At 44.9% G+C, this 70245-nt stretch overlaps 4 protein-coding genes across 7 annotated transcripts; 2 read left to right on the plus strand and 2 right to left on the minus strand.

Moving 5' to 3' along the window:
- The first annotated feature begins 4396 nt into the window (after window positions 1–4396).
- On the plus strand, window positions 4397–7620 carry GIP (gastric inhibitory polypeptide). Its single transcript, XM_068977466.1, has 4 exons — window positions 4397–4488; window positions 5944–6090; window positions 6643–6732; window positions 7476–7620. The coding sequence occupies exons 1-4, from the start codon at window positions 4397–4399 to the stop codon at window positions 7618–7620; spliced, it is 474 nt and encodes a 157-aa protein (XP_068833567.1).
- Window positions 7621–23049: 15429 nt separating this feature from the next.
- Window positions 23050–30937, plus strand: SNF8 (SNF8 subunit of ESCRT-II). 3 transcript variants are annotated; one of them, XM_068976223.1, is made up of 8 exons: window positions 23050–23180; window positions 23533–23583; window positions 25542–25680; window positions 26483–26587; window positions 27191–27263; window positions 28203–28344; window positions 29260–29334; window positions 30356–30937. In XM_068976223.1, exons 1-8 carry the CDS (start codon window positions 23127–23129, stop codon window positions 30491–30493), a joined length of 777 nt encoding a protein of 258 aa, XP_068832324.1. In that variant the 5' UTR covers window positions 23050–23126; the 3' UTR covers window positions 30494–30937. The 3 variants fall into 3 exon arrangements, with proteins under 3 accessions (XP_068832324.1, XP_068832325.1, XP_068832326.1); XM_068976224.1 differs by lacking the exon at window positions 23533–23583; XM_068976225.1 differs by lacking the exons at window positions 23050–23180; window positions 23533–23583; window positions 25542–25680; window positions 26483–26587 and adding an exon at window positions 26741–26777.
- UBE2Z (ubiquitin conjugating enzyme E2 Z) lies at window positions 28539–46827 on the minus strand. Its single transcript, XM_068976222.1, has 7 exons — window positions 46505–46827; window positions 44317–44389; window positions 42253–42440; window positions 39823–39934; window positions 37377–37489; window positions 36539–36629; window positions 28539–34095 (listed from the first exon to the last, which is right to left on the minus strand). Exons 1-7 carry the CDS (start codon window positions 46825–46827, stop codon window positions 33925–33927), a joined length of 1071 nt encoding a protein of 356 aa, XP_068832323.1. The 3' UTR covers window positions 28539–33924.
- Window positions 46828–55168: 8341 nt separating this feature from the next.
- Window positions 55169–57869, minus strand: ATP5MC1 (ATP synthase membrane subunit c locus 1). Of its 2 annotated transcripts, none has more exons than XM_068977591.1 (5): window positions 57752–57869; window positions 57190–57239; window positions 56212–56289; window positions 55669–55847; window positions 55169–55372 (listed from the first exon to the last, which is right to left on the minus strand). In XM_068977591.1, the coding sequence occupies exons 2-5, from the start codon at window positions 57226–57228 to the stop codon at window positions 55258–55260; spliced, it is 411 nt and encodes a 136-aa protein (XP_068833692.1). In that variant the 5' UTR covers window positions 57229–57239; window positions 57752–57869; the 3' UTR covers window positions 55169–55257. The 2 variants fall into 2 exon arrangements, with proteins under 2 accessions (XP_068833692.1, XP_068833693.1); XM_068977592.1 differs by having other exon boundaries at window positions 57724–57822.
- Between the last annotated feature and the right edge of the window lie 12376 nt (window positions 57870–70245).

Consider the following 70245-nt stretch of genomic DNA (forward strand, 5'->3'; position numbering starts at 1 on the left):
GAGAGGCTCAGGAAGGCTGTTCTCTCTGGGAGGGCCAGCTCTTTGGCCTTTTATTACCTAAATCCCAATTCTTTCAGTCCCTGGAACTGAGAACCTGTGGCCACCCCCCTCCCAATTCTAATTCCTCACTGCTCTTCTCCTGTAACTACTAAGGACTGAGCCCTTTTCTCAACAAACCAAAGCAGACAAAAACAAAACAAGAACCCCCCCAAAAAACACACAAAAAATCCCAAACCTTTGAAAACAGCAAGAAGGACTGGAATTAGAGTGAAGAAAGTGAGAGTGTTAGTCACTCAGTCGTGTCTGACTCTTTGCAACCCCATGGACTATAGCTCACCACACTCCTCTGTCCATGGAATTCTCCAGGCAAGAATACTGGAGTGGGTTGCCATTCCCTTCTCCAGGGGATCTTCCCAGCCCAGGGATCAAACCTGAGCCTCCTGTATTGCAGACAGATTCTTTACTATCTGAGCCACCAGAAGGGACTTCCAAACCGATCCCCAAGAGCAGATGGTCAAGAGAGGCTATATAGGTAGTATATATTTTCTTTAAGATCTTTCTGAAAAGTATCTTGATCTGAATGGCAGTGGAGGCTAAGTGGGAAAAAATGTCTGGGACTACGCCTGTGTTTCTGATGTGACTCAAGGGGAAAGCTCTAGGTAATCCTTCCAGCAATCACGATAGACCAGATGACTCAGCAGAGTTTGTCAGGGTTCCCAGTCACCTCTTGTCTCCTCTTCAGGAGGAAAATAAAATCTGCCACCTGGTGTAAGGAAGCTCCAAGAGGGGTGGCTGCTTCCTGAGTCAGCCGGTAAGCTTAAAGACCTAGTGAATTGCTAGAACATAATCCACGGCAGGGAGGCTGCAGCCAGCCCTCTGAGTCACCTTGGCTTGGCTTCAGAGCCAGGCCTGGAACATCTGTGGTGTCCCTGGGGGCCTCACGGGGGGCAGGGCTGAGTCACCTCCATGAGCTGGAAGAGCCAGGAAGCCCCCAAAGCTTTTTTGCTGCTCCAGCCCCCAGCGCCTCAATCAAGATGCCAGGAGGATCGGGGAAGCAGGATGCTGGGTTCTCTTGCAACAGAACAGCCATCACCCTCCCCTCCCCACTCTGATTCCTTGACTCCCTGATTCCTCAGATACCCCCAGATCCACAGACCTTCTCCACCTGTCTGGGCCATCGTCCTTTGTGTCTGGGCTCCCCACCAGTGGGGCGTGTCTTCCTGCCTCTCCATTTCGTGTGTCCTCTCTGATCCCTCACATCCTAGAAATTCTCCACAGTAGAATTCTCCGCTCCCTCCTGAGCCTCTCCACCCCACCCCCACTCCTGTACTCCACTGCTCTGGATTCTGCACACCAGGGCATTGCCCATCATGGCATTGACAGGCTGAATGGGTTGCCAGTTGGGTTTACCAAACTGTTGTTTCAATGTTTGTTTTATTTATTTGACTGCACTGGATCTCTGTTTCAGCATGGGGGATCTATGCACACTCTTAGTTGTGGCATGTGGGATCCAGTTCCCCAACAGGGATTGAACTTGAGCCTCCTGCATTGGGAGTGTGGAGTCTTAGCCACTGGAGGGAAGTCCCTATTGAACTATTTCGATCAAGTGCAGCAGGCCCTTCTGATCCCCAGAAACTTCCCAAAGTCGTCTTTCCCATTCTCTGGGCTCCCAATATACCAGGCAGGGAGATGGGCCTGTGGGCTCCCCTTGGAGTCTGGCATCTTCTCTGATCTTCTTCCCCAGGACTCAGGCTACATTTCTCCCTAATCTGTCCACTACTGGTCATGAGAGCCCCAAATCAAAGGGGAAAAGGGAGGAGGGCTTCATAAAGGTCAATGCTAAGAGGGGGTAAGGTCGGAACCAAAAGCACAGCTGGTCTTCCAAGCAATCTTGCACCTCCACTTCAAACAAGTCCCCAGGGTACCCGGGAGGGGCTCAGGACTGCTGGGACCCATTCCAGAACCTTCCTTGACTTCAGTGGGGCATGAGACGTAAGGGTCCCAGGGAATCACGTCCACCCTTTTAGGATAAGCTGTGCCTCCAGCAGAGGCCCAGGTTTGGAGATCAACCCTTCTGAGCCTATTTACTGTGTTACTCACCAGGAAGCAGGATCACAAGCAGCCCCCACACCCTCTTTGGAGGCCAAATCTGAACTGATGTCTAATCTCTGCCCATTGATAGCTAGGAGATGGAATTTGCAGAGCTTGCCCAGAGAGAAGTTTTCTAAGATGGTAGAAAATGGGTAGTGGGTAGGCGAGGTTTCTAGGAAGCAGAGGTAAGTGGCTGTCCTAGTCAGTTACCTCTCATCCCACACAAGCACTTAATTTCATGCTGGACCTGTTCCCAGGCTGGGGAGTTGACCTGGAAAGGAAAGTGGCCTTTACTCGGCTCTGCAGCTAGCAGGGCTGTTTAGGGTTCAAAGTACCCACAGCGAGTGGAGAAGGGACAGCCTGGGCAGGAGGCCTTGGGGGTCGGCCAAACGTGCAGGCTGTGCCCTGTCCCTTCTGGACCAAGAGCCCACGTGGACAGAGCCATGCACTGTGCTTGCAGAGAGAAAAGGGTGCCTCTCAACAAGTCTCCAGTCCAAGGATCAGACACCACCCTGAACCTGAGGAAGCCTCCATGCGATGGGGCACACAGCCTGGCTCCCAGTGCTGAGCTTAGAGCCCAGGGTCTGATGGAGGAGAGCAGGGCCTCAGGGGCCCCACTCCCATAGCAAAGACAGGGGCATATACTTCTCTCTTACAGGAGAGCAGAGCGTTTGAGGAGAGACTTGGAGCTCATAAAACTCTCCAGTTAGAATTGAGTTGTAGCTGGCCTGCCTTGCTCTGCGTCCCCCTGGTGTCCATGATCCTCTTTTCCCAACTCTGCCTGCCCCTCAGCAGGAAGGTAGCTCGAGTGAAAGTTCTCAGTTCACAGCTCTCACCAGGAAACCCCCATCCTTCATGTTCCCTTAACCTTCTGCCCATCACTCTCTGCCCTTTCCCCAGCCAGCTGGACCCTCTCCTAGACATCTAGATGGAGACATTGCCACACTGACTAAGCCTTAGGCCACTGTGGCCCCACGCCCTCCAACCCAGGAGTAGCCTGTTACCGGTGGGAGTGACCCCACTCCAGTTAGTGCCACCCTACCTGCACCTGCCCTCACCAGGGGCATCCTTTCTAAGCGAGGGCACCTATAAAGGAAGAGGGCCCTTCTGGGGCCCAGAAGGGGAAAGGGAGAAGAAAAGGGGCACTTAAGTTACCCTGCCCACAGGTCAAGCCCAGACAACAGCTGGAGATCCCCAAATGTTAATCACCAATTAGCACAGTCCACGTGGAAAGGACAACTTTATTACATCTAAAATGGACTTAATGTGGCGGGTGCTGTGGGCTTAATTTCTTGAGATAAGATGCTTTTAGGCTAATCAGCAGATCAGTGATGTCTGGATATAAAGGAGCCAGGGCAAACTTTCCTGAGACAGGCTCTGAAGGGCCAGGAGGGAGGAAAAGACCCCTGCCCTGTCCTTCTGGGCAAGTTGGAAAGGAAGCCTGGTAAGAGAGCAGCTGGGAAGGGGTGGCCATGGACGAGATGCTGGAGGGGGGTGGGTCTCGGCACCCCTGAGGTGCTTGGCACCCTAGCACTTCTCTTCTATACAAGTAATAAGAAGGTGGCTCTAAGGGTTCCTTTAACACCCAGGTGACAAGGCAGGAAGGCAGGGTCTTGCAGCCTACACATCTCTAGAGCTAGCTTTGGTGCTCAGAGCTTGTTCTTGTTTGGTGTTCAAAGCACCAAAGCATCTAAGGAAAGTTCTGCTGAAGATGCCCTGCAGAAATGGGGCTCACCCTTACCAGAAGCATCAGACATCCCTGAGTAGGGACAGTGAAGTCTGAGAAGTGGAGGGGGCTTCTATTTGCAATTTTCACTTTGGACAAGAGGGCTGCAATGATTTAGGTGACAGCCAACTTGAGATCTGGAAGGCTGGCTGGAGACTCTGGAGGTGAGAATCTTGCCAGTTCACATGCCCATGATGTCTAGCCATGGGGGCCAGGAAGGGAGCCATCCAGACACACAAGCCTTCGCTGCTTTCTCCTGCCACGATTGCCCCCTGCTGCCCTCCTTCCTCCCTGCTTAGACTCCTCCTAAAACCCCCAAAACAGGTTCACTCTTGGCCAGGTTCCACGTGCCTTCCAATGTCCCTTCTAGCTCTAATGCCAGCACTCCTCACCATCCCCAAGGTGTTTCTCCAGCGTCTTAGAAAAGCTCTAACTCCCAAGGCCTGGCCCCCAGCTTCCAGATTCCCCACAGGCTCCAGGGCTCCGAAGTGCACCACCATACCTGCTGCCCCCTCAGCACAGGGCTTCCCTCTCACCCTTGTCCTTTTCTCTCTTATCTCAGGAAAGAACCCTTGGAAGATGTTGGCCATGAAGACCTTCTCCCTGCTGGTGGTGTCCCTGCTCCTGGCAGTGGTGCTGGGGAAGAAAGAAGAGGGTCACTCCAAGCTAGGGTGAGAAGGAGGGGTCAGGTGGCTGGGGAGATGATTGGGTTCTGATTTTCAAGAGACAAGTAAGAAAGGGAGGAATCCCAGGCCAAGAAGAAAGAACGAGGCTAGAACCAGGGAGTATTTTTTACCAGCTACTGTTGCAGCTGAAGAGATTGTAGTTAAATCTCTGGAAGGACTTCTCAGCAGTGAAGTGGCTGAAGTAGGTGATAGTATCTCCCTGATGAAAGCCTTAACTGCTCATTTATTTGTGCATTTGATCAGATTTTATAGGAAGCTTCCTGTGTGCTCGGCACAAGGGATACACATGAAGAGTGGCCCCCAAATGCCACCTGTCCTCATGGAGTGTATAGATCCACGGGGAAGACAAAGACCCATCTAAGCAAACTTCAAACTGTCATGAGTGCTATGAGGAGAGGCAGAGAATGTTATGAGTGAATATAATAGGGGGAAATATAGCGAAGGGCAGGGAAGCCTGGTGTGCTGCAGTTTGCGGTTGCAAACAGTCAGACACGACGTAGCCACTGAATGCACACACAGCCATAGAAGGGGAATCTGTTTGTGTGTTGGGGAGACCAAGAGAGACATGTCTGAGTAGAGTTAGGCCTTCTCAGATGCAAGGACAAACCGTATGGCCCTATCAACTTGGCCACGTAAGTTTGAGGCACAGACACGTACAAGGAGAGACAACATCGTGTAGAAGTTAAAGACCGTAGACCTGGACCCAGACTAGCTGAGGGTCAGCCCTGGTCATGCTTGCGCTGTGCGCTAAATTAATCTCTCTGCATCGTGGTTGCCTCACTCACCAAAGACATGTACCTCCTACACAATGAATTTATGTATTAAAGGACTTGTACAGGACCTGACTCATATTAAGTCCTGTTTTATAAGAGCTCACTCTTATTAGGAAAAGTGAAAGTGAAGTCACCCAGTCATGTCCGACTTTTTGTAACCCCATGGACTGTAGCCTACCAGGCTCCTCTGTCCATGGAATTCTCCAGGCAAGAGTACTGGAGTGGGTTGCCATTTCCTTCCCCAGGAAATCTTCCTGACCCAGGAATCAAACTCAGGTCTCCTGCATTGCAGGCAGACGCTTTACCATCTGAGCCACCAGGAAAACCCATTATTAGGAAACTGAGAACCAAATAACTGAATTGGGTGGCACCAGGACAAAAGGAGCGAAGGAGGGAACTGTGATTCAGTCCTTGGGGACAAGGGGAACCTCTGATCTTTGCCCAGAAGCCAGAGCCTCACGTATTGAGGATGTAGGAAGTGGGCTCTTGAGTTGAGGATAAAGTCCCAGGTGCGTGATGCATGGACAAAAGGGTGACTCCATAAAAACTGACTCCCAAGAAATGGGCTGCTTCCTTTTCAAATGGTGGTGAACATCATTTATCATTGCTCTCTCTGCTGCTTCTGTGGCACCTCGGTTTCCCTCTCTCTTTCCTCCCTGCTCCTCAGGTTCCACTCTAAGGCCAGTGGCTCCCAGCCTCGAGCAGCCAGGTATGCTGAGGGCACCTTCATCAGTGACTACAGTATCGCCATGGACAAGATCCGCCAACAAGACTTTGTGAACTGGCTACTGGCGCAGAAGGGGAAGAAGAGCGAGTGAGTCACGTGCACCCCCACCCCCTGCTCCCTGTGCCCCGTGTGATGCACAAGCCCACTGTAGCCTTCTCTTAGGTGCTGATCGGGAGCTGCATTGCATGGCAGTCCTGCCTGGGCTCCTGGCTCAGGCAGCAGTCCAGTCTGAGGGCAGGATGTGGGCAATTTTCCAATCCTTTGCTTCTAAGGGGAAGGGTCAGGGAAGGTGTATTGGGCTCAGAGAGGATCTCTAGGGGGCTGGGGATGAAGGCAGAGGAGCTGAACTGCTGCCAATGACTCTTCAGTGGTGGCAGCTTCAGACTTTGGAAATAAGACGAGTTGGTCTCGGGCTTCTCTTTGCAAAGTCTCTTTCCCTGACTTTGCTGTTTGACCTGCATGGTAGCTTTTGAAAAGCTTTTCACTGGGAGCTGAAGACAAGCAGTTGGGAGGTTGACTGAAGAAAGAGATACCCTCTGCTCCTTGGGCTGAGGTACCAAATGGTTGGAGCTTCTTTGGACTGGAGAATATCTGGAATCGCCCCTGGCCCCACCTATTCCCTAATCTTTATTTTACCAGCTGGATACACAACATCACCCAGAGGGAGGCTGGGGCCTTAGAGCTGGCCCATCAGTCGAACAGGAAGGAGGAGGCAAAGGAGGAGCAGGGGTGAGTCTGCCCGCAGGGGAAGGGGTGGGGGTGGGGCCTCCGACTCACTCCCCGCTCATTGTTCCCTTTCCCAGACTCCGGAGCAGGGCTAGACCCCAGACAAGCATCCTCTTCTACCCAGAATTCAAAGAGGGGTCTTCACAGAGCTCCTGGAGATCAGCCCAAGCCTAAGGGAATAGCCTAGGAGGAATGGGGGTGGAGGTCCTGGGAGGGAATTTGGGGTTAGAATTTCTAAGATTGATGACTTAATGTGCAGAGTCACCAAGTCCAGGAGAGGCTCCTGGAGGGACTTCAGAAACTGGCTTCTCCCCTTTTGTCTGCTAAACTTCAGGAAGGCTTTTATGGAACAAGGAACCTCCCAAGGCCAGTCCCCTGAAATCAGTTACCCTGTCTCTGTAGGAAGCTGAGGAATTGACACAGATCATTCTAAAGAGTGAACATTCCCAAAGTAATCTCTGAGGGGGTTGGAATACACTCTGGGAAACTTGTAGAGGTGGGTGGGAGGGATGTCTCCCACCAGAATTGTTGTCTTTGCCTGTATGGAAGAGCCTATATTCATTCCCTGGCGGACAGATCTGGGCGGAGCTTTGAAAGCTGAGACAACTGAGAGGCAGCTGTGTTGACTTGTACCCCTCACCCCCGCCCCACCTTGTCCCACCACGCCGGAGTCCCAGCCCCTGTGTTTACTCTCTCTGGGTGGGGCCCGGGCTTAAGGGGCCTGCCAGAGGCTTTCTCCTTTGTAGTTCCCTACCCAAGAACCCCAGTGATGAAGATTTGCTAAAGCGTTTACTGATTCGAGAGCTGCTGGCCTGGATGGTGGATCAGATGGAGCTCTGCAGGCTCAGGTGGGAGTCTGGCAGTTTTGGGCATCTTGCATATTGGTTGTGAGCTCTCACTCTGGAGTCAGACGTGGGTTCAGATCTTCACCCCAACACAGGCTGACAAATTACTTACACTCTCCGAAACTTGAGACTTCCCAGGTGGCTCAGATGGTAAAGTGTCTGCTTGCAATGCAGGAGACCCAGGTTTGATCCCTGGGTTGGGAAGATCCCCTGGAGAAGGAAATGGCAACCCACTCCAGTACTCTTGCCTGGAAAATCCCATGGACAGAGGAGCCTGGAAGCTACAGTCCATGGAGTCACAAAGAGGCATTTTTGTGAAAGTCAGGGTTATTTAAACCACTTCATAGGATTTGGTGGGGTTTGAATAAGATAATGCTAGGAAAAGGGTGACAAGAACATCTGCAGAGTGTTAAGAGTTTGGTAATGTTGACAGATCGTGGTACCACTTTCACTTCTTCTTCAGTTTCCTCCAGGTGAGATGCTGCTCTCACCTGCCCTACCCACCCAAGACCATAGCATCCTCAGCTTTCCCTCAGTACCCTTGTGCCACGGCAGCTTCTCAGTGGTGAAACCCCTAGAGTTGGAGGAATGTTGCCCTTCTCTGTAGCTCCAGCTGGTCTCAATAATCCTCGAATCCTCCTCCTCAGCTAGGAAGTCTTTCAGTTTATTAATATCATGTCTTAGAAGCAAGGGATGGCTCAAAACCATGGAGAGATCCAGTGAGACAGGACATTCATTTAAGATGCAGAGACCAAGATGCAGAAACCAAAACCAATTCAGACTTCGGTGATGGGAAGTTGAGGGATTGAGGGAACAAATCTGGAATGGCTTCCTGTAAGAGGGTTAGAAGGACCCTATGTGGCCAGAACAATGGAGAAAAGAGTATGAGAAAATCTCCTTGGCAAAGTGGGTAACAGTCTATGCATTTTTGGGAATAATTACCATTAGAAAGGTAATTTGGAGGTAGGAGGAGTTGAACTATGGCTGGGTGCCAGAATACACTTACTTTGCTGACTCTAAGCCGAGATATTCCCCTCCTCTCTCCACTCTGCACAGGTTTCAGTGACTCTGACCAAACCCAAGCTCAGAACTGGACTCTGCCCTTCATTTACTCAGCTCCTGCTTCAGCTCCACTCCAAGATACTCCAAAGGAACCAAACTAAATTTAAGCTGAAATAAATGTTTGTGCTCATTGTCAAAACTTACGTGTCTACTGATGACTATCTGGACGTTTGTCTGTGTGTGCACTACTCAGTGAAAAGGAGGTATGGCTCTTACCTATCTGTTAATTCATCGATTGTTTCATGAACACTTATTGGAAACCTAACACAGGCAGGGATTATGCTTAACACTGAGTATACAGCAGTGATGGAAACAGACACAATCATTGTCCCCAAGGGGTTTACAGTCTAGTGATGAAGACATACCTTAATCTTTATACAAACAGGGACTTCCCTGGTGGTCCAGTGGCTAAGACTCTGCACTCCCAAAGCAGGGGACCCAGGTTTGATCCCTAGTCAGGGAACTAGATTCCACAACTGAAGATTCTGCATGCAACAGAGAAGCCTCATAGACGGAATAGGCAATCAGGAGGGCCTCTCTGAGAAAATGATGCTTAAGCTGAATGAGATTTTTTAAACATTTCTTTCTTTTTGGCTGTGCTGGGTCTTCCTTGCTGTGTGGGCTTTCCTCTAGTTGCTGTGACGGGGGGCTACTCTGTGACTTACTGGCTTCTCACCGTGAGGACGTCTTTGGTTGCGGAGCACAGCCTCTAGGGTGCTCGGGCTTCAGTAGCTGTGCCACGTGGGCTCTAGAGCTCAGGCTCAACAGTTGTTGCACAAGTGCTCAGCTGCTTCGCAGCATGTGGGATCTTCCCAGACTAGGGATGGAACCCATGTTTCATGCATTGACAGGTGGATTCTTTACCACTGAACCACCAGGGAAACCCTAAGCTGAGTGAGATCTGAAGGATTAAATGGCCAAATGGTGAAGAGAGACAATAAATATTAGCCGGTAGTATTGTCCTGTGGCAAAATGGGCAATGGGGTGGAGAGAAGAGCACAAGTGGAGACTGGGAGGGTAGGCAGAAGCAGGGCCTCAAAGGCCACATTAAAGCTTCGGGATTTTATCCTTAGTGTAAGGGCAGGTCCTTGAAGGAGTTTGAGCAGAGGGAAGTCAGACAAGATCTATTTGCATCTCCAATCATACTGATGATGGTAAGAATTATATTGAGATGAAGAGGAATGAACAAGAAATCTCTCTTGCAGGATTCCAGATTTCACACTAGGGAGATGGCAGGGAAGGCGAAGTAAAGTGGGAGAACTCAGTTTGCCCAAAAGTCAATACCTCTTTCTTTCTGTGTTTCAAGACTTTTCCACCTTGGTGTGCTGCCTTCTCTCACTGCCCTGCATCCACAGAAGGCAAGGCTGTCTCTCCTTCCCACTTAGTTTAGGTTATCTTTACTAATGTCCCCCTATCCCCTTGATCTAGTCACGTCTTAGCAGACTAGAGTCAAACACACCTAGATTCAAATCACTCTAGGTCTGTGACTTGGCAAGTTAGTTCCTCCCTCTCTCTGATGCTCAGTTTCTTGTCTGTAAAAAGATTAAAAAGTACTCACTTCATAGAGTTGAAGAATTTTAAGATAATGCTTGGCACAAAGTAACTTTTGTTATTATTATTCACACATGAAGCATCAGTTTACAAACATGGGGGTATTAGGAGTTCTCTGGTGGTCCAGGGATTAAGACTGCGCTTCTGGCTCCTGGTTCAAGATAGTCGAGTAGAAGGACGCGCACTCATCCCTATCAAAAAAGCAACAAAATTGAAACTAGTTGTTGAACAACCATGGACAGGAGGACTCTGGACCCACCAAAAAAGATACCCCATGTCCAAAGACAAAGAAGAAGCCACAACGAGATGGTAGCAGGGTCACAATCACGATAAAATCAAATCCCATACACGCCAAGTGGGTGACCCACAAACTGGAGAACAATAATATCAGAGAAATTCTCCCACTGTTGTGCAGGTTCTGAGCCCCATGTAAGGCTTCTCAGCTTACGGATCCAGCAAAGAGACCAGGAATTCCCAGGGAATCTGACTTTGAAGGACAGCCACATTTGATTACAGGACTTCTACAGGACTAGGGGAAACAGAGAACCAACTCTTGGAGGGCACAAACAATATCTGTGTGCACCAAGACCCAAGGAAAAGGAACAGTGACCCCACAGGAGACTGAACCAGACCTATTTGCTAGTGTTGGAGGGCCTCCTGTGGAGGCATGGGTTGGCAGTGATTCACCACAGGGATCGGGCCCTGGCAGCAGCAGTCCTGAGGCCCATGGCTTAAGTCCTCTTGGAGTTCACCATTAACCCTGCCATAGAACCCAGAGACTCCAGGGCCGGGTGGCCTCAAGCCAAACAACTTACAGGGAGGGATCAACTTCACCCATCAAGAGATAATTGGATTAAAGCTTTACTGAGCAAGGCCCTACCCACCAGAACAAGACACAGTTTTCCCCACATAGTCTCTCTCATCAGGAAACTTACACAAGCCTCATTCACCAAAGGGCAGACAGAAGAAGTGAGAAGAACCACAATCTCACAGCAGTTAGAATGAAAGTCACACCACAGAAAGTTAATCAGGATGAAAAAGCAGAGTTATGTCCCAGATGAAGGGACAAGATAAGACCCCAGAAAAACAACTAAATAAGTGGAGACAGGCAACCTTCCGGAAAAAGAATTCAGAATGATAGTGAGGATGATCCAGGATCTTGGAAACAGAATGGAGAAGATACAAGAAATTTTTATCAAAGACCTAGAAGAACGGTTCCCTGGTGGTTCAGACAGTAAAGAATCTGCCTGCAATGCAAGAGACTCAAATGTAATCCGCTAGGTTGGGAAGATCCTCTGGAGAAGGGAATGGCTACCCACTCCAGTATTCTTGCCTGGAGAATTTCGCAGACAGAGGAGCCTGGTGGGCTACAGTGCATGGGGTCTCATGGACTGTAGTCCATGGGGTGGGGTCACAAAGGGTAGGACATGACTGAATGACTCACACTCAGAAGAACTAAAAAACAGAGATGAACGATATATTAGAAGGAATCAATAGCAGAATAAATGAAGCAGAAGAACAGTTAAGTGATCTGAAGAAAAGGATGGTGGGAATCATTACTGCAGAACAGAATATAGAAAAAAGAATGAAAAAAAAAAATGAAGACAGCCTAAGAGACCTCTGGGACAACATTAAAGGCACCGGCATTTGCATTATAATGCAAAGCCCTAGAGGGGTTCCAAAAGGAAAAGAGAGAGAGAAAGGACCTGAGAAAATATTTGAAGAGGTAATAGCTGAAAGCTTTCCTAACATGGGAAAGGAAATAGTCAACCAAGTCCAGGCAGCACAGAGTCCCAGGCAGGATAAACCCAAGCAGGAACACACTGAGATGCATAGTAATCAAACTGACAAAAATTAAAGACGAAGATAAAACACTAAAAGCAACAAGGGAAAAACAACAAATAAAAAGAAACTCCTGTAAGTTATCAGCTGATTTCTCAACAGAAACACTACAAGCCAGAGGGAATAGCAAGATCATTTAAAGTGTTGAAAGGGAAGAACCTACAACCAAGAATACTCGACTCAGCAAGGAAAACTTTCCAGACAAGCAAAAGTTAAGAGAATTCTGCATCACCAAACCAGCTTTACAACAAATGATAAAGGAACTTCTCAAGGCGGGAAACACAAGAGAAGGAAAAGACCAACCCCAAACAAACCCGAACAATTAACAAAACGATAATGTGCATGCTAAGTCACTTCAGCAACCCACCAGCCTCCTCTGTCCATGGGATTCTTCAAGCAAGAATACTGGAGTGGGTTGCCATGTCCTCCTCCAGGGGATCTTCCCGACCCAGGGATCAAACACACATCTCTTATATCTCCTGCGTTGGTAGGCGGGTTCTTTACCCCTAGAGCCACCCAGAGAACCATGTTGCTGCTGCTGCTAAGCCGCTTCCATTGTGTCTGACTCCGTGCGACTCCATAGATGGCAGTCCACCAGGCACCCCCATCCCTGGGATTCTCCAGGCAAGAATACTGGAGTAGGTTGCCATTTCCTTCTCCACCCAGAGTACCATCAGTTCAGTTCAGTCGCTCAGTTGTGTCCGACTCTTTGCGACCCCATGAATCGCAGGCTTCCCTGTCCATCACCAAATCCCAGAGTTCACTCAGACTCTCGTCCATCGAGTCAGTGATGCCATCCAGCCATCTCATCCTCTGTCGTCCTCTTCTCCTCCTGCCCTCAATCCCTCCCAGCATCAGTCTTTTCCAGTGAGTCAACTCTTTGCATGAGGTGGCCAAAGTATTGGAGTTTCAGCTTCAGCATCATTCCCTCCAAAGAAATCCCAGGGCTGATCTCCTTCAGAATGGACTGGTTGGATCTCCTTGCAGTCCAAGGGACTCTCAAGAGTCTTCTCCAACACCGCAGTTCAAAAGCATCAATTCTTCGGCGCTCAGCCTTCTTCTCAGTCCGACTCTCACATCCATACATGACCACTGGAAAAATCATAGCCTTGACTAGACGGACCTTAGTCGGCAAAGTAATGTCTCTGCTTTTGAATATACTATCTAGGTTGGTCATAACTTTTCTTCCAAGGAGTAAGCGTCTTTTAATTTCATGGCTGCAGTCACCATCTGCATACCTATGATTATCTTAAGTGTAAATGGATTAAATGTACCAGTAAAAAGACATAGACTGGCTGGGTGGATGAAAATATGTACACGTATGCACTTCCACTTACACCACCACTTTACTTAACCCCCCAAATTGTATCTAACTATTTTATATTGTTAGGTTAATCATGTTTCCATTATGACTTGCAACTGTAATTATCTTTTATTTTTTGCCTGACTATTGATTGTGAAAGTTGATAAGCTTCTTTTACTATTGTAATTATGTAACTATTATTCACTTAATAGCATTGTATCATGACTGGCCAACAGAAAATGGCAGAATTCTAAATCACTAAAACTACTATTTAATAGAAAAACCTGCAATCACTTTTTAAAATCCAGATGCATATCAGAATTAACTCAGAATTTTTTGACAAACACAAATGCCCAGGTATTGCTTTTTTTCCTCTGAAGATCCAGATGTGTTTCTAATGAGCAGCTATGTTTAAAAACAATTAGACTATATGAAGATTTTTACTTTACCTAGTTTGTTTCACTTTTTCTATTTCATCTTCAGTGTTCCCATTTAATTTAGCTTATGTTTTCCAATTTCTCCATCTTTTTTTAATGTTCTTTCCTAAGCCTTTATCAAGCATACTAGAAAAGTTTTTGTATTCATCAGTCAGTGAGTTCAATTCAGTCACTCAGTCGTGTCCTACTCTTTGCAACCCCAAGTACTCCAGGACACCAGGTTTTCCTGTCCAACACCAACTCCCAGAGTTTACTCAAACTCCTGTCTATCGCATCGGTGATGCCATCCAACCATCTCATCCTTGGTCGTCCCCGTCTCCTCCTGCCTTCAATCCCTCCCAGCATCAGAGCCTTTTCAAACAATGAGTCAACTCTTCGCATGAGGTGGCCAAAGTATTGGAATTTCAGCTTCAGCATCAGTCCTTCCAATGAACACCCAGGACTGATCTCCTTTAGGATGGACTGGTTGGGTCTCCTTGCAGTTCAAGGGACTCTCAAGAGTCTTCTCCAACACCACAGTTCAAAAGCATCAATTCTTCGGCGCTCAGCTTTCTTCACAGTCCAACTCTCACATCCATACATGACCACTGGAAAAACCATAGCCTTGACTAGACAGACCTTTGTTGGCAAAGTAATATCTCTGCTTTTGAATATGCTATCTAGGTTGGTCATAACTTTTCTTCCAAGGAGTAAGCGTCTTTTAATTTCGTGGCTGCAATCACCATCTGCAGTGATTTTGGAGCCCAAAAACACAAAGTCTGACGCTGTTTCCACTGTTTCCCCGTCTATTTGCCATGAAGTGATGGGACCAGATGCCATGATCTTAATTTGCTGAATGTTGAGTTTTAAGCCAACTTTTTCACTCCTCTTTCACTTTCATCAAGAGGCTTTTGAGTTCCTCTTCACTTTCTGCCATAAGGGTGGTGTCATCTGCATATCTGAGGTTATTGATATTTCTCCCGGCCATCTTGACTCCAGCTTGTGCTTCATCCAGCCCAGCGTGTCTCATGATGTACTCTGCATAGAAGTTAAATAAACAGGGTGACAATAGACAGCCTTGATGTACTGCTTTTCCTATTTGGAACCAGTCTGTTGTTCCATGTCACTTTCTGACCTGCATACAGGTTTCTCAAGAGGCAGGTTAGGTGGTCTGGTATTCCCATCTCTTTCAGAATTTTCCACAGTTGATGGTGATCGACACAGTCAAAGGCTTTGACATAGTCAATAAAGCAGAAATATATGTTTTTCTGGAACTCTCTTGCTTTTTCCATGATCCAGCAGATGTTGGCAATTTGATTTCTGGTTCCTCTGCCTTTTCTAAAACCAGCTTGAATATCTGGAAGTTCACAGTTCACGTATTGCTGAAGCCTGGCTTGGAGAATTTTAAGCATCACTTTACTAGCATGTGAGATGAGTGAGTGAGAAAGAAATAGCAACCCACTCCAGTGTTCTTGCCTGGAGAATCCCAGGGTCGGGGGAGCCTGGCGGGAGGCCGTCTATGGGGTCGCACAGAGTCAGACACGACTGAAGCGACTTAGCAGCAGAGATGAGTGCAATTGTGCGGTAGTTTGAGCATTCTTTGGCATTGCCTTTCTTTGGCATTGGAGTGAAAACTGACATTTTCCAGTCCTGTGGCCACTGCTGAGTCTTCCAAATTTGCTGGCATATTGAGTGCAGCACTTTCACAGCATCATCTTTCAAGATTTGAAATAGCTCAACTGGAATTCCATCACCTCCACTAGCTTTGTTCGTAGTTATGCTTTCTAAGGCTCACTTGACTTCACATTCCAGGATGTCTGGCTCTAGGTGAGTGATCACACCATCGTGATTATCTGGGTCGTGAAGCTCTTTTTCGTACAGTGCTTCTGTGTATTCTTGCCACCTCTTCTTAATATCTTCTGCTTCTGTTAGGTCCATACCATTTCTGTCCTTTATCGAGCCCATCTTTGCATGAAATGTTCCCTTGGTATCTCTAATTTTCTTGAAGAGATCTCTAGTCTTTCCCATTCTGTTGTTTTCCTGTATTTCTTTGCATTGATCGCTGAGGAAGGCTTTCTTATCTCTCCTTGCTATTCTTTGGAACTCTGCATTCAGATGCTTATATCTTTCCTTTTCTCCTTTGCTTTTCACTTCCCTTCTTTTCACAGCTATTTGTAGGCCTCCTCAGACAGCCATTTTGCTTTTTTGCATTTCTTTTCCATGGGGATGGTCTTGATCGCTGTCTCCTGTACAATGTCACGAACCTCCATCCATAGTTCATCAGGCACTCTGTCTATCAGATCTAGTCCCTTAAATCTATTTCTCACTTCCACTGTATAATCATAAGGGATTTGATTTAGGTCATACCTGAATGATCTAGTGGTTTTCCCCACTTTCTTCAATATAAGTCTGAATTTGGCAATAAGGAGTTCATGATCTGAGGCACAGTCAGCTCCCGGTCTTGTTTCTGCTGACTGTATAGAGCTTCTTCATCAGTCCAAGGGACTCTCAAAAGTCTTCTCCAATACCACAGTTCAAAAGCATAAATTCTTTGGTGCTCAGCTTTCTTTATAGTCCAACTTTCACATTCATACATGACTACTTGAAAAAGCATAGCTTTGACTAGGTGGATCTTTTTTGGTAAAGTAATGTCTCTGCTTTTTAATATGTTATGTTGGTTGGTCATAGCTTTTCTTCCAAGGAGCAAGTGTCTTTTAATTTCATGGCTGCAGTCACCATCTGTAGTGATTTTGGAGGCCCTCCTCCCGCCAAAAAAATGTCTGTCACTGTTTCTATTGTTTCCCCATCTATTTGCCATGAAGTGATGGGACCAGATGCCATGATCTTAGTTTTCTGAATGTTGAGTTTTAAGCCAACATTTTCACTCTCCTCTTTCTCTTTCATCAAGAGGCTTTTGAGTTCCTCTTCACTTTCTGCCATAAGGGTGGTGTCATCTGCATATCTGAGGTGACTGATATTTTTCCCAGCCATCTTGACTCCAGCTTGTGCTTCATCCAGCCCAGCGTTTCGCATGATGTATTCTGCATGTAAGTTAAATAAGCAGGGTGACAGTATACTACCTTGATGTACTCCTTTCCTGATTTTGAACCAGTCTGTTGTTTCATGTATAGTTCTAACTGTTGCTTCTTGACCTGCATATAGATTTCTCAGGAGGCAGGTCAGGTGGTCTGGTATTCCCATCTCTTGAAGAATTTTCCGCAGTTTGTTGTGATCCACACAGTCAAAGGCTTTGGTGTAGTTAATAAAACAGAAGTAGATATTTTTCTGGAATTCTCTTGCTTCTTTGATGATCCAGTGGATGTTGGCAATTTGATCTTTGGTTCCTCTGCCTTTTCTAAATCCAACTTGAACATCTGGAAGTTCAAGGTTCATGTACTGTTGAAGCCTGGCTCGGAGAATTTTGAGCATTACTTTGCTAGCATGTGAGATGTGTGCAATTGTGTGCTAGTTTGAACATTCTTTTGCATTCCCTTTCTTTGGGATTGAGATGAAAACTGACATTTTCCAGTCCTGTGGCCACCTCTGAGTTTTCCAGATTTGCTTGCATATTGAGTGCAACACTTTCATAGCATCATCTTTTAGGATTTGAAATAGCTCAACTGGAATTCCATCACCTCCACTAGCTTTGTTCTTAGTGATTCAAGTGGGCTTCCTAAGGCCCACTTGACTTCACATTCCAGAATGTCTGGCTCTAGGTGAGTGATCACACCATCATGGTTATCTGGGTCATCTTTTTTGTATTGTTCTTTGGCGTATTCATATGTACACATAAATAATATATAATATACATTTTGGAAAACATGCTGTTTGACTAGCTAAACAATTTATGACATTTTGATTCTACTTGTTGGACTTAATATGAATAGAATGCTAGATTTCTATTTTATATTCACTAGAAACTTTGATATAGTTTCATATATTTTGGTATCTAGTATTATTACTGATTAAAGTCTAGAAAGTTTATTATCTTACTGATTTAAAAAAAATTTTGAATGAGGCTTGAAACTTTGAATCCAATACTGAGAATATAAAGAAATACTATGTTGCAAAAAAAAAAAAAAAGAAAGAAAATAGGAATTTTGACCATCAAGTTTTTGCACTTGGTCTTATGTCCCTGGATATTTTCCAATGTTTCTTAGTTTATCGTCTATGGGAACTTGAATAGAATTTGTATCCTACTCTTGTGTGAAAACTGTATAAATCTTAATTATATTGAACTGGTTCATAATGCTTTTCAGGTCTACTATATCCTTCTACTTCTCTGTATATTCATTTTATTAATTCTTGACAGTTTGATATTAAAATGCCAACTAAAAATCTTAATTTATCTGCTTAAAAATTAAGTTCAATATGTAGTGGATCTATATGTAACCTTGTTCTGTATTTTCCAAGCCTCCTGTATGTGTTATCATATTTTCATAATTAAAAAAAACAGAACAAAAAGTACTGTGCTTCCACTGCAGAGGTAAATGGTTTTATCCCCACACAGCAAAGGTCTTCATGCTGCATGTAGGGGCAAAAAAAAAAAAAAAAAACCCAAAGTATTAGCTTAATTTCAGGGACTGCCAAACTGGATTGGCAGAATGGCTGGGTTGGTAAACCAAATAAGCTGAGTGAGGAGCATGTAAAGCAAGGGGAAAGATTGGGACTGTGAAAATGGGAAAGAAATGTGACCCTAAAGGCATTCTGATGACCAAATAAAACTCCTTGGAGAACTGAATTTGCCTGAGGCCTGCCAGTTTGCAATCTCTTTCAGTTGTAACATTTTGGGTTTCCTTTCCTTTAAACTCCTTGAGTTCTAAAAGTATGCATCACACAATTTAGAGCATGCCTTTACTCAGAGGATATATTTTAGTGATTCTCCATGATAGAGCCGACTGCATTGAGGAGGAGTTTGGATCTTTATTTCTGCAGTCTTGGGTGTCTCTGTGAGTCAATGAATCTGAAAGGGTTATTTTTAAAAGTTTTGTACAACTGTCTTACTATGGGCTAGGCATTTGTGCTCAGTGCTTTCTAAACATCATTTTTTTTCAACTTTTGGTGGGTTCTTTTTACTCTTGTTTTTGTTCATACTTGTAAATACCAGTTTTTAAAAATAATGGTAATCTCATTTAATTTAAAGCCTCATCACAATCCTTCAAGATAATGATAATGTAATAGCTGTTCACCACGCACTATACTGCCTCCATGAGGCGGAGAATTATAAGCCCATGCTCTAAGCCACTTTGCAGTAAGACCCATGACTCGCTAGTCACTTAAAGCAAGTGAGGGCATCTGGGTTGGTCAGCATTCAGTGGTGTACTGGACCAAAGTGCTTCTAAGAGCATTGTGAAATTGGCAGTAATTTTGTGAGCGGTTGCAAAAGCACTGATAACTTGAAACAATAGCAAAGGGCATACTCAGAGTATTTACACTATGGAAATTGGCAAATGCTATAAATCAGAGCACATCTCTTCCAACCTAGAGAGGTGATTTACCAGCACATTATCGGTCAACAAACTTTCTCTTATAGAGGAGAATAAATGTGTCTGAAGAAGGAAATAAGCATGTCTGTTCATGGGTGCCAATGAAGTTTATCAAGGGCCAATGTGTGTACTTCAAGATGTATGTGTGCATTTGAAGGTGCGGGCATGCTAAGTCTCTTCAGTTGTGTATGACTCTTTGTGACACTATGGACTGTAGCCCATTAGGCTCATCTGCTCATGGGGATTTTCCAGGCAAGAATACTGGAGTGCATTGCCATGCCCTCCTCAGGGTATCTTCCCAACCCAGGGTTCACTTCAGTTCAGTCACTCAGTCGTGTCCGACTCTCCGAAACCCCATGAACCGCAGCACGCCAGGCCTCCCTGTCTATCACCAACCCCCAGAGTTCACCCAAACCCATGTCCATTGAGTCAATGATGCCATCCAACCATCTCATCCTCTGTCGTCCCCTTCTCCTCCTGCCCTCAATCTTTCCCAGCATCAGAGTCTTTTCCAATGAGTCAGCTCTTCGCATCAGGTGGCCAAAGTATTGGAGTTTCAGCTTCAGCATCAGTCCTTCCAATGAACATTCAGGACTGATCTTTAGGATGGACTGGTTGGATCTCCTTGCAGTCCAAGGGACTCTCAAGAGTCTTCTCCAACACCACAGTTCTCTGAAGTAATGAGTATGAGTGAGGGGGTCAGTTTGTACACGTTAAGGAGTCACAGAGTGAAAATCAGGTCGGTGTGTCTAGATGGTGTCAGTGAGTATCTAAAGGACTGAATTTTTGTGTTAAGTAGTGGTATAGTAAGAATATGAAAATATGAGCTCAAAATCAATGGAGCTCAGCTCGTCTGTATGAGGTTAGTGTGTTTTTCATAGTCAGGGGTGGGTAGGTATAATGGAGGATTGAATGTATATGAAAGGGTGTCAAATATATGTGTTGGAGGGGACAAATCTGTGTTTGTGAAAGTAAGTTTGTGTTTTAGGGGGCTTATGTTATCTATGTTCAGTATCTGAGGGTATGCATCAGAATGAGCCTAAAGGTAGGACTATGATAACCAGAATAACTGTTCCAGCCTTAGTCCATGAATCTATAACATTACCTTCTGCTTCAAAAGAGAGTAAAACATGAAATAACAGTACTGAATATTTTTAGCAAGATAGAGCATTATTTCTCTACTTAGAGGCAGGTAGCCTAGAGCTGATGTGACAGCTTGTCCTATGAAATCCTCAGGGACCTAGGCTCTTTGGGCTCATGGCTCCACCCTCCCTCAAGGCCCCAAATGCCAACTAAATATCCTGCCACCTATCTCTGCTCCCATCCTCTTTTATTTGCTGAAGCTGTGCCATGTGGCATGCACAATCTTAGTTCCCCGATCTGTGCCCCCTGAATTGGGAGCACAGGGTCTTAACCACTGGACCTCCAGGGAAGTCCCCGCTCCCATCCTCTTTTTTTTTCGCTGCTCTGGGTCTTCACTGTGGCACCATGCGCTTCTTTTGTTGCAGTGCAGAGGCTTAGTGGCTCTGAGGCATCTAGGATCTTAGTTCCTGACCAGGGATGGACCTGCATCCTCCTCTTTGCAAGGTGGATTCCTAACCACTGGACCACCAAGGAAGTCCCTCACGTCTTCTTTTTATCCTTTTACTTGAAAACACTCTGGTAACATTAGTCACATTCATGGTTTTGCCTTGACCTGTAGCCCAGCCCATATCTTTCCGCAGAACTTCAAACCAGGACATCTGAAGGACAACTGGCCATCTCTCCTGTGATGTCACACAAACCTCAATTTCAGCATTTTCAAAACCACTCAGTTATTTCCTCAACTTCATCTTGTAGTCTGTTCTACCTCTCTGAATGGCACCACCCTGTTGCCTAAGCCAGGAAGTTGAACATCCTGCTAAGTTTTCCCACCCACTCTGCCCCCATCTCAGGCTTCCTTGGTAGCTCAGCTGGTAAAGAATTTGCCTGCAATGTGGGGGACCCCGGTTTGATTCCTGGGTTGTGAAGATCTGCTGGAGAAGGGATAGGCTATACACACTAGTATTCCTGGGCTTCCCTCGTGGCTCAGCTCGTAAAGAATCTGCCTGCAATGCAGGAGACCTGGATTCTATCCCTGGTTTGGGAAGATATCCTGGAGAAGGGAACAGCTAGCTACCCACTCCAGTATTCTGGCCTGGAGAATTCCACAGACTGTATAGTCTGTGGGGGTCACAAAGAATCAGACACGACTGAGCGACTTTCACTCACTGCCCCCGTCTCATCAGTTTTATCATCCCACCTTAATACGTCCTGAATTTGTCCCATTCTCTCTATCCTTACTGCCACCATCTTAATTGCCCCCTTACCATTTCTTCTTTGGACTGCTACAACTGACTCAAAAATTAAGTCTAGGTTGCCACTAGTTTTCCTGTAACAAAAATTTATTACTACTCTCTGACTGAAGAAACCTCCATTGGCTCCTCCAAACCTCTACTGGCTCCTCCTTTGGAAGACTCAATAATGTTATGGAAATCACCTACTTTAAAAAAGAAAAAAGGAAAAGTGAAAGTGTTAGTTGCTTAGTCCTGTCTCCCTCTGCAACCTCAAGAACTGTAGCCCACCAGGCTCTTCTGTCTGAGATTTTCCAGATTTTCCAGGCAAGCACACTGGAGTGGGTAGCAATTCCCTTCTCCAGAGGATCTTCCTGACCCAGGGATCAAACTCAGGTCTCTTGCACTGCAGACAGATTCTTTACCATCTGAGCCACAAGGAGAGCCCTTGGAAATCACATATGGAGCTTTCTAAACACACAGAAAACTGATTCTATCACAGACCTGATGAATAACAAACACAGCTGATATTCATGTGGCAGACATTGTACTGAATGCTTTGTTATATATTTTCTGGCTCATTTCTCATAACTTCATGAGTAGGTATTACTCTTTCACAACTGTGGATGGAACACAAGTGATTAAGGTATTTGCCTGAAGTTCCCTGGTGGCTCAGCGATAAAGAATCCGCCTGCCAATGCAAGAGACACGAGTTCCATCTCTGGGTGGGGAAGATTCTCCTGGAGAAGAAAATGGCAACTCACTCCAGGAAATCTCTTGGACAGAGGAGGCTGGCCGGCTATGGTCCATGGGGTCTTTTTTTTTTTTTTCCATGGGGGTCTTAAGAGTAGCACACGACTTGTGGCTCAGACGGTAAAGTGTCCGCCTGCGGTACGGGAGACCCGGGTTCAATCCCTGGGTTGGGAAGATTCCCTGGAGAAGGAAATGGCAACCCACTCCAGTATTCTTGCCTGGAAAATTCCATAGACTGAGGAGCCTGGTAGGCTACAGTCCGTGGGGTCGCAGAGTCGGACACGACTGAGCGACTTCACTTAAGAGACTAAACAACTGGATCATGTGTAGTGGAAGCTACGAGCTAGGTAAACTAATTTCAGAGTCCAAGTTCTTAACTATAAGGCCTTCCCCAGTCAGAAGCTCTGAGTGATCCCAAAAGGTAAACCCTATTAGCATAGAATGGATTGCTGTATGCCTAATACGGAATCCTTGGTGTCCAACTCAGCGTATGGCACTCGGCAGACAGCCAAGGAGCAGTGGCGGACCTCCACTTGGAAGCTGGGGTGGCAGCTGAGGACGGCCACAGGAAGTTAAGAGGATCCGAGAGTACACGTGGGTGGGAACACCCGGGCGCAGTTTTGCAGCTCCTTCTCCGCGCAAGAGGCGGGGCCGCTGGGCCCCTGGCGGTGGGCGATTCCAGCTCCGCAGCCGGAAGTCGGGACGTAACTTCCGTCGCGCGAAGATGACGTACGACACGCGCTTCCGCGTCGGGGGGCCGGTGGTGGATCCCGGGACGTGGAGACCCGGGGTCCCGGCAGCGGGGCGGCCCGCGGGCCACGGCGGGGATGCACCGTCGTGGGGTGGGAGCTGGCGCCATCGCCAAGAAGAAGCTTGCCGAGGTGAGGGGAAGAAGGCGGGCCCACAGCCACCCCTGACTCGCGAGAGACAATCTCTCCGAGCAGAGCTCTATACCCTCAAATAGCCTCCCGAAAGAATTTGACGCGGGCTTCTCGGATCCCGGGGAGCTGAGTTTCTCCAGCTTCCGGTGGATTGGAATGTCACCATCCCCTGACCCATCAGTCCTTTCCCCCACGCCCCTCAATTTGATTACAAGGGAGTCGTCTGTTCCCTCCTCTCCCTAAGAAAAACCATTTGCGAGACCTTCGTGTTTTCATACTTCTGAGGAGGCGATACAAGTGGGAGCCCCCAGCATCCATTGGCTCAACTCATCCTTGTCTCTTTGCCTGACAGGCCAAGTACAAGGAGCGAGGGACTGTCTTGGCTGAGGACCAGCTGGCCCAGGTGAGTAGGTTGGAGGGCTCCAGGTAGCAAAAGAGATCCCACGAGGCTGGGCAGGACCCCTCTGATATAAACCAAATTGTTAGGATCAACCAAAAATAGGGTATTTGGCAAATCCTGATTTCTGTGCTGCTCAGATCATTTAGGTGACTTGCTAATAACAACGATAGCTGACATCTTTGAATGATTACCTACTTTCAGCATCCCAGGCATATGTACATTTTCTTTAGGTACGCTGTCTTGTTCATTCCTCTTGACAGTTCTATCAAGAAAGAACTCTGTTCTTTGCAGTTTAGAATTGAGGGCGCTGAGGTGTTAAGTGCTTTATCCAAGGTGACATAGATAGTAAGTGGTAGAAAACTTAAGCCATGTCAGTGGTTGAAGATTTCCTACTGTGTGAATGCTTCAAATTTTATTATTAGGCTCGTGTTTGACTTGGGTCTTTTGAGTTTTTACTTCAAATGCCAAAGAATAACATGGAAATATTGCCTAACCTCTGGCACCCACCACCATCACATCTAGGTGCATACCAGAAGTGTGTGACAGTGATGAGGGTGTGATTCCTGAAGTTTCCTTCTCTAGTATTTCCTTTTCTGTACATACCCTCTAGTGTACTCATTTATTTTTCCTGGTGAAGAAAAGGAGGCAGTGAGGCAGGGAATTGGGGCCCTGGGACTGAGGAAAGAAGGTAGACACAGGCTGTGCTCTTCAAAAGGTCCCGGTCATAGAGGGAGATAACATGCAGGAATCAACTGGAAATGGTGACTATAATAACATACAAATTTTTAATAGGAGAAAATGAGGACATGCTGGGCAAGGAGTGGTTATTCTTGGCGGGTTGAAGATAGGCTTTGTTAATTAGGGAAAGAGAAGGAATAATGCAAATAGGAAATCAGGAGCCCCTGAAGCTAAGAAGAATGTAGGTTTCGAATGTAATGTGGTAGACTGTAGACTCAAAACCCTTCCTCAGAGATTCTTTATCCAGGGTTATCCTCAAGGAGGTCCTTGACCCAAAGATTCAACAACACACCTGACTCATGCCAGGCTTGCTTACTCTCCTATCTAGCTTTTCTGTCCGTTGCTGAAGATTTCCCACTGTGTGAATGCTGCAAAATTGATTATTAGGTGCATCTTCAATTAATTTCATTAGCTTTTTAAAAATAACTTTATTTTATATTGGCATATAGTTGATTTACAATGTTCTGTTAGTTTCAAATGTATAGCATGTTGAGTCAGTTACACAATATCTATTCTTTTTCAGATTCTTTTCCCATATAAGTCATTACAGAATATTGAGTGGAGTTCCTTATGCTATACAGTAGGTCCTTGTTTGTAGGTCCTTCAGTTTAATAACATTCCCCACCCCACCACCCCCAACCCTGGGAAAAAGAAAAGCACTTACAACATGTTATATAATGAGTTGTTAAGAGAGTAAATCCCAAGAGTTCTCATCACAAGGAAAAACATTTTTTTTTCTATTTCTTTAATTTTGTATGTGTATGAGATGATAGATGTTCACTAAACTTAACTGTGATCGTTTCATGATGTATGTGAGTCAGATAATTATGCCGTATAATGCTGTGTATACAGTGCTGTAAGTCAGTTTTATCTCAATAAATCTGGAAGAAAGTGAATGAATGAGTAAATATGAAGATTTTTAAACAAGAAAGAATGGGAAAGAAAGAATTGTTAGATGAATATTGACTTTAGAACAGAAACACGTAGGGGGAAATGTGTATGTTAGAACTGAAGCAACATTACAGCATCTTGTTTCTGTTATAGCAGAACTGTGAAGGAGAGGCAGGAAAGAAAAGGAAGGGAACAGTTAACAGTATTATGGTAGTCCTGAAGACAGTAGGGCATTTCAGCCTTTGCTGTGCCACTGGCCCAGGGACCTACTCTTGGCATTTAGTTATCACTTGGTTGGCTTGCCCCCAACTATCACTTTGTTCACTCTGCAGATGTCAAAGCAGTTGGACATGTTCAAGACCAACCTGGAAGAATTTGCCAGCAAACACAAGCAGGAGATCCGGAAGAATCCTGAGTTCCGGGTGCAGTTTCAAGACATGTGTGCCACTATTGGAGTGGATCCTCTGGCCTGTAAGGAATCCATAGGGGTACGGTGTTTGGTTGCTAAGGGACAGAGCTCACCTAGTTGTCATCACTATTGCTGGAACATCTGTAAAGGCTTACAGGGAGATCCAGAGGATGTTATCTGTAGGGAATGCCTAGCAGGATAACTGAATGTCCAGTTTGATGGGAACGATGGAGAGGTTGGAGTGCAGGCTGAGTGGACAGTGTGCATGATCTTCCTTGGAATGACGTGCTCTAAAATTTTTTATGACTGTTTTTTCCCTTTATTAAAAAAAATATTTAGTTTTGATAAAAGTGGTATGTGTTTCAGTCAACAAAGAAAAGAAAGTGAGAAAGTAGAAGTCTTTTGACCCTGCCCGTTATTGCAGAGATAAAGTATGGTTAAGGTATTTTTACTTTCTAGACATAGAAAGTGAATCATATTCACTTCATCATATTTATAAACTATTTTTTTAAGATATATGGGATTATGCTGTAATTACTGCTTTATAACCTGCATTTTCTCCAGTGGACTTTCGAATGCCAGGTCTGCTTATATTCTTAGCTTTGTCTAGACCATATGTCCCATTATATTTCACTCTGAGCCAGAGATAGCAGCCAAATAGCACTGCTTTTTCGATTGCCCACCTTTAAAACTTTCTGGACCTGTTGTTTAGTAGGAATAACCAAGAGTCAGATTGTGTTGAGCATCCTGAGGGGTTAACACTGGGCAGAGAAGACTGCCCATAGAGTAGATGTTTTAATCTAGCTTTGAAAGAAAAAGTTGTTAACTAATGAATAACCTAGCTTTTGTTTTTCTGTCTTTTAGCTGGAAAAGGATTTTGGTCTGAGATGCTAGGCGTGGGGGACTTCTATTACGAGCTGGGTGTCCAGATTATTGAAGTGTGCCTGGCCCTGAAGCACCGGAATGGAGGTGAGGGTGGCTGAATGGAGTCCTGTGGACTGGGCTTTGGGCTTCTCTGAGAAAGAAAAATAAGTCTTGAAAAATGATCTTTCCAGTCTGGCAGTCTGCAGGCCAATAAGGTCTTGAGAAGTTGTGTGGTCCTGAGAAGCACGTTAGTGCTTCATGCAGTTGAATTCATGGCTGGTCTCCATGGCCAGCGGTAAACATGAATGATTCTTTCTATTCGCCAAAGGCCTTTGGTCAGGAAAGCTTAGCTCCTAGTTGTTACAGAACATATAGGGAGGTAGAAAATAGGCCCTTTCCCCTGATAGATGATATGTTTGGGTTATGATTTTCTCATTAGTAATGGTAGGCCTGCTCTGCTTCTCCAAGGTGTGATGCCAACTGAGTCTGTGAGCTCCCCAAAATGTAACCTTCAAAATGGTCATCCAGTGGTGTCATCTTAATAAGCATATTGAATGGTCTTAAAGCTTAAAACCAGTTAGAAATCATAGGCTGTGTAGACACAGCCCTGGTGTCAAGAGAACATTTATAGTTTTTCAGATATGATGCTGACTTTTTTAAGTCATAAAGGTAATCCTTCAACTGCTTTCTGTTCCCCCTCTCCAATAGGTCTGATAACTTTGGAGGAACTGCATCAACAGGTGTTAAAAGGAAGGGGCAAATTCGCCCAGGATGTCAGCCAGTAGGTTTTGTCTTCCAACCTCTTGGAGTATAGAAAGGTCTTTAAAAATCAGGTGGAAATCTTTTCTCCTTACTGTTTGTAGATCTAGGCTAGTTTAGAAATCTTTTTTATTCCTCTTTATGATCAGAAGAAACATTTTCATTTTAGAAAACTGAAAAAAGATATAAAAAAACCCAAACCACCCATTGTTTCTCAGCTGAGAGATTATAACTATTAAACATTTGACAGATTTCCTTCTAAGCATGCATAAATATGTGAATGTGTGTGTATACACATACATGTTTAATATACTTGAGGCGTTGTATACTCTTGACGTTATTTGTGGTCAAGGAGATTAGAGCAGGCACTGAGAAAGGCTGGGGAAAAGAGTTGAGCTCAGAAGATGAGGTCTAAATGGTCCTGGTTCACTAGGCTTTATGCACGACTCCAATCTGAGAAACGGTGAAAAAAGCTAATCAGCATGTAGACTGCATATGTGGTCTGCGCATCTTCAGATGTGGGTTTTCTTCTCTAATTTCAGTCAATTGTCAACTAAGGAATCAGAAAATCTAACACTGCTGGGTCTGAATTTCCAAATGGCAGTAATGAGCTGGGTTGCCCCCTTTCAAATGGATAAGCATTCTGTATTTTGCTATGGTTCAGACTACTCCCTATTAAGTTCAGCTCGCTTATTCACATTTCCTGATGGGCTCCTGGAAGCATGTTTTTTATCTCTGGTGTTGGAACGGCTTGCTGAATGGAAAGCCTGACTCCTCTACCATCTCCCTTGAACGTCCGGGCACCACTTGGTGCACTTTAACCCTGCCTTTTTACCAGTGTAGTTAAATGTGCAGACTTGTGAGTCTTCCATCAGGGTATCCTGCCTAGGGCAGAGATGAAACTGCATTGTTGCTAGGTCTGGTCTGCCAGGGATCTTTATGCAGCTCTTCCTCACCTCAGAGACGACCTGATCAGGGCCATCAAGAAATTAAAGGCACTTGGCACTGGCTTCGGCATCATCCCTGTGGGTGGCACTTACCTCATCCAGTCTGTTCCTGCTGAGCTCAATATGGATCACACGGTGGTGCTGCAGCTGGCAGAGGTACCAGTGTGCCTTCTGAGAGTGTGTGTGTGTGAGTGTGTGCATGCACGTGAGTGTGTGCATGCACGTTGCATGTGTGTGCATGAGAGTCTAGGAAGGTATTTTTTCATCTCCCCACCATCACTCATGCTTTTGCTGAAACTGTCTAACGGATGCACTACTCAGACCTGTGCTTATTTAGCAGATGTTTATTGAGCAGCTACAGTGCAAAGCACTGGGCCAGGCTGTAGGGGCAAATAAAGATGGGCACCACATAGTTCCTGCTCTCAAAGAGCTTACATTCTAGTGGAGTAGTAGACATGCACACAACTAACTGAATATCCTCGGTGAACAGATTTTTTTGATGTCTTTGTAAAACTATGGATTCTTTGAAAAAAATTTTTAATCTTGTTTACCATCCTCCTGTTCCTTAATAGTGCCTTAAGCTATACCATCTTCCTTCAGATCCTTATCATGTGTTTAGGGAAGACACGTTCAGTTTTCAGTGCTGTAATGTAGACGAGAAGTGAACAAGGGAGGGCTTTTCTGGGTTGGGGAATGGTTCAGGTGAGGCTGGCCAAGGGCTGAATTCTTAATTATTTGAGATTATGATCAGTTTTGATGATCATCATTCCTTCCTATCAGTTAATCATTCTGAATCTTTGCCATACTCTCGAGTTTTCTGATAAAAGTCTACATTAATATTTAGTACCAGGGATTCTACTTAAGACTGAGCACCTCAGTCTGCCTACCTCTGTCATCCTGAAAATCACTTCTTGCTCTCTGCCGGGACATCTAAACATTCTTTTCTGTGCTCCCTTAGGCTCTGCCCAAGGGCAGGTCCCCCTCCTGTCTGGATAAATTACTTGTCCCTGGGCAGATGCTGGATTCTAAGGGAAAGCACACACTCAACTCACTCCCCATTCCTTCCTTTAGAAAAATGGCTATGTGACTGTCAGTGATATCAAGGCCAATCTTAAATGGGAGACGGAGCGAGCGCGGCAAGTGTTGGTATGTGACTTTTGGAATGGCTGAGAAAAGATGGGCCCCAGATGGGAGGAGGTGGGTAGACAGGTACCACTCAGGCAAGGGCTGCAGCTTCTTTCTGCTAACTTCTTGCCTTGAAGGCTGTTGCTACCACACAGAAGTAATCCCAGTGTTTCTCTGTAGATGGCACAGAGAGGTAGAACTCACAAAGGAAGGGGCTTCGAACCCTGGCACACAGGTGCAACCAGCCTGCCTCTGCCACTGGGGAGTCACCAACACCTTCTCTCATGACCTGTAGAGCCTCGTCAGATGGTTAATGTGGTGTGACTGAAATTAACAGTTGATACAGAGTGAAAGGAATTATTAACTAATGATATTACATTTCTATAATTAATGCATTTATATATAGTTATATATACAAGTTTCTTGGTACTAATGAAAGACTAGTGTGAAGAGAGAGTAGCATGAACATGTAGGGGCCCTGGCTTTCAGTATCCTTACCCGGGCAGTTAAACTAAAGACTTAACTTCATCTGTGAAGTGGGGATGACATAAACATTTGTTTAATAATATTGGGTTAAACCAACCCATCTGGAGCATACTTCCAGTTACAGGAACTATGGGTCCATTCTAATACAGACTTTCCATTAACTTCTCCAAAAGGGTTTCCCTGTCTTGTAGCTTTCTGTTACCCAGTAAGTTAACTGAAAGTCAGTGATCTCCATTTGTTTTAGGGAATGGAGTTAGTGATTTACTGAAGGCCATGTAGCAAATGTTTCTGTGGCCCTACCTTCCTTCCACAACATCCCCCCTTGTCATGATCCTCTTTCCCAGCAGCACAGATTAAGCAACGTGGTAGTATTTCTCACACAGCGGGCAAAGATCTAGGTTAAACACATCATTCCAGTTCGGCTGTGTGGATGTGTGAAGGCACTCTTGTAGATTTAGCTTGAAAACCCTACTGAAGCCAAGATAGGTTTGAAGATTATATACCCTACTTTGTGGAAACTCCCCTTTCTCAACTGACTTTTTCCTTTTTCCACCAGGAACACCTGCTGAAGGAAGGGCTGGCTTGGCTGGACCTGCAGGCCCCAGGGGAGGCCCACTACTGGCTGCCAGCTCTTTTCACTGACCTCTACTCCCAGGAGATTACAGCGGAGGAGGCCAGAGAAGCGCTCCCTTGACTGGGAATGAAGTGGGCACCGCAACAGGCAGGGAGAAGAGGGAGGAGCTGGTGGTGAATAAAACCTGGACAACTTTGTTTTAAAAAAGAACCAAAAAACCCCCCCAAAAAATTCCAAGTTTTTTTCTTCCCCCAATATTCTTCATTCATTGCTTTATTATTATTTTTTAAAGTGCCTTCACATTGCATTTTTATTGGAGAAAACCTTGTTTATCCACTAAGGATAACCTGAGTTAACAGAAAACCACGAGCACGTATAAAACGACTTGCACAGGTCATCTACCACAAGGTCATGGTCGAGCCGGGCCTAGAATGAAGGCTGCCTTGTCTCCTGGCTAGGACAGTCTAGTCCCTGTAGCCCTGAGACATAAATTCTAGTCTCTGTTAATCCCAGCCCCTTCCTCATAAGATGTTCCTTATCTCAAATGAGCAGACCCTAATAGGCCAATAAATATTCAGTCTCTTCCAGCTTCCTCTGTAGAGGTTCCAGCTTATGGCCGCAGACTCAGCTGTGAGTGTGAAGGAAATACAGGTCAATGGTGGTTAGAGGAAAGAAAATGGAATTTGAGGGGAATCAACCAATAGTGGATGCAGCATTTCTCAAATTCCTTACTGACTTTCCCTCCTATAGTGATCACCAGGTCCCTCTAGCCTTACTGGTGGGAATCATTTATTGAACACCCGTGAGACACCCAGTTTTCTATACCTTTTATATAGTCCTCACAATGGTAAATGTCAGATGGGTGCCCTAACCTTTCAGGTGAGGAATCTTAACAGGGCCCACCCACCACCTTTGGAGAAGGAAATGGCAATCCACTCCATCACTCTTGCCTGGAAAATCCCATGGACGGAGGAGCCTGATAGGCTACAGCCCATGGGGTCGCAAAGAGTTGGACACGACTGAGCGACTTCACTTTCACCCACCACCTTAAACAGAGCTCAAGTTAGAGCCTAGGCCAACTAACCCCAGAGCCCACACTTGCCTTTATCTAGCTTTGCATGGCACAGGTTAATAGATTTTGTATTTAATTTCTTCCTATACAGATGGTCAACCAAGAGAAGCCTCTACCAGAAAGCAAGAGCCCTCTATAGCAAATAGAGGTGATGAGCTGGGTGGCCAGAGTTAAGCTCTGTCTTCATGGTCTTTGATTCTAAATTCCCCAGGGTTGGTTTGCTATCAGAAAACTGAAAACCCAATGGTTTGGGATATCCATATTGACACACCTTTCCCTTACCAAGGGGATCTATAGTTGGAGCCTGTCTAGCTCTGCCTGTCCCTTAGGACATGTTCACTTCCTGAATAGGTATTTCTTTGGAAGCAACTGAGACCAAGGTGGCATTCCTTTCCTTGACTGCCAAAGTTACAGCCTCAAAAAAGACCATATTTCTGATGGATGGAAACTTCTTGTCACTAGCAGTCCTGCTTCCACACATCTTTTAACCCAAGTTTCTGGCTTCCAATGAGCACTATCTTTATCCGACAGTTTCAGGCCTAGGTGAAAAGTTTGGTTGTCAAAACGATCATTCTTCCTTTTACACAAACCCTCCCACACCCACAGGCGCTTCCTCCTTCTGCCAAAACAAACTTTATTGCACCAAAAAGGAAAAAAAAATTCATTTATGTACAGATATAAAGACATCTCTGACTCCTGTGCATATATTTCCTCAACTCAAGATTTAGGGCGTAAAAGCCAGGCTGGTGTGCCAGACATGCTCTGCCCATGGCAGGGCCAAGGAGGATTGTCACTTGAACGTGGGAACACTTAAATGGATGACAGACAGCACTGGACCAACAGACCAAGGGCATTCTTCTAAGCCCTGTACTAGCTCTGGGAACGGAAGAGGGAAAATTGGGAGCAGGGTCCTTTTCTGAGTCTCCTTGTGAAAAGACCCAGCCTTTAGGTACAACGCTAAACCTCCATCCGCCAAGCCCACTTACTGTCCAGTTTTTCTTCTTGCCCTCCCAAGTAGGACATTCTCCTTTGTGCCCACCCTGCCACCCCTGGGAGGTCCCATGATCCACAAGGCAGAGGCCTCCCTCGCAGCGGGCGGAGCAGGTACGAATTACCAGTATCCTCCCCTTTACATGTGGCTGGATACTGACTGAGGCCCTGTGTCATGTGGCTCACTATTAGCCCACTGGGAGCCCTAACAGTAAGAATCTGGAAAGTACAGAACACATCAAAGCAGGGAAGGATGGGTTCCCTTGATGCCCAGTATCACAGGGCACCTAAAGCACATTTTTCTGAGCCAACCAGCTAAAGGATCACCGCAGCTAAATACAGATAAGAGAAGCAACACAGCCAGGGAAACACCCGTCAGTCAGTGACAGAGCGGCTGGAGGTGAGGGGGGGTGGAGAAGGGGAGGAGTCTTCAGAGTCCCAGCCCCCATCCCCTCTGCCATTGGCTACCCTTGTTCCCCACAACTCCCTGGGCTTTGAAGGGAGGAGGTGGGACTACAGGCTGAAGTGAAAATACACAAGGACAGCCAAACAAAATACAACAGGACTAGCATCAGCCTCCTCTCTGTATCCCACCCCCAGGAGAAAGACCCTCATCGTGACTAGTATTTATGAAAATCTGTTAGAGAGACTATTTTCTGTAGTGGCTCTAATCCCATCCACACAGCAGCTGCTTGTGTGGGGGACTTTTCTAATCAGTGATTGTGGGAACAAATGGCATTTTCAGCTTCTTCTGGTGCCTGTGCAGGCTTTACCACGACCTTGGTTCAGTCCCAGTCACATTTACCTTCTGTCTTACATCTAAAATGGGTGAGGGAATGGGGGACAGAGGAGAAAGGTGCTCAGGTGCTAGGTAAAGCTTACTCAGCAGCAGCCTAGCCTCCACCACTGTTCCTTCTCTTTGGTCTGTCTAGAACAGTGACTATAAATTAGGGAAACTTTTATGCTGGCCCATGGGAAATAATGGGGGTAGAGGCAGGGAGGAAAAGGGCACCGGGGAGCCCTGCTTCAAGACTGCAGACAGACAGACAACCACCCAGACTGCTGAAGTGTCACAGACAGCCCCCCACCCCAAGCTCCCTTCCAGATATCCCCATAAATCTTTTGGGAACACTCCCTCTAGGAATTGCAATTTCCGTCTCCCACCTGTCCCTAAGGAGCTGGCCCTGTGGAGAGGTGTGTTGGTTTTGTTTTTTTTTGCCAGAGGCCCTCGCCCTAGGTGCTTCTGCATAGGTACCTTGGCCCCTGATTTAGGATGAACACAGTCCCAGATGCTCGAGAGCCAAGGAGGTCAGATCAGAAACAGCCTCCCCTCTCCCACACCCTGGGATCCGAGCTTGCTTGGTTCTTGCCATCTTGCAGGATGACGTCACATTTGGAGGGAGATACACAGTGCCTCTCCATCCCTGGGGTGGGGGAAAGGGACTTTGCTGGGACTCTCGAGTTGGGGGAGGGGAGAGGGGAGCAGGGTCTAAACCCTCAGGCTCCCGTGCAGGTCTGTCTCTGTCCCAGATGAGCTGCTATCAGAGTCCATTTCGGCGTTCTCATTATGGAGCCTCTCCAGCACTTTCTGACGAATCAGTCCCAGGCGCATCAAGAGGGACTGGTAGTCAAAGTGGCCCCGTTTCTCTCCAAAAGGGTCCTGTGGGGGGGAAAGGAGACAATCGGGAAGGAAGATTCAAGTCTGGGTGGCTCACCCTAGAGAGACAGCTTTAGGCCTGCAAGAAGTACACGCTCAACTTCGGAGCATGGGGACAGAGGAAGGCATAGCAGAGAGATTCCCAACAGCAGACATCATCCTTGTTTAAGGATACCGTGGCGCATTCAACAACCAGACAGGTCTGGCTTGGGCTAACACTGAAATGTGTTTGCATTCCCCAAAAGCAAGCCAGCATGCAAAGAGGACACACTAACAGGAGGAGAGAGAAGAGAAATTCAAGACGAGGACTGTAATCATTAAGTATGGCGATGTTTTCAATTAACCTCATACAAACTATGAGAGGTTCTCTGTGGCTTAGATGGTAAAGTCCGCCTGTAATGCAGAAGACCTGGGTTTGATCTCTGGGTCGGATGATCCCCTGGAGAAGGAAACTGCAACCCACTCCAGTATTACTGTTTGGGAAATCCCATGGACAGAAAAGCCTGGTGTGCTACAGTCCATGGGGGTCACAGAGTCAGACATGACTGAGCGACTAACACCTCACTTTCATTCAAACTATACAAGGGAAAAACTGTCCTTCATTCCCTATACTCAAAAGGAAAATTTACTTTTCTAAGATCACAGGCAGGTAGAGAACTCAGGAATTCTGACTTCTGGATAAGCACCTGCCCTCCTCTTCAAGGATTAGTCACCACATTCCTGTCGAGATTTTTGGGCATCACTCCAGTCCTTGTCCAGAGAAGGCAGTGGCACCCCACTCCAGTACTCTTGCCTGGAAAATCCCATGGACGGAGGAGCCTGGTAGGCTGCAGTCCATGGGGTGGCTAAGAGTCGGACACGACTGAGTGACTTCACTTTCACTTTTCACTTCCATGTATTGGAGAAGGAAACGGCAACCCACTTCAGTGTTCTTGCCTGGAGAATCCCAGGGACAGCGGAGCCTGGTGGGCTGCTGTCTATGAGGTCGCACAGAGTTGGACACGACTAAAGCGACTTAGCAGCAGCAGCAGCCAGTCCTTGTCATTCGAGATCAAAGATCACCAAACATCATGTGGAAAGGGGATAACTGTCCTTAAAGTCTCAAAAATAACTATGGGTGGGGTGGCGAATATAAAAAAGGAATTCAAAATGCTAAATAGGGATTATGGCAGCAATGTAGCTGGGCCAAGGTTTACACAAGTGGAGACCTCTTTCCTTGGCAATTACAAAGAAGTGCATGCTCCTGCCTCTCCCACATAAACTCCGGTCACACTTCTGCACACACATTACCCTCACGATCGGGGCCAGTGGATGGAAAGCACAGTCTCGAGACTACAGCTTGCACTTTTCACATGTGAGGGTTATGGTCTCCAGAGGCTGAACTTCACACTTACTCTGGAGCTGTCAATTTCTCAAATCTTCCTCCATCACTGGCTCCATTTCCACCCACTCTCCTCTTTCCCAGATGCTGTTTTTCCTGCCCTTCCCTCATCAGAAATTGTTTTTCCTTCACAGACTGAGTATTAGAAATACTGCTAGATACCAGCAAAGAGAATTCCTGATGGGGAACAAGCTACAGCACACAGCATACTCAATGTACTCTTAGAGAAGTTGCAGGAACAAGTCAACCTTGAACTTGCCCTGTCTTCTGAGTTTAAATGGGGCAGGCAGGGAGGAAGTCCTTGAAGGAAGTATAGGGAAACTACCATCTCTGAGGAGCACCTGAGGAAATAGGACATTTACTCCCATGGCTGGTGGTGGTGGGTGTGTGGCAACACAGACCAAAAAGAACTGGAAAAAACCTGATGACGCCTTAGTCGTTTAGCCAAGTCACCACTTTTCTATAGCAAGTAAAGGATCCGAAAACACAGCACTGGTCCTTCAGGACACGAGGGTTCTCAACCTGTTGCTTATATTTGAGTCTATTTACAACTTAATTTAATAAGAACCTCTTCATTTAAACAAGCCTGGATTCTGCATTCTTACTGGAAGCAGAAGCACATTTCTGGCAGAGAATGAACAACTGGTTACCATCCTTGTAACAGGAATCTTTCAACAGTAACAACTGCACACTCAATGTTTCCCTAAGCATTCTTTCTCTTGGCACCCCTCTGAACTAGGGATGAAATCCCAATAATTGACTCTGTAATCCCTAAATTCGGAGAAGGCTGATATTCTTAGTTTGAAAAGACTGCTGACCAAGATTGGAAGGGGTTACAGGATAGAAAGTAGAATGATTCAGATTCTACTCATGAGCACCTACTTTAGGCCAGGAACCTAGAACTAACTCCAGATGGCTTCCCTCTCTTTGGGTCTCAGTGACTCAAATGCATCAGGTTCCTTTTGGTTCTGAATGCTATGACAGATGTGGATGTCACTCTTGTAGGGGGGTTTAAATGGTCTGTTGTAAGGTCTCTGGAGCTAGCAGCGGGGGCTCTGTTGTTACCTGCATAGTCTGGCCTTGAAGGTGCAGGCGATCTTTGCAGGCCACCTCATAGAAGTCATAATACTCCAGAAAGGACTTCTCCATCACCCCTCTGGAAAGCAGAGAAGTGTAAGTGAGGCACAAGAGAGGAAGGCACCACCACTTCACCATCTAACTTTAATGCCGAATTAAGCAGCTAGAGTTCCCATGACCAGATTTGGTTTCCTATGAAAATCTTTGAATGGAAAAGAGAGATTACTTTATTTTCCACTGACTGCCCATGGTTTATTTTCCTTAGATTTTAAGGATTTTAAAATGGGAGTGACTTTCAATACTGATCACCTGAACCCCAACTTCAACTCATGACTTGCCCAATCGTTTTCCAGAGGCCATCCCTAATCCCAAACCTTATTCAAAATTCTGCTGGATACACCTGAAACATTGTACATGAACCCTATATCAACTTTAAAAAAGGAAAAGTAGCCCCTTCAAATCTTAGAAAAGTTTGTTTCATTAACTCTTTATTCATCTAAATGGGTTTATTATGGGAGTGCTCTACACCTCATTTGGCTGTGTAACAGTCACATGTCTTTAATATGTCCAGGTCCTTATCAAACAAGGGCTCCCTGAGGGCATGGACTACATCTTTTCAGTCAGACCTGGCACTCTCCCAAAACTGAGAGGCTCTTTGAACTTCCTCTTAGATAACCCTTTGGTCACTTGCTCTTTAAAGGCATGAACCACATCTTTCCTTTTTACCTCCCTCTGGTGCCCAACACTGGACTTTGCCCCAAAGATATGAACAAGCTAAATCTCCAAAAGGAATATCAAGTATCAAGTGGGCTCTCTTTACACATACCTTAAGGGTTCAGGGCAGGGACACTTTCCTTCCATCATATCACAGACTGCCACTCTGATGGTCTCATGCCGAATACATTCATTGTAATTTTTGCTGTCTCCTGGATGTCTCTCCTATAATGTGACAGATAGCACAGTATCCAAGTATAAAAATCAGGTAAAAAGAAAACCCAATGGGAAGAGACTTTAGATTAGTATACGGTATATGAACCAAGCAAATTAACTATGAGGATAACTTTCCCACTATATGGCAGACATGAAGAGCAACTAAGTACTTGAGACCACTCACCTCTCCCCGTGCATACCAACACCCATCCTCTGCTATGGATCATTTGACTATAAGAAGCAAACCAGATGCATCAAACTTCCCTAAGCTTGAAATGAACAGCCTTGCAGAAAGGATTAAGTGGGAAATAACCATATGTAAGAATAATGGTGGGACAAAAAGTTATAAATGATGCTAGGAGTCTCAACCTGAAAAACCTATAGACAGCAGGATGCTTCCTGGTTAACTCCTTTACAGGCCTGTTGGTGCCACCATCACTGAATCAACTGTTATCTATCAGACGTAGAACTCGAAATTTTCAAAAGAAAAACTCCAAACTTGGTTGAGAGAGCTGACAGAAAATGTGAGAGCATGGTGTCCCAACCTTTACCTTTAACTCTTCCCTTGTTGCCCCCTCCTACCACCATCAATCAATGAGAGCCTTGGCCCTGATCAAAACATAAAATGAACAGGAAAGATAAACGTGCTTGCAGCCTACTATCTCAGTTCCCAATGTGCATCAGAGCAAAATCACAAGGGCAATGCGGGATACTGTAAACTTTTTGAGGGAAACAAGAGTATTCAACACTTGTGCAAACTCCATGCTGTTACCATGAGGTAGCACTTCAGTTTTAACACTGACCTGTATTACATTCCTGTTGATGACATACTGTTTTGTGAAGCTGGATTTTCAGTCTCTACTTTGATAAATATCAAGTACCATAAGAAGACAGGAAAGAACAGAAATGAGGGTGGTGGCTCTGATCTGTTTCCATGAGTTTAAAAGTTGTGTGGCACTCAACAGGTGCACACATCCTATTATTAAGTCACTGTAGTCACCTGAGAAGGAAGTAAGTGATTTGGACCTAACTACTTAACAAATGGAAGAGTCTGGCGTTTCTGCCTGGGAAACTGAAAAACCACCAAGACAAGAGGGTTCAGTGAACCAAGAATGTTTGGTAGACTTAAGAATAAAAGTCACATGTCTTGAAAGTGACATGGGCTTCCTAATGGCGCTAGTGGTAAAGAACCTGCCTGCCAATGCAGGAGAAATAAGAGATGCAGGTTTGATCCCTGGGTTGGGAAGATCCCCTGGAGGAGGGCACAGCAACCCACTCCAGTGTTGCCTGGAGAATCCCATGAACAGAGGAGCCTGACAGGCTACAGTCCATAGGGTTGCAAAGAGTTGGACACAACTGAAGCGACTTAGCACACAAGACAATATGTAAAAATAAGCTCCCTGGTTAGCCAATGAGGTCTATTTCCATTTCCACTACTCCTGAAATTGCATTCACTATATGTTTCAAAGGATGGCTTAGGGAATAATTTCTGTTCATTCTTAAAGGGTATTTCCCTTTGTTTAGGCCTGCAAGGAATCACCAAAGTTAACATTATCTCAAATAGTTTCAAAATGAATTAAGCTGTTTTAATCACCTAAACTGAATTATTATCCTTTGAGATATCAGTGGAATTCTTTTCCTGTGCTCACGAGTAACCCTGGAAGGGTCTCTGGAACAATGTGAAACTTTGGGCTCCTGGGACTACATCCTGATCTGTGCGTCCTTGTGAAAGTTAACTAACTTCTCTGAGTCACAATTACCTCAGCTGAAAATGGGGATAACATTTATTTTGCAGAGACAGTATGAAGATTAAATGAGAAGTTGCATATAAATGTTTGGCAGTGGCATACGGTATCCCCTTGAAAACATGAGTTTCCTCCACTTTCCTTTGGCAGCACTGACTAAAATACTCTTGCTCTAGCCAACAACTGCTCCTTTGGCTCTGTAGGTAACAGTACTTCAGGACTCCAGAAGAAAGTCTGGCTCAGCAGCAGTCACTTGGGAGCACCTTAAAGGGATACTGGAGAATGGAGGCATACAGAAGAAGCCACTGGCTGCAACCTTCCAAATAAGACGTGGAAATCAATTTCCAAATGACTCCACTGACTTCCACATGGTAGATTAATCCAAGTCAATGGAAATAACTTGATGATGTTATTGTAATTTAGTAAGAAAAAAAATTCATTAAGACACACACATGCCAGTTCCAACAGGGACAAGTTTAATACACTGGACTGAGCCAGGTCAAAAATGAAACAAAAACCCTCAAGCAGATCTTTCAGATCTCTTAAAACTCGATATTCAATACTCTACACTGCAGAGCTGGGTCCACCTGGCCTTACCTGCTCAAAGCCAGGTTCGTTGTGATAGGGGTTCTCGGTCATCAGGGATTGGATGGAGATGAGCACAGAAGAGATGCTCTGGGCTGGGCTCCAGGCAGGGCCGGTCCACGTACTGCAAAACACAGCAGAGGGGAGGGAAGCACGTGAGGCAGAGAGAGACGGGGAAAGGCCACACAGAAAGACCAGTGTACAAGTACCCTGGGGCCTGGCAGCACCATCGTAAGTGACTCACTTTCTCTTTCACTATGAATACTCTGGAATTTCCCAGCCTCCATCTCCTCTCATTGACCAGAAATCAGTCAACTGACTAATCCTCTTATCAAGTGGCACAAAAGAGGGTAAAACAAGCATGGTAACTTTGAAGGGATTTTCTTAGGGCTAGGAGAGAAACAGCAGACAGGGGAGGTTCCCTTCATCAAAATGAAAGAAATAAGGTAAGAAAACAACTCCAAAGACAGTCTAAATGTTAACCTCTATGGATCTCAAAGGGCTTGCTTATTTATTTATGGGTGGTGATGGAGTCAGAGAGGAAAGAAGTTGAGCACAGAGGCAGAGAAGGGAGTGAAGCCATCTGGTTAGATAGAGGCCATGTGGTAGGACTGATGATTGGGGAATCCAGTCTCTATCAAGCCCCCAAAGACTGCCAAATTCTCTGAAGACTACATAACTCTGACAAAGGACAGAAAGGAAACAAAGGGCATTCCAAGAGCGTGGAGGATTTGAAAGTAAATAACATCTTGAACAACAGAGAAACACCAAAATTACTGCTCTTTCATAAACCTGATGGAATGTTGGGAGAAGCAGGGAAGCTTGGACATAAAGACATTTATGTTTTAGCTCAATTAATAGAAGAGATGGCACCTGAGCTGGAAGCTGAACACAACCTAAAACAGTATTGGCTTGTTCAAGTTAACTGGCCACTTCCTTCTCTCTGCTCGTCTTGAGAAAAGGCCAGTAAGTGATGAGGAATAACAACTTCCTCAGAGCTCACTCTTCAGTGCCTCTCAACTTCTCTTCTCAGCTCTGCTCCCCCCAGGAACCCTAGACATCACACTCTTAGAAGCTTCTAGGATGTGGGAATTAAAGTCAACAGGGTAAACTTTCAATGTCTTTTGTAAGTCAGCCCAATATTTTTTATAGTTAAGGAGGAAAGGAATGACGGTGATAAAGTGAATGGACAACTAAGTATGCATGGGAATATTCTCCTCTGACTCTCGATGGCAATTTCCCATTTCAGAGTAGCTTCTTTTCCTTTCCACCCAGTACTTATGTCACTTGTACTCCACACCATCTTACTTCCCCTGTTTCTACCGTGAGCTGATGTTTGCTCAAAATAGTTTTATACTGGCCTAATGAAGGAAAACTTAATACAAAAACATGTTCAAGAACGGCTTCCATACAGAAGCAACAACTAAATCTCCTTACCACTATGGGACACACATATCACCATCTTTCCAGCACAGACAATTCTCTACCCTAATGAGATAAGAGGACTTCTTTAAAGACAATCTCCTTTAAAGGACTTTCTCACTGCCACAATCATGGAACATATTCCTACATTTGAGAGAAATGGGGATGAGGAGAAGTTTGTTTCAGCTGCCGTTTCCCTACACAAACCTAAAAAGTATTGGACTGGACAGGAAGAAAGAGAACAGTACCACCAGTCTGGGCAACTTTCTTAACTTCAGTTTTTACTTGTTCTCCGACTCAGGGAAATTCAGATCACACTAAAAAGACCAATCTAGAATATGCTAGAAGATATTTTCTTTCTGAATTAACCCCCAAAGGTGGTTAAAAGGGAATGGATGAGAACTACATGAAGCAAAACCTTGGCATCACCTAGAAACAAAAATGAACTTGAAATTTGTTTCATATCTGTTATGATTTCCAATCTAACATTTTTCATTCAGTTGTTAAAATATTTAATCATCACCACCACCACTTCCTCCAAAGCCACTCACGATAAACTCAGAAATAACACATTCACACCCTTGAATGGCACAGGATCTGCAGCCTTTCTCAACCTGCTCAGCAAAGAATTAAGCCCTGATGCCCTAAGGTAGTGGTTCTCCAACAGTCTGCACCAGAATCACCTGGAGAGCCTGTAAGACACATTGCTGGCCCTACCCTCAGAGCTTTTGATATAGTAAGTCTAGGGTGGGGCCCAGATTCTGTACGGCTATAAATTCCCAGGTGTTACTGCTGCTCCAGGTGAACCACTTCACTAAGGCATCCATTGTACATCATAAATTCTGTTTTTTGCATCTAGAATGATACTAATCAAGTACCATCCAGGGTAGAATTGAGGAAACAGTCATTCCAATTATTTTCCATGTTCTGTGATTCAGATGAGAAACCCTGGTTGATAAAGGCTGGCCTAGAGTAGTACTTGCTGACAACCAACTTGGCCACTTAGGAGTCTCCTCTTACCCTAGAATACTCAAGCAGACTTTCCCATTGCGGTAGAAGTTGGGGTTAAACCTCACTGTGTTATTGCCCGTTGTCATCAGTTTGACCCGAGGTGGGTGGATGGGATAGTCGGGCGGACACCGAAACACGAACAGGAAGAAACCCCCTTCATAAGGAGTGTCAAATGGGCCTGTGATCAATGCATGAATCTGCAAAATAAAACCCCATCTCAAAATTGTGAGGTGATGTCCCATCCCAAACCCTCCTGACTTCCACTTGCTACCCACACCAGAAGCAGGACCTTCATCTGAATCCATATTCCATATCCTCACCATGCAGAATCAATGGCCTGTGCTCACTCACACTAATATTTTTGGAATTTTAAGAACCCCCACTACAGTGGAGTGGCATCTTACTCAGGGGTTACATTCTAAAGTTAGAGCCCAGGGTGAACATTCGATCTAGCCAAAAATCACCCTTGAGTGTCCCTTAAAGTATGTTTTCCGTTTGGACTTTGCTGATCAGCATTTTATGTAACAAATAAATAGAACACCAACATACAAAATATAACACACACCTGTAAAATATTATCCTAGCAATGTTTAATTTTAAGAAATCAATACTTTTTTTTTAACTGAGTACGAATATTTGGATTTGCCTAGGTTAAACGTGTACGATGCAACTCCACCCTCCAGTTATGTAGCACAAAGGGGAGGTAGATGAACAGAAAAGCGGAAAGGGGTCGGAGGCCACAACAACAGTGCCAATCACAGGGCAGAGCTGAGGTTTGTGATGGGGGCCTCTGGTATTTGTTTCCTCTGCAAAGGATCAAACCTACTGGAGAGGATGTGGCTCAGGCAGCATCCAGCTGTGTGAAAGATACAAAGAAAAATGGGGAAACTCAGGGTCCACTCGGAGCCACAGACTATCCCCAGAACTTTCCCCAACACTGTAGGTTAAATAATAAAAATCAGCACTTAGAACTAAATTCTCTTCCTCCAGCTGTGATTATCAAACAAGATTTCTCTTCTCCAAGGGAGGAAAACCTTAACTGACTCAGTTATATTTCTTCATCTGCAAAGGCTTCTAGGCACTTAAGTCTGCTCAGAATTTAAACAGCAAGAGGGAAAAGGACCTGCAATCCAATGCCTCCATTTATAGTCCCCACCTTGTCCTGGTGGCATCCTTTGTTATCTTTTAGCCTTCAGTTCTTTTGAATAGCAAGCTCAAATGGTATCAACATGACATCAACTCTGGGATCCCAGGGACTAGTGTATAACACTGATACTTAACTAAGGACAAGATGTCCCAGGAAAAGATTTCCAACCACATAAAAAGGAAAATCTCAATTTAAAGGGAAACCTATTTAAAACAAAAGACACACACAAAAAATACCAAATCTGAATTTTTACTGTAAGAAATATGATATGAAGAATTTTCATTTAAACAACACAAGATTCAGGTAATCCAATTTCTTCCTAATATCAATTTGAGTGAAAATTCATCTCTAAGGTAGAGTAATCAGTGACAGGAAGTCTAGGTATCTATGCCAGAGGAATTTAAGCTTTCTCTGTGTTTGTGGACAAGACAGGAATGGTCTTTGGGGTGGAAGGGATATTCAAAGGATCAGTAAGGACAGGAGCCTAAGCAAGGCCCTGCAACTACAAACACTGCTCACTCAAGCTTCCCCATCCCCAATCATCTTTTCATCTGATTTAGAGCACCACACTTAAAGGTCAAGAATGGCAGGATAGGGGAAGAGTTGGGTAGTACAATAGGATGTCCATATAATTTATTATCCAAACTGGAGCATTTTTGAGGGAAAGAGAGCCCTATTAATAGTTAGGCTTGGACAACAGGCATAAACTGGGATTTTCCAAGCCAACCAGAACCTTTGGCACCCCAAAAACAAATAACCTGTTCAAGGCTCTGTTCCACCTCACTGGGTCACCTTGGGCAAGCCACTTACTCTCTTGCAGTTTTGATTTATTCACTTATATAATCAAAGATGTGAACTGGATAATCTCTTTTAGGCTCTTCCAACTTTATGGCCCCAATTTCCCCAAACCCCACCAAGGTACATACCTTTGTCATGTCAACAGTATCAGGTACAACGAACATTCCTGGAGGAGGCTCCTTATAAATGGACATGATATCCCTGTATAACACCAAGAGGAAGTGGAAGGGAGTGAGGGAGAGGAGAAAAAAGGGAATCCCTTGAGAAGGATAGTTGTCACCTCAGTGAGGCCAGGGTTTGAAAAGGTGGTGCTTGGTATCACAAATATTGGCACTGTCTTGTTGGCTGAGAAATCTCAGCTGAGGGAGTACTTGTCAGGCAAGCAGAGAGCAAATTATTATCAAAGGGGCATTGTTTCCTCAGGGGGAGGGTAGTGAGGGGGGGGAATCAGAGATCCCAATGGCATCAGATGTCACCCTGGAAAAGCCACATCCCATTTACTCTCACTTCCTCCCACACGGCACTTCATTCACTCCCCACCTCCGAGATTCCCAGGTACTACTCCTGAATGCTAAATGAAGACTTTTCAGTTACTAGGAAGGCTTAATCAATTCCATTAAAAATCCAATTCTATAAACCACATAGTAGATCGTTGTTGGCATGTGGGTTATATGAAGCAAGTGAGCTAACAGGGAGCAATAACAGCCTTCTTGACCAGGAGACTAATAGGGTACAAATGTCCTCAGGCTGGGGAAGGGATCCTCTGAAATTGCTGAGAATTGCACATGTGGAAGAGGTCATGTAACCATTACTATATAAGATGAGAAAACTTCTAGGTCATAACTCATGAACTAGAACGGATCAGTTGTGAGCAAGGGTCTACAGAAGAATGTTCTAGTTGGAAAGTTTAGGGACTTGCTCTTGAAATGAGTTTGAGCAAGCTCCTGGAGTTGGTGATGGACAGGAAAGCCTGGTGTGCTGCAGTTCATGGGGTTGCAGAGTTAGGACAGGAGTGAGTGACTGGACTGAACTGAACTGAGGATACACAGGGACATTAAAAAGTGCAAATAAGCAACAGAGTAAAGGAAAAGAAGTATTGGCAGAACTGAGAGGTATGTTAGGACTGGAAGGCTGAAAATGGCCAAAGGAGTACAAGAGTTGAGGAGTGCTGAATTTAACTTAGTGGTGGCAACCTCGATGGAGTTGGCAAACTGTGTCAGGCACTGAGCCACGTACTTTACACACAGTATGCTGTTTAATTTTCAGAACAATCAGTAGGTAGAAACATCTGAAGGAACTTGGAATGTGGGGAATGTGATTACCCAGATGAGGATGACTGTGATGGGGGCATGGGGAGAGAAGCTGGTTGTCAGCAAACAGGTTTCAGGACTGACAGTAGCTAAAAAGCATTCCCTTTTCCTCTGTGATAGGTACTATACGCTAAGCAATTTCGCAAAAACATTATCTATTAAATGATATGATCTAAGACCAGTCACCCAAGAAATAAGCACAGAAGGGACCTGGACCTTTGTTCCTATATTTGAACTGGGTATATTGGCTTCAGAAAGTAAATCACATGACTCAGGGGAAAGACTACAGAAAACAAAGTCTTGAGTGGGATATTACAAGCAAAAGTGAGACTAGGGGTGGGGGCTGAGTGTGAAGGAAGCTTGAGTTCCTGGAACAGGTGTGAGAGCAGACAGTTTTGCGATTCTAGAAAAGTGGTTCAAGGGAAGGCTGCTGGCATATGGGGGAAGAGACCTAGACTTGGGGAAGGGTCTCTGAGGAGGGGGTTTGAGGAGGCCGGGAATAAAAAGCCAGACTGGTCTGGAGTCTCAGCCCGGGCAAAGCAAGCTGTGTATTACAAACGGGGCTCGGGAGAAGACGACGCAGGGGACCGCTGGGTGGGGCCTCCCGGCAGCATCTAGCAAGGCTGGGGTGGGGAAGAGGGGACTGAGGCGGTGCAGAGGGCGGGAGGGGGTGTTACTGAAGCGCGAAAGGGTCGGGTTTCGGGCGGGAGGTCGGGTGGTGTGGGGGAGGGTGTCCGGACTGGAGACCAAGGGCTCAAGAGAGGTTACTGAGGGGCGGGGCCGGACCTGGATAGCCTAGGAGGGGCTTGGTGCTTGTGGGGCGGGGGGAAAGAGGACTTGGATCCCGAAGCTCCAGGTAAGCAAGACGTGGGCCTTGGAGTTGGGCCACCGCGAGGGCAGCGCGGAGGCAGCGGGGGTTGGGGGGGTGGTAGTGGGAAAAGGTAGGGGGGGCGGGGAAGGTCGAGTCCCGGAGCTCGGGGCTGGGGGAGGAAAAACCCCGGCTCACCGCTTGATCCGGAGTAGACATTGCGGCGCGGTTCGCTCGCCGTCCCAGTCGGAGCTGAGTGTGGGGTCCCAGTGGCTAAGGAGCGCGGCCCCGTGGGCAGCGGCCGAGGGCGGGAGCCCCGGCAGCGGAGCCAGGCCGCTCCCCGGCCCCCCGGCCCCGCCCGCTGCCGCCGCCGCCGCCCACACATCCGGCAGGAAAGGCGGCCCGAACCCGCCGCCGCTGCCGCTAACACCGACAACACCGGTAACGCCGCTTGCCCCAGGGCCCGCCGCCCCGGCGCCTGCTGTCGCCGTCGCCGCCTCTTCAGTCGGACTCTCCGCCATCGCTCCTTCGCTTCCGGGACTGCTAGGCAGCACGTCCGCCGACCAGAGCGGCCGCTGCTCCCTCCCGTGCCTGCACCACCGAGAGCCGGGCCAGAGTGTCCCCACCCTCCGCTTCCCCGGGCCGGGCGGCGCTGGCTCCGCCCGCCCCCTCCCAGAGCAGCGAGAAGCGCTCTGCAAGAGCGTCCACCCACAGTCCTCCAGAGAGGGTGGGGGTCGGAGCTCGCCGGGCAAGAGTGTGTACTGGGCTTGCGCGGATCCCGCGCTTTGGGAGAGTGGGTCCTGAGGCTGGTTGGAACTCCTAGGTGTGGTTGGGTGCCCAACTCCAAGGAATATTTTGTTTTCAAGCGTTGAAAGGGAAAGAGAGGAGGACCATTGACCACATTTAGGAACGCGACCCTCAGACCTGCGCAAGGGGGAGGACTGAGGCTCCAGCTTCTTTGTGGGGAGGCCCTGAATAGAAGAGTTGACTCGCTTAGGGCCCTTCCTGTCCGAAACTCTGTGTGATTTATTTTTCCTGCACCCTCACTCACGGAGGGCAGGCTGCCATTGCCCCCTGCCTGCAACACAAGCAAGAGGAAGGAAGGAAGGAATCAGAAATTGCTAGTGGAAAAACTACCTCGTTTTAGATTTTATTCAATGTATATTTATGAAGGGCCTGCTAAATGCCAGGCACTTTTGCTAGGCGTTGCCATAGGGATATTGAAACAGACATAGAGAAGCTTGATTAAAAAAAAAAAAAATCAAGCCTCCTGACTCCACGCTCAGCATTTCTTCCCACAAATCTTTGAATATGCAGGACTCAGGACTTTATTGAGATATGTAAGCTGAAAAAACACTACGGGCTAAGGAACACAAGCTATCAAGAAAAAAAAGTCTTCCCTTTTCTTCCTAGCAAGAGTACAGGATCATAATCTAGCACTCCCAGCGGGACCTGGGGCAGCACTGAGTAACCATACTGATATTTCTGCAGGGAAGCATATGAATATTCATACTAGTTGGGTAATTTATGAATATTCATACTAAAACAAATAGCTTTACTTTATATTCTTGCCGCCAAATTTGTTCGTAAAAAGGAAGTCCTGTCTTCACTGTTTTGTGAATTTTCCAACAAGGGACTGTGGAGCTGAATGATAATAGCCAGCATTTATTGGGAATTAGAATATTGTGTTAACATTTATTGAGTAAAGAAAATAAGAAAAAAAAAACATTTATTGAGTGCCTAATAGTGGAAACAGTGTCAGACTTTATTTTGGGGGGCTCCAAAATCACTGCAGATGGTGATTGCAGCCATGAAATTAAAAGACGCTTACTCCGTGGAAGAAAAGTTATGACCAGTCTAGATAGCATATTCAAAAGCAGAGATATTACTTTGCCAACAAAGGTCCGTCTAGTCAAGGCTATGGTTTTTCCAGTGGTCATGTATGGATGTGAGAGTTGGACTGTGAAGAAAGCTGAGCGCCAAAGAATTGATGCTTTTGAACTGTGGTGTTGGAGGAGACTTGAGAGTCCCTTGGACTGCAAGGAAATCCAACCAGTCCATTCTAAAGGAGATCGGCTCTGGGTGTTCACTGGAAGGACTGATGCTAAAGTTGAAACTCCAGTACTTTGGCCACCTCATGCGAAGAGTTGACTCATTGGAAAAGACTCTGATGCTGGGAGGGATTGGGGGCAGGAGGAGAAGGGGACGACAGAGGATGAGATGGCTGGATGGCATCACCGACTCGATGGACGTGAGTGTGAGTGAACTCCGGGAGATGGTGATGGACAGGGAGGCCTGGCGTGCTGTGATTCATGGGGTCGCAAAGAGTCGGACACGACTGAGCAACTGAACTGAACTGAACTGAATATGTGCCAAGGGCTCTATATATTTTGTCTTGTTTATTCCTTTCAACAAACTTGTGAAGTGAGTATTGTTATTAGTCCCTTCTGATAGGTGGCATATTGTTACAGCTTGGAACTCTCTCACACTATCACATTGTACCTTGTACTAATTATGGTACATAAAAGTACAACTAATTTGATACCTATTGCTTCCTACTCTCCACCCCTTGGGACTTTAGATCATGTATTATCTATGAATCTAGCAGGGGCCCTGTCATAAACTTAGGTACTTAACATGAAGCAAAATGAATTGATATGCTATACAGATTTCGTGTTTTGTTGGTATAGTGTTTTACCTCTCTATAATAAAAATGCCCAAATATCTGTGAAAGGATTCTCAAGAAACTGGTAACAGTGGTTACCTCTTGATGGTTTGGTTGCAACATACATACATAGGTACACACACATATTCACACACTTGTACCTTTTATATGTGCTGTGCATCTATTGCCTATTCAAAGTATACATTTCATTTGTTTTTCAAGGATTCCAGAATTTTTCTTGGTTATTAGTTACTTAGTAAGATGATCAAAAGTCAACTCACAGGGTAAAACCTCACACAAAGAAAAACACTACATAGCTTCTCCAGGGCTACAGACTGCAGAGACCCATGGGTGAGAGTCTCTTCCCTCCCACCCTCAGGGAGTCCCTCAGTGAGTCTCTTCCTTATTACTGGGACATTGTTTTCAAGTATAAGGTCCATCAGCAATGGGACAATGACAGAAAACACAGCCTTAGAGAATGAGGTTCAACCTTTGATCTGCAGCACTCTGCAAATATCCTCTCTGAGCCAATTTCTGCATCCATAGAATGGTGATAAATTATTACCTTTCAGGGTTTTTCTGAAGATTAAGTGTGGCACTTTTAGATGTGTTTTGCAAAGTGGTAAGCATTGTAAAGCGTCTGCCTCCAATGCGGGAGACCTGGGTTCGATCCCTGGGTCGGGAAGATCCCCTGGAGAAGGAAATGGCAACCCACTCCAGTATTCTTGCCTGGAGAATCCCATGGACGGAGGAGCCTGGTAGGCTACAGTCCACAGGGTCGCAAAGAGTCGGACACTACTGAGCGACTTCAGCTTCAAGCATTGTCTAAATAGTTGGCACTTCACTTGCCCATGTACCTTTTCTGAGCCTGTGCTCATAATTTTCTTTACCTGGAATACTCTTTCCCTTCATTAGGGAAAATCCTAGTTATTTAAACTCTCTATGCTTCTATTCCGCATCAGTAATATTGATAAAGTAATAGCAGTTATAAAGAAGAGATAATGTGATAATGAATGTACACAATACCTGGCCAGAGTAAGTGTTCAGTAATTATTAATTCTTATTATTCTTACTCATTGTCAAGGCTGGCTGTAATATTACTTTCTCTGCCAAGAGTTAACACCTCCAGGCATATTATTATTATTACTAATTAGCCATTTTAAATGACTCCATCCTCTGAAGTAACTCAGATTTTTGTTATAGCTGCTGCTGCTGCTAAGTCGCTTCAGTCATGTCGGACTCTGTGTGACCCCATAGACGGCAGCCCACCAGGCTCCCCCGTCCCTGGGATTCTCCAGGCAAGAACACTGGAGTGGGTTGCCATTTCCTTCTCCAATGCATGAAAGTGAAAAGTGAAAGTGAAGTCGCTCAGTCGTGTCCAACTCTTAGCGACCCCATGGACTGCAGCCTACAAGGCTCCTCCGTCCATGGGATTTTCCAGGCGAGAGTACTGGAGTGGGGTGCCATTGCCTTCTCTTTTGTTATAGCACATCCTGCTTTTTTTTTTAGTGGTTTCTTTACTCATCTGTCCATACATTCTCTGGGATATAAGCATGGAGTAACCTTCATCTCCAGGACTTGACAGTCTGTGATTATTGAAGAAATGGTGAACAGAATGGAAATTAAGACATGGTAGCCAGTTGCCCTTCCCCTTACCATGGATCTTTAAGATTTCACTTCCTTTTCCTCAGAAATGCCTGTTTTCTTTCCAAAGGGCTGGCCAGCCTTGTACAAAGAATCAACTCGAGGCCTGAAGGGCTGCAGCTGCTTAAAGGACCAGCTCACTAACTCCCAAGGGAACTCCAGAAGGCCTATAAACTGGGAAGAAGAAGGACCAGGGAGAGGCTAGCAGGACTTTGTGAACTGGCATTGCTTGGTCACGTGCTACTTTTTTCAAGGCAATACCTGGCGCTTTTCCCTGGCAGCTTGACCAGAGGGCAAGAGTGCTTTTTGGAGCCAGTCCCATGGCCTCTGGGGATAGATGACACAACCAAGCAGTCTCCCTGGGAGAACTGGGAGATGGGAACTTGGATCCAAGCCTCTTTCCTCCCCAGCACACTGGACTGCACTGAGCCATATCTTAGTGCAGCAGTTTGGTAGCACCTTACTCATGGCAACCTGGCAAGCACACTTCCCCAGGACAGAGGCCAGCAAGTACCCTGGAGTTCAGGTCATGCTGTGCCTCGACCCTCTCTATGTCGATACATCGTGAAGATGGTCCTTCCCCAAGGTCCTGTGTCCCACTGCTGTCTGGAGTGCCTCTCCTCCCCAGTGCCTAGCCTTTTGTCTTGGGGTGCCAGGAACAGATGAAGAACTCCCACCCAGGTTGTAAATTGGGGATAAATGGAAAAATCAGAACTTGGACTGGGTATCTTGAGACTTCTGATTATAAGTAATAATAGCTAAATTTAAAAAATTTAAGAATATATGTATTGTTATTACATATATCAATACATCTTTATATTACATATATTAATACTATACATGTATATTAAAAATCTGTACATGTATATATTACATGTATTATCATTTGCATATGTGAGTGAGTGATAGTTGCTCAGTCATGTCCAACTCTTTGTGACCCCATGGACTCTAGCCTGCCAGGGTTGCCATTTCCTTCTGCAAAAGTTCATATTTTTGACATCTTAATAAAGGTCTTTGTAGATTCCTTCTAGAGGCCAGTGTTAGTCACTCAGTCCTGCTCGACTCTTTTCAACCCCATGGTCCGTCCATGGAATTCCCCAGGCAAGTGGGATTGCCTGGGTTGCCATTCCCTTCTCCAGGGAATCTTCCCAACCCAGGGATTGAACCCAGGTCTCCTGCATTGCAGGCAGATTCTTTGCCATCTGAGCTACCAGGGAAACCCAATATTTCCCTGTATTATCTTACTTTGTTGTCACAACCACTGTGAATTGTTCTCATCCCCATTTTAGAGCTGAGAAAATCAAGGCTCAAGAGAGAAAATTAACTTCATAGGAAATGGCAGGGCTGAGATTTGCACTCCCTTGTAACTCACAAGTCCATGCTCTTTGCCACCATGCTTAAGGCTGTGGTTACTCAATGTTATTATTCCTCTGAGAATATAATGAAAACAAAGGACCCTCTCCCAAGAACAATGTACCCTTGTCTCCACTCAAGTATTTTGCAGTAAGCAAAATGATCCCACCCATGGGCCATAGACCTTAGATAAAGAACCTCAATGGTAATGGACTATTTGCCTGACTCACGCTAGGAACACATTCTCTCTTGACTGTAAGGTTCCATGGGCTCACGAACCACATTCCCAATCCTGCTGTTTTGGATCTGAAACCCCAGCAGTTTCAAAGCTGATTGGAACCCATGATGCCACTTGGGAAAATAAAGGTTCCCGGAACTTCACAGGAAGGAAAAGGCAACCATCTTCCCTAAGGGCTGCTCCTTGATTACTGCCTGAGGGTGCCAGCCTGACATCCCAAAAGGCTACCGTATTCCATTTGCACAATAGCATTACCAGTTGATCAGTTGCTCTCTTGATGATACCTGAGCTACCACTTCGCCTCAGTCTGGTTCCTTCTCTTTGGCCCTGAAATTCCTGGGCTCTGCTTTAGGTTCTATCACTGGGTTGCTGTGGACAATCTTGAGTTACATAATGGGAAGAGGCTAAGAGGACAAGCAGCAGATTATGGTAGACCAGTAGTTCTCAACTGAGAGTGATTTTTGTCCCCTAACTAGAAGACATTTGTCAGTATCTGACATTTCGCAGTTGGCTGTCACAATCGGGGAAGGGATGGTTGTCACTGGCATCTAGTGGGTAGAGACTAAGGATGTTGCTAAACATCTTCATACAATGAATTATCTGACCTCCAATGTGCCAGGTGAGCAAACCTCTGGGAGAAGACCATGATTATTGAATGTGAGGTGGTCTAGGATTGAAACCGTTGGCCTGCTATATGACCTTGAGCATGTCACTGACCTTAGATGACTCAGCACAGTGATTAGAATACAGGTTCTGGAGTTTGAATGACCAGCTGAATGACCTTCATAGGATTCCTTACCTCTGTGCCTCCCTCATTTTCCTTACCAATAGAGCGACTTATTTCCTAGGGATGTTAAGGTTATTAATTGAAAATACTTATCATCATGCCTGTCATGCTATGTCCAACCTAGACAGCGTATTAAAAAGCAGACATTACTTTGCCAACAAAGGTCCGTCTAGTCAAAGCTATGGTTTTTCCAGTAGTCATGTATGGATGTGAGAGGTGGACTATAAAGAAAGCTGAGTGCCAAAGAATTGATGCTTTTGAAACTGTGGTGTTGGAAAAGACTCTTAAGAGTCCCCCGGACTGCAAGGAGATCTCAGAGGAAATCAGTCCTGAATACTCATAGGAAGGACTGATGCTGAAGATGATGCTCCGATACTTTGGACACCTGATGTAAAGAACTGACTCCTTGGAAAAGACCCCGCTGCTGGGAAGGACTGAAGACAGAAGGGGACGACAGTGGATGAAATGGTTGGATGACATCACCAACTTGATGGATGAGTTTCAGCAAGCTCTGGGAGTTGGTGGACAGGGAAGCCTGGCGTGCTTCAGTCCATGGGGTTGCAGGGTCAAGACACAAGTGAGCGACTGAACTGATGCCTGTCATGAAGCTTCCCTGATGGCTCAGATGGTAAAGAATCTGCCTGCGATGCAAGAGACCCAAATTTGATCCCTGGGTGGGGAAGATCCCCTGGAGAAGGAAATGGCAACTCACTCTAGTATTCTTGCCTGGAGAATTCCATGGACAGAGGAACCTGGTGGGGCTACAGTCCATGGAGTCATAAAGTTGGACATGACTGAGCGACTAACACACACATATGCCTGTCATGCACGTGCCCAAATGTTAGCTGGTTTTATTACAACCGACACTTGCCTCCTTGCTTTCCCTCTTCTTCAGCACATAGCTTGTCTACCCACAGAGCTGATAATTTGTGGCATTGTTCAGTATTGTTTCCACTCTGTTGATTTTCAGCATTCCCCAAAACTCCTAGGAGAATGCTTAACACCTAAATACCTGCATGACTGTATTTAAATTGCATGTAAATTGAATTCATTCTTATTCACTCACATTTTTTTCTGTGTGTTTTAACCTTTGCTAGCTGCCCTTCAGCTGGAAGGTGTTAATTATTGTTTCTAGTTCAGTTTTACAGTATATTTAAGTACCGCTTTCAAAAAGTGAGTCTCTTTTTGAGGCAGGTCATGTCTACCAGCACCCTTGAGTTCATTCTGTGGATCTATCAGCTTAGCTTTCTTTTACCTGGGTCATAAGTCCACTTTGGCCAAGTGTGGGACACTGGCTGAGCGGAGACTGAGACCACAGGAAGATACTGTGAGGAGCTCTGAAAGCAGTTTGCTCACCCACGCACTCAGTTCAGTCGCTCAGTCATGTCCGACTCTGCGACCCCACGGACTGCAACAAGCCAGGCTTCCCTGTCCATCACCAGCTCCCGGAGCCTGCTCACCCCGCACTGGCTCCTTTTCATCTCTAGCAGAGCTAAGATTTTAAATTCTCCAGGAACACAGACCATGTCCCTTATCAGCTTTATTCAAGAACATTTAGGCACTCTAAGTGTTCTAATTGAGAATGGAAATGAAACTTACAGTGGAGCCAAATGCTGGCAGATGGAGGCCCACCTCTAACGTGCTATTCAACGTCTTTAGGACAGTTGCCCTGTCTGTGCCACCTTAATTGTGTGGCCAAAATGAAAACAGATGGGACAACACAGCAGATAAAGGCTTAGGCTGGCCTGAGGGGGGAATCCCTAATTCTGCCACTTACCAGCTCTGAGATGAGGAGCAAGTTATTTTGTTTCCCTAAGCCTCAGTTCCCTCATTTGCAAAACAGGTATAATCACTGCACTTATAATTCATAGGGTTGCTGAGGTAAGAAATGCAAAACACTCTGTAAAGAGCTTGGTGCAAATTAAGCCCCTCAAAAATGTTACATGTTATTACACTAAATTTGAAAAAAGCACCAAACATCATTAGACAAATCCATGTTCTCTCCTCTGGGAGATGTTATTACAGTCATGGCAGTGCTACTTCTCAGCCCTGAGAGTTTTAATCTCCAGTGGCTGCCCTAATCCTACTTCCTTGTCTCACCTTTCTATTAATATATGAAGGCCTTCCCCAAGGGCAAAGGACTGAGGCACTGGCATATGAGTTTAGAGAAACATTGTGTTTAATGGTAAAGGTCAGCACACTCCAGCACCGGGCATGGCCTGGAGTCGAAGCAGCAGGGGTGGGTAGGTGACTTCCACGGAGCCTCACATGGCGAAGAGGATGAGGAAGGCGACCATCAAACAGAAGAGCCCCATAGCCTCAGACAGGGCAAAGCCCAGAATGGCATAGGAGAAGAGCTGCTGCTTCAGAGACGGGTTCCTGTCAGGCACAGAGACAGGGAAAGGGTGAGGGCATGGGTCATGGGTGGTGGTCGAAGACTCAAGTAGTTTAGGTGAATGGGGGGGTGCTAAATGGGAGAGGGCCCAGCTTGCATATATCCTGGGGACTGGACACGCAAGCAGAGTATCAGCATGGTAAGTTTTAAGGGAGCCAAGTTGGAAACATTTAAATTCTGTGAAAATAGGATGTAGATGAAACCAACACAAAGCTTGAAGAATCTTTTGCTGAAAGTGGAATTTACGGTAGGAGATGCTCTAGACCACCCTGGACCTTACCTGGCATAGCCAATGATCAAGCTGCCAAACACTGTTCCAATACCAGCCCCTGAACCCGCCACACCAACTGTGGCAGCCCCAGCGCCAATAAACTTGGCCGCTGTGTCAATGTCCCGGGAGATAACACTGGTCTGGAATTCCCGCCGAGCCACCTGCAGTGGGCCACTGCTGTAGGAAGGCTAGAAGGAGGGGGAGAGAGGGAAAGTAGGGAAGGAGAGAGGAGATAGTGAGGCTCAAGGACAGGTGGCTGACCCCGCCCCTTACTCCACCCACCTGAGCTCAGAAATTGTACAGAATGCTCAGACTGCAGGGTGTGATTAGAATTAGTCTTAGGGTCCATTTCCAGACAGGGCTAGGGAAATTTCATGAAAACACAATTTCAGTTTTCCAAGTCTCACGTACAATACTCACTTTGTGGGTACTTAAAACTATTAAAGCACCCCAGATTCTCTGACTGTCTTCCCACTTTGCCTTAGAGGCAACTGCACAAACTTAAAGGAACCTAGTCTGGGGACATTCTTAAGAGGGCCCATTCTCCTTTACCTGTACAGATGGGATCTCTGGCCTACTCAGGAAGGAGGCAGACACAGGCCTAATCAGACCCCTGGTACAAGAACGGATCTATAAAATCAGAAACACACATTCCTCCAAATCAGGCAAGAAGACAAAAGAGAAAACCCCTCTAACCGCTGAGCTTCTGTCAAAAAAGATTACAAATATTATAAATAAAACAAGTCCAAAGTATTTCAAGGTCAATCAATGCATTACTGTTTCTATCAGACATGGCTGTACCAGAGACCCTGGTGCAGTCAGCAGTGGCAATCTTTCCATTTAAAACTGGGTAACAAAGTTCACTTCTATGGGCACAGTCCTTAATCAGTATCCCAGAATGCAAAAAAAAAAACAAAAACCCACTAATATCAGATCAAGCACAGGAAGGGTTTGCATCCAGACCACCAAAGAAATCAGAAGGGGAAAAATCTTATTTTGCTAAAAATGTAGTCACTGTTACACACCCTGAATGGAGTGGGCCAGTAAGCCTGGTAAGGCTCCTGAAACAGTCACCTAAGCAGAGACTCCTGTAACAAAACTTTCTTGAGCTATTTTAAGAAATATAATGTGGCAGTTCTCAAACTTGGTTGAACATTATAATCACCTCAGTTCTAAAAAAAATACAGATGCATGGATTTCATGCCCATAGGGTGCAGCCTGGGCATCAAGATTTTTTAAAGCTCCCCATATGATTCCAACGTGCAGCCAAGGTTGAGAATCACTGTTTCAGAGGGCAATCTTGCTGTGGCCAAGCTAGACTGGGGGTACACGTCAGATCCAGATTCTGACCACATTCCAAAGCCAAGATAGCTTGGTTTACATGCACAAATAATCAGGGTTTAACTGCATCCATCTTACTGCCTCGCTAAAGGAGCAACATCATCAGGATGCAAGCTCCTCTCGGTTCATTCATTAAACACGATGGCTCGCACACCTGGTGCTACAGAGCACCCAGGAGCCGCAGCTTACCAGAGCAGGAGAAATGAGTAGTGCCCCGGTGGTCTGCATTATTTTTCAGTCTGCAGAGGGGGAAAAAAAAAAAAAAATCCATTGACAGCCCAGTTGTTTGCTTACAGTTGCGACCTTCGGTCGTCCCCTTCACCCCGCCCGTCCTCCCTGGACCACGCTCTTCCTCGAACCATGCCCCAGCCGAGAAGAACATTAGAGGTCAGAGGGACAGCGCAAACTCCCGTTCCACCACTTTCAGCGCGACAGGTCTGTAAAGAAAGGTCATGGAGATTGGAAGTAAAAGAAGGCCCGAGCCCAGCAGGGAAATGATGCTCAAAGAGAATGATCTCCGGGATAGACTGGGGAGGCAGGAACTAGACAGATGCCGTTCAGGGTCCTGCCCATTTCAAACAGCAGTCCACCGCCCGCCTCAGCTGGGACAGTTATCGCTCATTACCGTTGGTAATTAAGATTAATTGTTAAGGTTACAGATACCCATCGCTTTCCCGGCCCTACGGACAAATGCCCCTCCATACAACCCCGCCACATCCTTGCCGATTGCTGGCTTTCGGCTTCAAGTCACCTGTACTCCCACTGCCCCGGCTGCCCCTGCTCAGACCACAGCGCCCGCCCGGCTCAAGGTGACTGACTCACGTCCCGGCTTTAGCTCTAGGACTCGGCACACTGCTCCCGGACCCACGTGTCCCGGGGTTCCCCAACTCTCATTGGCCGCAATCCCCCCGAGTCTCCATTGGTTAACATCCTCTAGTTCTCCTTTCTTATTGGTCTTGCGGAACTTCTTTCTCTCTCTCCACAGGAGCTTCGTGGCAGTTCCCGCCTCCATGTGGGCAAAGGCGGGGTTTTCCTTTGAGATCTGGCTTCCGATTGGCCGATTTCTGAAGTGCTCGACCATAGAGTCTGCTGGACTAAGCGGTTCCATAACCTTCCCCACAAAATGGCGGCCAAGGTGGAAAGCTGAAGAAAAAGGCATGGGGAGAGAGACCGGACGGCTTACGCAGACAGACACATGACCTTGGACCTTAGCCTTCATTCGAGCACTCGGGCCCTGAGGCGCGTTGTCTTTTGGGATTTGTAGGCGCTTCAGAGGCCCCAAAGGTGGTTGAGATCCCGCGAGACTCCCAGGCTGGGCGAGCCAACGCCTTTGCAGCAATTCCCGCCCTCAAGATTTGTGGGCGGCTTGCTTCCGCAATGAAGCATAAATGCCGGCTGCCTACTCGCTAGTGGGCTGGCGCAGGTTTGTGGACCACTGCCAGCGTTGAGCAGTCATGGACTAGCAACTAGTTGTTTGTTTAAAGTATTTTCGTATTGTAAAAACAACATTACAAGGATAAAACACTTAACATCCTGACGGGAAAACGATGGGAACAGGCAGAAAGAAATATAAATTGAAGGAAAAGTATCTTCAATTAAACTATACAAAGAAATAGAAGTTTAAATGCAACTTTTCTCACTAATCAAAAGTGCAGAGTTCTTTTTACTAATGTGAGCCAGGTACTTGTGTACTTGCTGGTGAGAATATGAATTAGAACATTTCTTGAAAGCTGTTTGGCTATATTTGTTGACAGACTTTGAATGGTCCATCTTTGACCTAGAAATTCTCGAGGAATTGAGAGCCTTTAAATTCTCCATCCCTTTACCCAGGAATATTACTCATAGAAATCTATCTTGAAGGACAAAATCAGAAATGCAAAGATTCTCTTCAGAGGATGAAGAATTTATTGAAATTGGAAACAAGTAAATGGTTAAATAAATTGCCATATTTTCACTTGATGAAATAAGCAGATATCTTAAATTATGTTTCTTTCTTTTCCTTTAGGTTTAATAAAAATTTATTTAGAATTCCTGGGATGGGGGACTTCCCTGGCAGTCTAGTGACTAAGATTCTTCACTCCCAATGTGGGGGGGCCCAGGTTCCATCCCTGGTCCAGGATCCAGATCCTGTATCCTGTAAAAAGATCAAAGATCCTGTGTGCCACAACTGAGACCTGGCACAGCCAAACAAACAAACAAAAAATCCTAGGATAGTGGTTGTGGGCACCCATCCTCAAGAGGAGCGAGCACTAGGAAATCACGGAGAAATCACACAGTCCCAACATCCCTGGCCCACGTAAGGAGGAAAAGTTGTTTCCCTGAAAATGAGTCAGCCCTCATTCATCCAGGAAGGACTGGGAGGACAGATGCTAGGGGAGCCATCAAATGTTGCTAGGGTGAAGGAGGGGGGTGTGCTGGACCCCAAACTATCTCCTCAAAAATCGGGGGCAAAACAGATCCACTTCTCTGGGGGCCAAGTTCTGGGTAACCAGCCTCATTTCTTACCCTTGATGTCACTTCCCTGGGTGAAATTTCCATGGTGTAAGTTCAGCACAAGTTTGTCAGCAGTGAGTTAAGTATGATAGTGTGAGGGCAGAAAAACAAACAGTTACACGCATTCAGAGTTAAGAGCTGCTGCTGCTGCTAAGTCGCTTCAGTCATGTCTGACTCTGTACGACCCCATAGATGGCAGCCCACCAGGCTCCCCCGTCCCTGGGATTCTCCAGGCAAGAACACTGTAGTGGGTTGCCATTTCCTTCTCCAATACATGAAAGTGAAAAGTGAAAGTGAAGTCGCTCAGTCGTGTCCAACTCTTAGCGACCCCATGGACTGCAGCCTACCAGGCTCCTCCATCCATGGGATTTTCCAGGCAAGAGTACTGGAGTGGGTTGCCAAAACTAGGAATGTTCAGGCCTGCTCTCTGTTCTCTTTATTTTTTTTGTTCTCAGGAAAGGGAAAGAAAGAAATTCATTCCTCTCTTTTTCTTTCCACTGCAACACTCTACTTTCCCAGCCTTCCTCTGGGCTCTCAGATCCAGGGTTGCATTAAGATAGCTCCTCCCCAGCTCTACTTTGGGTCCTCTGTGAACCCTCCCTGTGGGCAGCTGCCAGGAAGAAGGAGGCAGCATCAGAAATTGAGGCAAAAAAATAAAAATAAAAAAATAAAAGAAATTGAGGCAAGTCCAGTAAAATCATGTTTCTGGTTTTACATTATATATATATTGAGAAAATCTATATGATGTAAGACAAATTTTAAGGATGTACATGCAGAGTTGTATAGCATTGTGAAGAAAAACAAGAAAAAGATTAAAAAGAAAAGAAAACAATATTAATAGTTGTTTCTGGATGGTGTAATAAAGTTGATTTATATTTTTATGAGTTCAGTTCAGTCATTCAGTCATGTCTGACTCTCTGCGACCCCATGGACTGCAGCATACCAGGCCTCCCTGTCCATCACTAGCTCCCGGAGATTACCCAGACTCATGTCCATTGAGTCAGTGATGCCATTCAACCATTTCATCCTGTCATCCCCTTCTCCTCTCACCTTCAATCTTTCCCAGCATCAAGGTCTTTTCAAATGAATCAGTTCTTCACATCAGGTGGCCAAAGTATTGGAGTTTCAGCTTCACCATCAGTCCTTCCAATGAACACTCAGGACTGATCTCCTTTAGGATAGGTTGGATCTCCTTGCAGTCCAAAGGGCTCTCAAAATTCTCCAACACCACAGTTCAAAAGCATCAGTTCTCGGCACTCAGCTTTCTTTATAGTCCACCTCTCACATCCATACATGACTACTGGAAAAACCATAGCCTTGACTAGATGGACCTTTGTTGGCAAAGTAATGTCTCTGCTTTTTAATATGCTGTCTAGGTTGGTCATAACTTTCCTTCCAAAGAGCAAGTGTCTTTTAATTTCATGGCTGCAGTCACCATCTGCAGTGATTTTGGAACCCAGGTAAATAAAGTCTGTCACTGATTCCACTGTTTCCCTATCTATTTGCCATGAAGTGATGGGACCAGATGTCATGATCTTAGTTTTCTGAATGTTGAGTTTTAAGCCAACTTTTTCACTCTCCTCTTTCACTTTCATCAAGATGTTCTTTAGTCCTTCTTCACTTTCTGCCATAAGGATAGTGTCATCTGCATATCTGAGATTATTGATATTTCTCCCAGAAATCTTGATTCCAGCTTGTGCTTCATTCATCCAGCCCAGCATTTCTCATGATGTACTCTGCATAGAAGTTAAATAAGCAGGGTGACAATATACAGCCTTGACGTACTCCTTTTTCTATTTGGAACTAGTCTGTTGTTACATGTTCAGTTCTAACTGTTGTTTCCTGACCTGCATACAGATTTCTCAAGAGGCAGGTCAGGTGGTCTGGTATTCCCATCTCTTTCAGAATTTTCCACAGTTTATTGTGATCCACACAGTCAAAGGCTTTGGCATAGTCAATAAAGCAGAAATAGATGTTTTTCTGGAACTCTCTTGCTTTTTGATGATCCAGCAGGTGTTGGCAATTTGATTGTATGTATTAACAATTATGCCAGTCCAGATAGTCAGAACTTTGGACTCTTAGAAAAAATATTTTAAGATTGAGATTTGAGATTTAAGGTATCTTGCCAGAATGGTACAATGGAAAGAATATGGGGTTTTGAAATCACACAGACTTGAGTTCCCATCAGGGCTATATTATATAATTAGATATGTCTCTCTCTAAGCAGATTACCAAATCTTTTTTGGCTTTAGTGTAATAAGCCACTGTTTACCGAGGCCTCAACATATAGCAAGCATTGGGTTAGGTGCATTCACCCATTATATGATTTAATATTTACAACATCCCTTTAAGTGGATATTATTATCCCTGTTTTACAGATTACCCCCATGTTACAGAGCATCATTTTTTCCAGTTTGGCATATTTGGTAAGAGGTAAAGTTAGTATGTGGGTCCAGATAGGTCTGGGTCCAAAGTGTTTAATCATTAGTTCTTGATCCTCCCTGAAACTGGAGAACCTATAAAACAGTGTTAATACTATTCACCTTTTAGAAATGTGAGATAAAACAAACCCCAGGCATAGGTTGGTATTTGGTGAATATTCCCTTTCTGTTACTACTCTAGGACAAGTTATAGTTTCATGAGGAAATCCCTAACTTTGCATGTTTTTTTTTCACATCCAGATTTGTTACATAGCTCTACTCATAGAGCTTATTTAACTTATATGCAGAATACATAATGAGAAACGCTGGACTGGAAGAAACACAAGCCGGAATCAAGATTGCCAGGAGAAATATCAATCACCTCAGATATGCAGATGACACCACCCTTATGGCAGAAAGTGAAGAGGAGCTAAAAAGCCTCTTGATGAAAGTGAAAGAGGAGAGTGAAAAAGTTGGCTTGAAGCTCAACATTCAGAAAACGAAGACCATGGCATCTGGTCCCATCACTTCATGGGAAATGGGGAAACAGTACAAACAGTGTCAGACTTTATTTTTTGGGGCTCCAAAATCACTGCAGATGGTGACTGCAGCCATGAAATTAAAAGACACTTACTCCTTGGAAGAAAGTTATGACCAACCTAGATAGCATATTGAAAAGCAGAGACATTACTTTGCTGACTAAGGTCCGTCTAGTCAAGGCTATGGTTTTTCCAGTGGTCATGTATGGATGTGAGAGTTGGACTGTAAAGAAGGCTGAGCACCGAAGAATTGATGCTTTTGAACTGTGGTGTTGGAGAAGACTCTTGAGAGTCCCGTGGACTGCAAGGAGATCCAACCAGTCCATTCTGAAGGAGATCAGCCCTGGGATTTCTTTGGAGGGAATGATGCTAAAGCTGAAACTCCAGTTCTTTGGCCACCTCATGTGAAGAGTTGACTCATTGGAAAAGACTCTGATGCAGGGAGGGATTGGGGGCAGGAGGAGAAGGGGACGACCAAGGATGAGATGGCTGGATGGCATCACGGACTCGATGGACGTGAGTCTGAGTGAACTCCGGGAGTTGGTGATGGACAGGGAGGCCTGGCGTGCTGCGATTCATGGGGTCGCAAAGAGTCGGACACGACTGAGCGACTGAACTGAACTGACTGACTGACTCATAGCTTGACTTCAACACTGTCAAGTTTATCCTGTGGCCTGCTGGAAATCAGATATTTCATTACTATGCTTAGACATGAGTTTTGGAGTTAAATAAGCAGTAGTCCTAGCAATGCCACTTACTGCCTTGTGGTTTGGGGCAAGGCTCTTAACTTAACTAAGGCTCTGTCATCATCTATAAAAGAACTGTTATGAGTAAATGAGGTAGTACATGTAGAGATACTCATTTAATTATTGAAGTAAAAAGTACTGGTAAGCTAGGAGAAACTATAGGAAGTGGAAGGTAGTTAGGAAACCTCAAATTCAGACCTGACATCTCAGGATTGTACCAGCTGACTTAGAGGAAGCCCACTAACTTCTTTGGGAACTCTGAGAGGTAAGAGGATTCCATAGTAGGCAAAAAAGCTTTTTTTCAATGGCTACAAAGTGATTTATTAGAAAAAATTTTTAATTGAAATATAGTTGATTTCCAATGCTGTGTTAATTTCAGGTGTACAGCACAATGATTCAGTTTTATAAATACATATATATATTTCTTTTACAGATTCTTTCCCTTATTACAAAATATTGGCTATACAAGATTTTGTATTGTATAGAACCTACTGTGCTATCTGGTAAGTCCTTGTTGGTTATCTCTTTTGGTGTGTATATGTTAATCCTCAGCTCCTAATTTATCCCTCCTCCCGACTCCAACTTTCCCCTTTGGTAGCTATGTTTGTTTTCTGTGTCTGTGGATCTCTATTTTGTAAATAAGTTCATTTGTATGGCAAAAAAAGCTTTTGATGACAGTGACAAAGGGCAAACTTATGCATAACAATACCAGCAGTTCCTCTTTTTCTTTTTTTCAGGGCCCTCTTTCTAAAGACATTTTTGACTCTTCAAAACCTACCTCTTCCACCCAGAATCTTATCTCCGATCAGCTTTCTTTTCCTTCTAATCCAGTTTCACTTTTCCTTTAGGAATTCAGTGCAACAAACATTTTAAAGCACTTAACAGCTTTAAGTGGTGCACTGTGCCGGAATACACAGATGAATAGAACCAGTTTCCACACTAAGTCGTGTCCGACTCTTTGCGACCCCATGGACTGTAGCAATCTAGGCTCTTCTGTCCTCCACTATCTCACAGGGTTTGCTCAAATTCATGTCCACTGAGTCCGTGATGCTGTCTAACCGTCTAGTCCTCTGCTGCTCCCGTCTCCTTTTCCTTTCAATCTTTCCCAGCATCAAGGTCTTTTCCAATGAATCGGAGCTTCGCATCAGGCAGCCAAAATGTATTGGAGCTTCAGTTTCAGCATCAGTCCTTCCAATGCTTAGTAGAAATCTCAGAATTAGCAAGAAAATAAATAGGCAAATAAATACTAAATGCTGCTGCTAAGTCGCTTCAGTCGTGTCTGACTCTATGCGACCCCATAGACGGCAGCCCACCAGGCTCCTCCATCCATGGGATTTTCCAGGCAAGAGTACTGGAGTGGGGTGCCATTGCCTTACTAGTATCTTAATGAGCGTCACAAGAAAACTACTTGCAAAATACAATGAAGGGAGGGACTAACTTCATTTAGAGAGAACCAAGGAAGACCTTTCTGAAAAAAATAAAATGAAAATTCTGGCTGAGCTTTTCTTTAAACGTATATATAATTTAATTTAGTTCGTTAGTTCTGGTTGTGCTGGGTCTTTGTTGCTGAATGGACTTTTCTCTAGTTGTGGAAAGTGGGGGTGACTCTAATTTCCGTGCGCAGGCTTTCCCATGTGCTCCGGCTTTCCCACATGCTCCATGGCATGTGGCATCTTCCCAGATCAGGGATTGAACCTGTGTCTCCTGCATTGACAGGTGGATTCTTTACCACACAGCCACCAGGGAAGCCTTGAGCTAGCTTTGAGGATAAAATTGGTTACCTAGATATGTCAAGGGAGAAAGTGAGAATGGATGAAGATACTCCAGCCAGAGTGAACAACATGTGTAGAAACCCAGGAGAGTTGGTGTAGCCAAACTTAGACTAATCAGTCATGGTCTTGGGACAGCAGAAATATGACTACCACACTCCAATTCTGGTAATATGGCCAGATTAAGTATTCTGAAAATTCCCTTGCTATGACATCTAAAAACACTACATAAAATATAACACATATATTGCATAGACTTGCTTTTTAAAAATCTTTATTATTTTTGGCTGTTGCAGGTCTTCATTGCTGCACCTGGGCTTTCTCTAGTTGCAGCGAGCGGAGGTACTCTCTAGTTTCGGTGCTTGGGCTTTTCATTGTGGTTACATAGCCATTCGCTTGTTGCAGAGCACGGGCTCCAGAATGAGGGCTTAGTAGTTGTGGCACACAGGCTTAGTTACTGTGAGGCATGTGGAATCTTCCTGGACCAGGGATTGAACCTGTGTCCCCTGCCTTGGCAGACAGATTCTTAACCACTGGACCACCAGGGAAGTCCCATAACCTTGTTTTTGACAGTTAAAAGAAAATATATTCTATATTATATCCAAATTGCTAATTTCCCACAGCCTGAAAAAAACACCTCCTTTGTCAAATGACCCAGCTGGTGATGATATATTCTGTGACAACAATAGTAACGAATATAAAAGGAGTTTTTTTGGGGGGAGGGGAGTAGTTAGGGGAGAGATGATTCATGGTGATAAATGCTAGCTTTTAAATGCATAGCTGAGCTCACAAGAAATTAAGGAGCACACCTAAAGACCCTAAAGAAAGAGAAGACAAATTAGAGCCATAAACATGTATACTAAACTGAAGCTGCCATGTCTGGAAATATGGTGGAATAGAGAAAGGGGTATCAGTAATAGAAATTAACTGGCTGGAGTTTTAATTCCCCATGGGAGAAAAAGATTTGGAATCTGTATAAGAGGAGTTAGAATTGAAATTTCCAAATAAACCTAAGATCCTCAAAAGGCTACACCCTTTGAAGGGTGGACTTAAATGTGGACTACCATCCACAGGGAGGTGACGAAGCTTGTCTGCCTATTCCTGGCTCTCAGTGAGGAAAAACAAACAACTAAAACTAGGGACTTCCCTGGTGGTCCAGTGGCTAAGGCTCTGTTCTCCCAGTGCAGGGTTTGACCCCTGGTCAGGGAATTAGATCCCACATGCTGCAACTAAGACCTGGCATTGAAGAATAAATAAATAATATTTTTTTAAGAAACTAAAACTTTCCTGAGAATTTATAACTACAAGATTATACTTTATGTTGGTTTTGGATACAGATATATACCCTGGGTCCAGGAATGCTCAAGCTAAGGAATTGACATCAAAAGTTATTCTAGGCTGGGGGTGTCCTTGGTATGAAACAACATAAAACTCCTTTGAACCTGTGCAAGATTCTCACGATGGCTGAAAAGTAATCTCCATAAAGAAACAATCCACAATGAGCAAGGATCAGCAAACATTAAAAAACAGCAAGAATTTCAGATAACGTAATATTCAGATGACAACTCAACTATGGAAGAGGCAGTAAAGTGCAGTGATTAAGAGAATAAAATTTAAAGCCAGACTACCGGCCATTCTACTTACTATCCAGGTTTTCTTGGGTAAGTTGATTAAATTCTCTATGCCTCCGTTTCCTTATATGGGATTGTTATGAGGATCAAATGAATTAATATTTATAAAGTACCACAGCACTTGGCACATAGTGTCACAAATATGTTTGTTATTATTTAAAACTAAGTACGTTTACAATGATCAAGGACACGGGAAAAAAATCAAGATGGTATAAAAAAGAACTTGCAGATTTGAAAAATAAATAAATGGTGGTGGTGCGTAAATTAGGAGTTTGGGTGGGCTTCCCTGGTGGCTCTGTGGTAAAAAGAATCCGCCTGCCAATGCAGGAGACTTGGGTTTGATCCCAGGGTTGGGAAGATCCCCTGGAGAAGGAATGGCAACCCCTCCAGTATTCTTACCTGGGAAATCCCATGAAAGAGGAGTCTGGTGAGCTATAGTCCATGGAATCACAAAAGCATAGGACATGATTTAGAGACTAAACAACAACAATTGAATCACTGTGTGGTTCACCAGAAATTAACACAACGTTGTAAATTAACTACACTCCAATAAAAAAGCAAAATAAATAAGAAATGAACAATTAAAGAAAAAGAAATAAATGAAATAAAAAGTGGAAAATATAGTCATTGAAATTAAGAAAATAACCTGATGGATAGGTTAAACAAAGGATTGATGACAGCTTGAAGGAAAAGTTAACAAACTGGAAGATAGGTCTGAGAAAATTATCCAGATTGAAGTACAAAGAAGTAAAAGATCAAAAATATGAAAAGAGGTTAAGGGACATGGAGGGCAAAATGAGAGCTGACATCCACATAATTAGAATATTAGAAGGAGAGAATAGAGAGAATGGGAAAGAATCACTATTTGAAAAGATAATAGCTGAGAAGTTTACACACTGATGAAAAACATGAATCTTCTGGTTTAGTAATCTCAACAAAACCCAAATAGGATTTTATAAAATGAGAAAAATCCACGATTCCCATCTTAGTCAAACAATAGACCACTCTACACAGAGAAGATATTAAAATTTACCACAAAGAAAGAATAATTTATCTACAATAGAAAGTTTCTGAGAAGGTAACATTTGAACAAAATCTTGAAAGAGTAAGGTATGAGGATATATGGGGAGGACATATTCCATGCAGAAAGAACAAAAGGTGGAAAGGCCATTATTAATACATCCCAGGAATAAAAATAGACCAGTTTGAACAGAGAGGAGGGATCAAGAGGGAGTGTCATTGGAGATGCAGTTAGAAAGAGGATGATGGCGGGGGTGGGGGTAGAAGAGGAACCTCTGTAAATATTAGCTTTATAAGAATTTTGACTTTTACTCCGAGTGAAATGGTGACTCATTAGAGGGTTTTGAGTAGAGGAGTGACATAGTCTGACATACGTTTTGAAAGGGTAATTCAGAGAAAATAATACTGACAAAGACAGGCAGGGACCCCAGTTGGAGGTTACTGTTATAATCTAGATGAAAAATGATGTAGCTTGAACCAAGATGGTAGCAGTGGAGGTGGTAAGAGATGATAGGGTTCCGGTTTTATTTTAAAAGTAGAGACGACAGCATTAATGGATGAGGATGAGAGAATGAGAGGAATTAAAGACGACTCCAAGGTTTCTGCCTTGAATAGCTGGAATAATGGAGTTGCCATTAACTGAGATAAGGTTTGGCCATATTTAGAGCAGATTTCTTTTCCTGAAGGTGGAATTAGGATTTCAATTTAACATATTAATTTGAGGTGACTGTTACACACTGAAGTGAGAGCAACAGTCAGCATTTGAATATATGAGTCTGGGGTCTAGAAGGAGTCTGGGCTTGAAATATTTATTTGGGAGTTATCAGTATATAGTTGGCATTTAACATCCCGAGACTGGATGAGATGATCAAAGAAAGAGTATCTGGACACATCAGAGCCAAATTGTCAAAAGAGAAAGAGAAAGTTCAAAAGAGGAAGAGGAAAGTGACTGACGATGGACGAGGGAATCCTCAATAAAATTAACAGCTGATTTCTTACTGTAAACTGTGGAGGCCAGGAGGCAATGGGAGGACAAATTGAAAGTGATGAAAGAAAAGAACTGTCAGCCAGGATCTATTTATGGCAGATATATCCTCTGAAAATTATCAGAGAAATTAAGACATTCCCCGATAAACAAAGACTAAGAAAATTCAGCACTAGCAGAATCGCCCTACAAGAAATTCTAAAGATGGCTTCCCTGGAGGCTCAGTGGTAAAGAATCTGCCTGCCAATTTAGGAGACATGGGTTTGATCCCTGGCCCGGGAAGATCCTACATGATGTGGAACGGTTAAGCCTGTGTGCCACAGCTATTGAACCTGTGCTCTAGAGCCTGGGAGCTGCGACTATTGAGCCACATGCAGTAACTACTGAAACCAGTGTACCTTAGACCTGTGCTCCGCAACAAGAGAAGACACAGCAGTGAGAAGCTTGGGTACCACGACTAGACAGTAGCCCCAGCTCGCTGCAATGAAGACTTAGGGCAGCCGAAAATAAATAAATAAATAAAATTTTTAAAAAAGAAATGCTAAAGAGAGCCCTTAAGGTGGAAATGATAGGACATTAGAGAGTAATTCAAATACACATGAAGAAATACATAGCATTAGCAAATGTAGATGCATTAGTAAATATAAAAGACAATATAAGGATGGATTTCCCTGGTGGCCCAGTGGTTAGAACTCTATACTGCCAATGTAGGGGCATGGGTTCAGTCCTTGGTTGGGGAAGTTCTACATGCTTCGTGGGGCACCCCCTCTTTTCCTCTTCTACCCGATCTGAGACCATTACATAGAGCAGCAATTATAAAGCTGTGTTCATGAGGTTTATAATACAGTAAGTCCCCTACATACTACCCTTCAAGTTGGGAACTTTCAAGTATTTGAATATGTGTTCCATCATCATCAGCTGTGAGTGAAATTGCAGCTTGTCCCCTGAATCCTATTGCTCATAATCTTTCAGCTCTAGGATCTCCCCCACCCTCTCCTTCCTGCAGTAGGTAACTCTTCTCGTCTGCTCACTCAGTGCCAGCCCCTGTATGCCAGCTATTGTACTGAACCACTGTACTTTTCAAGGTACTGTACTATAAGATTAAAAACGTTTTCTTTATTTTTTGTGTTTGTTTTTAATGTATTATTTGTGTGAAAAGTATTATAAAGCTCTTACAATCCAACCAGTCAATCTTAAAAGAAATCAGTCCTGAATATTCACTGGAAGAAGTGATGCTCAAGCTGAAACTCCAATATGGTATATTTTACCGCAATTAAAAATACATATGTGCAAAATTTTGTTTTTCTAAAAATTGTGTATCACACAACACACACACTACAAGATGGAGGAAAATATATCCAAGTGATATGTAAATAGTTATAAATTGTTTTTAACAGCTACCCACTCCAGTATTTTTGTCTGGAGAATTCCATGGACACAGGAGCCTGGTGAGCTACAGTTCATGGAGTCCCTAAGAGTGGGACACGATTGATTGACTAAGATATATTTTATTTATCGACATTTATTTTTGGCCAAGCCTTTTGGCTTTCAGGATCTTAGTTCCCCAACCAGAGATTGAACCCAAACCATCACCCTTAGCAGTGAAAGCACAGAGTCTTAACCACTGGTTGTTGTTTAGTCG

This window comes from Capricornis sumatraensis, chromosome 8 (assembly GCF_032405125.1).
Source record: "Capricornis sumatraensis isolate serow.1 chromosome 8, serow.2, whole genome shotgun sequence".
In the NCBI taxonomy this organism is placed as follows: Eukaryota; Metazoa; Chordata; class Mammalia; order Artiodactyla; family Bovidae; genus Capricornis; species Capricornis sumatraensis.

Bases quoted from the DNA above. Each gene is read 5' to 3' on its own strand.
- GIP (XM_068977466.1), top strand. From the start codon at position 4,397: ATGTTGGCCATGAAGACCTTCTCCCTGCTGGTGGTGTCCCTGCTCCTG. The intron at 4,489-5,943 runs GTGAGAAGGAGG...CCTGCTCCTCAG, and splicing joins GAGGGTCACTCCAAGCTAGG to GTTCCACTCTAAGGCCAGTG. The intron at 6,733-7,475 runs GTGAGTCTGCCC...TCTCCTTTGTAG, and splicing joins GAGGCAAAGGAGGAGCAGGG to TTCCCTACCCAAGAACCCCA.
- SNF8 (XM_068976223.1), top strand. From the start codon at position 23,127: ATGCACCGTCGTGGGGTGGGAGCTGGCGCCATCGCCAAGAAGAAGCTT. The intron at 26,588-27,190 runs GTGAGGGTGGCT...CCTCTCCAATAG, and splicing joins CCTGAAGCACCGGAATGGAG to GTCTGATAACTTTGGAGGAA. The intron at 28,345-29,259 runs GTACCAGTGTGC...TCCTTCCTTTAG, and splicing joins TGGTGCTGCAGCTGGCAGAG to AAAAATGGCTATGTGACTGT.
- UBE2Z (XM_068976222.1), bottom strand. From the start codon at position 46,827: ATGGCGGAGAGTCCGACTGAAGAGGCGGCGACGGCGACAGCAGGCGCC. The intron at 42,441-44,316 runs GTATGTACCTTG...TTTATTTTGCAG, and splicing joins ATACTGTTGACATGACAAAG to ATTCATGCATTGATCACAGG. The intron at 37,490-39,822 runs GTAAGGCCAGGT...GTCACATTATAG, and splicing joins ACGAACCTGGCTTTGAGCAG to GAGAGACATCCAGGAGACAG.
- ATP5MC1 (XM_068977591.1), bottom strand. From the start codon at position 57,228: ATGCAGACCACCGGGGCACTACTCATTTCTCCTGCTCTG. The intron at 55,848-56,211 runs GTAAAGGAGAAT...CCCTCCTTCTAG, and splicing joins CAGAGATCCCATCTGTACAG to CCTTCCTACAGCAGTGGCCC. The intron at 55,373-55,668 runs GTAAGGTCCAGG...TGTGCCTGACAG, and splicing joins TTGATCATTGGCTATGCCAG to GAACCCGTCTCTGAAGCAGC.